The following is a 71,567-nucleotide window of genomic DNA, read 5'->3' as shown; positions in this document are numbered from 1 at the left end:
ACTTTTATACCATCAATCTCTCATTTTGCATTTTCTCTTAATCTCTCATCAATACAGCTATGATTTGCAGCAAAATGAGGCTCATGGGGGGTTCGATGGTGATGGGGGCACCAAAGTGGAGGAGGAGCGGAGGGTGCTGATGTGTTATGAGGATGAAGATGCTATGATCGCTGGCTTGGAAAGGGTTTACTCGACTATTTATGGGCTTTCTCCCTCTGTGCTATTTCCGGAGATTACTGATCAAAACCCTTGTTTGTCGGTCCTTGATCCCCCCAATATCTCTTTGGGGGAATCTCAAGGCTTTGGGGTTTTGGAGGGTGTTGAGGGTTCTGTTCGAGTTTATCCACCACGTGAGGTGGTGAAACTGCCCAGGGCGAGAGGTAGGCCTAAGAAGGTTGGAGAAACAGGAAGCAAGAAGAGCCCATCTGTGACATGTCCTGTTCTGAAGTCTATCGATGACGGTGAAGCGACGACAACAGGGAAAGCGAAAGAACTGATGGTGCTACCATATGAGCTCTTTCATCCTTATGGCATCCTGACTCGGGCGAGGAGGCGTTGTGTTGATGGGGAAACGTCTTGGTATGGTGTATGATTGCTCATATGATGTTGCCCACTACCAGATTGCTGATCAGATCTCGGCTAGAAGGTAGTAGAGGATTTTGGTTTTTGCAGAGTTTCTTGAGTGGCTTTTGGTGGGCTGTGAGTGAGGGGGTCTGTGGACTTTTTGCAGGCTTTGTTAGGCTTTGCGTTTTTCGGTAGGTTGTCTTGTATAGGTCTTGTGGGCTGTTTAATTGGGTCCTTTTGGGGAGGTTTGGTGTGTTTGGTTTCGTTTGTTGGGGCTTTTTTCGGCTGTTTCAGAATTTTTGGTCCATTTGAGGAGGGTGTATATCATGACTACATCATCATCTTTATATTAATACAAATTTCACTTTCAAAAAAAAACTTAAGGATTAAAGATATGTTGTTTATCTTCATACTCTACTTCTTTTTTATCATTTCATTCTAAATTGTATTTTCATTTTTATATGTTGATGCATCTGCCTATTAATGTGACTCACCCATTCCATGAATGATTTGTTTTCGTATGATATTCTACTCAAAATCTCTTGGCTATTGTTTTGATTGGATATGTGGACTACTGAATATGATTTTCATATATGTTGGTTATGTTTCTAAATATAGAAATCATTGAGAATACCTTGTTGAGGAGATTCTATATCTTATCTTTTCTCTTAGTTTTATTATATATATATATATATTCTGCTTTCCAAAAAAAGAAATCATTGAGAATACATGAATTTATTGAAACTGAAGAAACCATACGATAGGAACCATGTTAGAGAAGTAGGATTCTGATCGTGGGTGCTAAAAATGGTAATAAATAGATGGAATTTGATAAATTTTGGATTGCACTCGTGTTGTGAGTTTCAAGAATAAAATCAGATAACGATTTTGTGTTAAGGTTCACTAACACAGAAACCTTAATGGTGTGTTGTTCTCCTTAATACCCAACAACTGGTCTAAAATGGAAGGTGGTTGTTAGGCGCCCAAACAACTCTAACTTTTTTATTTTTATTTTATTGGGTAAAAAACTCGTTCCTATCTAAAGGATATGCGGTTGGTAAATTTGGTGGACAAGCATGTTGAGGGTTTCGTCACTGACCTTGATTCCATTGGTCCTTGTGGTGGAGGCGTCATGGATGAAGTCTTTGCGACGCTCTCGTTACTCTAAGAGCTTCAAGGAGATACCTCGCAATGGGTCCTTCTAAATCCACTTCATGAGGGTAGTGGAGAACCCTGTGATTTGGTTCCACATCCTCTTACAAGGTGTAAGGGCCAACACAAGAAGGTAATTGTTGGTGAGTTGTTCACATGTATCAGAAACTCTATTGCTCCCACATAGATTGATAAACCCCTCCTCATAGAAAGTCTCTTTCCCACTTTAGTTGGGGAAGTTCACTTGGTGAGTTAAGGGAAATGAAGATATTTGCAGGGTGAAGGGCCAGGGTTCAAACCATGACGAAGGAATTAATTTACTGACAATTAACAACTAATATTTACCTACAAAAATAAAAATAAAATTCTCCTTAGTCAGAGCTCTTTCTATCTTTTATGTGGGATTTTTTTTTACTTACTATGTCTTTATTCTTCCTTAACCACAACTTCGTCAGGGATGAAAGCATAAAGTGTTGACAAGGTTATTATTTCAAAAGCTAGTAAAGATGACCTCCAGGGGTAGGTGGGTAATTTCCAACATGTGTTAATGAATCCACCCACCTTTGGGAATCAACCTTCGAAAGTTTTGCCGTTCTCTACTTCTAGTCTAGTGGTGTTAGGGGGGAATTTTTGCCAGGAAAGATAAGAAGAGTGACCCCTCATCATTTGTGAGACTTCCTGAGTTCCCATTCACAAAGGAGTCCAACTCAGAAGGGGCAAGCCAGGCCAAGGAGAACAATGTTAGTTTCTGCAGTGAGAGAGAAATGAGTCTATCTCCAGGCTCCTCTTCTAGACCTAATTAGTGTGATCTTTGTCCCCATCTCCCCAATGGTTTCCATGATAGGATTTGAAGACTTTATTATCTTTATGTGGAATGTTAGAGGAGCTATGAATGCAAATGCAAAACTAGCTCTAAAGGATTTTATTCGCGTTAAGAAACCGGACCTTGTCATTTTGGTTGAGACTCATTGTCAATTCCAGAGGACAGAGAGGTTTTAGAAAAGCCAGGGATACATTCCTGGGTTTATTGTGGATGCTATTGGCCATAGTGGGGGAATTTGGGTTCTTATTCAGGAGAACTCTAAAACTCATATTTTTGTCATTGATGTTTTTGCTCAATCAATTACTTTTGATATAGCCATTGGAGCCTATGCATGGACGTGTACTGCGGTCTATGCGAGCCCAGTGGTGGTGCGTCGGGAGGTCCTGTGGAATCATCTCTCTCAGCTTGAACCTAGCATTATTAGCCTTGGCTCTTGGTGGGTATTTTAACGAGATTCTATATCCTTCCGAGGTGAGGGGGGGTGCTTTCCTTCCAGGGAGAGTTCTTCTCTTTGCTTCTGTTTTGGAGAGCTATGATATGATTGATCTTGAGGCTAAGGGGGTCAGTTTACTTGGCATCGTATGGAGAGAGGATCCCTTCGTATTTCTAATAGGCTTGATCGTGCTCTAGCGGACCGTGATTGGAGGCTTGCCTTCCCTGAAGCGTTTGTTGAGGTTCAAACCAGGATGCACTCTGATCATAACCATATCATTGTTGGGTGTAATGCTCCGAGTGTGGTCCTCAGGGAGAGGCCTTTTCGCTTCCTTGCAGCTTGGTGAATCATGAGGCCTACAAGAATGTGGTTACGAATGCTTGGAGAGGACCTGGTGTTGACATTAGGGAGAAGATCTCTAGAGTTCAAGCAGATTCTCTATCTTTCAACAAGCATACTTTTGGCAATATATTTCAGAGGAAGAGAAATGTTGAGGGGAGGCTTCGGGGAGTGTAATGTGATCTTGATATTCGGGTAACTTCGAGTATGGTCCAACTTGAAGCCTAACTTCAACATGAGTATCGTGATATCCTTCGTAATGAGGAGCTTCTCTGGTTTCAGAAATCCCGTGAGCAATGGGTGCGGTTTGGAGATCGAAATACAACTTTATTTCATACGCAAACTGTTGTCCGGAGGAAGAGGAACAAGATCCATAGGCTCCAGCTTAGGGATGGCACTTGGAGGTCTTAAGAGGAAGTGCTTAAGTGTGAAGCTGAGGATTTCTTTAATGACCTGTTTTGCACAACTATAACGCCTACTCTTGACCAGTTCTAGGTTAATAATCTCCCCATCATTCCCGAGGATTGTAGACAGGATTTACTAGCCCCTGTGACCAAGATTGAGGTAAGGTGTGCTCTTATGTCTATGAAATCGTTTAAAGCCCCAGGCCCTGATGGCTTACACCCATTTTTCTTCAAGCAGTATTAGGATATTGGGGGGGAGGATATTTGGAGGGTGGTTAGTGATGCTTTTACTACTGGTACTATTAACCCCTCCCTAGCAGAGACCCTGATTGTCCTGATCCCAAAGGTTGATGTGCCCTCTCAAATGAAAGAGTTCCGCCCAATAAGTTTGAGCAATGTGGTTTATAAGATCATCACTAAAGTGGTGGTCTCCCGCATTCTTCCGCACTTGAATCAATTTATTGGGCCCCTTCAATCTATTTTTGTTCCTGGGAGGGGTACCACTGATAATGTTATTCTAGCTCAAGAGGTGGTCCATTACCTTGATCATTCTTTGGCTCGTAAGGGGTCTATGGCTTTCAAGATTGATTTGGAAAAGGCCTATGATAAGCTCTCTTGGGGTTTCTTGGAGGAGACAATCATAGACTTTGGTTTCCCTAATTCTATTTGTCGGCTTATTATGTGTTGTGTTTCTTCTGCTAAACTTGCTCTCCTCTGGAATTGTACTAGGCTTCCTTGGTTTAGTCCCGCTAGAGGTATCCGACAAGGGGATCCCATGTCCCCATATCTTTTTTTCATGTGTATGGAGAAGCTCTCTGTCCGTATTCAAAATGATGTTGATGCAAGCTTATGGCAACCCATCACAATGTCGAGAGGTGGCCCTCCTCTCTCCCATATTTTCTTTGCGGACGATGTTCTGCTCTTCTGCAAGGCAGCTACTACCCAAGTGGAGCTTGTTGCTGATATTTTGGACAGTTTTGGTGCAGCCTCCGGTCTTGTTGTGAGTTCTGCCAAGTCTAAAGCCCTTTGTTCAAAAGGAGTTCTAGCTGCGACTTGGAATGCTATAGCTAATGTTTGCGCGATTCGTGTTGTGAGGAACTTGGGGAAGTACTTGGGCTTTCCGATGGTTAGCGGTCAGGTGTCACATGGCTCCTTCAACTTCATTCTTGATCAGAAATCTCGTCGCTTGGTTGGTTGGAAGAGCCGCCTTCTAAACACAGCGGGTAGAGTTTGTCTTGCTCGAGCTGTTATAACTGCGATTCCCACTTATTACATGCAGGTCTTATGGATGGCTAGGAGGACTATTAACTTGATTGATAAAGCTGCTCACTACTTCATCCGGTCCAGTTCCACGTCCACTTCTGGTACACGTAGCTTGCATAGAGTTAAATGGGACGTGGCGACGCAACCTAGGATTGCGGGTGGGCTTGGTGTTCGTGATTCTTCCCATGCGAATACATCCTTTCTTGGTAAGTTGGTTTGGTCCTTTATGCAGGATTCAGATAAGCTCTGGACTCAAGTCCTCGCACACAAATACCTGGGCAGCAAGTCAATTCTTGAAGCTACTGCTGCACCCAACTCATCTCCTCTTCGGAAAGGTATCTTGAAGGCCAAAGATGTTCTAAAGGATGGGTTTAAATTTAAGCTGGGTAATGGTGCAACATCTATTTGGTACAAGGATTGGAGTGGCTATGGGCCTTTGGCTAATAACATTCCATACGTCCACATCACAGATACGAATATGGCCCTCTGAGACGTCATCGTCAATGGTGGCTGGAATCCGGTAAGTCTCTACACAATTTTACCTCCCTTGGTAGAGCAAAGGATGCTTGCGATTGCTCTTGTTATTGATACAAGGTTGCATGACCATTGGATTTGGAAATTCGACAGCCAAGGCATTTATTCTGCTGTGGGAGCCTACTCTTGGCTCATTAACGCGAATGCACAGCCTACTTTCACTGGTTTGGATACCTGGCGCTGGATTTGGAAGATTAAGGTTCCGGAGAAAATTCGTGTCTTTATTTGGCTGTGTATGCACGATACAATTCAGGTTAACAACTTGAGGTTTAGTTGCAAGCTTGCTTCCTCACCCTCGTGCTCGCGGTGTCAGCATTCTATGGAGGATATTTTACATTGTTTGCGGGACTGTATGTTTGCTAGGGAAATTTGGCATAGGTTGGTTGGGAGTGTCCAGGCTTGGATCAAATACCAGGTGTGTGGTCCTCATGGTTCCTTGTTTACAACAGCTCTATGGGGAATATGGCGGTGGAGTAACAATGCAATCTTGGGTGATAAGTCTTGGAACGCTATTAGTACTGTGAATTGGATTTCTACAGAGCATCATAATTATTCCTCCTTCCTTTCTAGTGATCGGTCCACGACATTGGGAATGGGTGGAGGTGCATTTTGGAAAGCTCCTCCCGCCGGTGAATTCAAGCTCAACACTGATGGTGCCTTTGACTTGACTGGAGCCAGGATGGGTATGGGGGGCTTAGTGAGAGATGTAACTGGTAATTGGGTAACCGGGTTTTATGCAGGCAGCAGTGGGGGAAATCCCATTACAACAAAGATTGGAGCTCTTAAACATGGTTTGGTTTTATTATGGAACGCCAACATTCGGAAAGCGATCTGTGAAGTGGATTGTCTTGAGATTCTGAAGGCTTTATCTGAGAATAGGTACCAGTTTCATGAGCTGGCCTTAGAGCTCCTTGATCTTAAACTCTTGTTGGATCGCGATTGGTGCATAGAGCTTACCCATATTTCTAGGGATGCAAATACTGCAGCGGATTGTCTTGTTGGCCTAGGGGAAGGCTCTAATGTCATGTAGAGTATCTTGAGGCTCTGCCTCAGCAGTTAGCTCTCATCTTGGCTAGGGACTTGTTAGCCTTGTAGTTTCTTTTTGTTGTTTTTAATCTTCCGATGTACCAAAGAAAAAATTCTTCCTTAACCACTATATCCAGCAATTCATACATGTCATCTCATCCATTTCTTAGCTCTAGTCACTTGTTTTCTCACCTCCACTTCCCTTTAACATACAAGGAATTAATGTCCTAATCATAACATAACATGCATTGTAAGCACAAACTGATTTATTAGCCCTTCTTTTCCCTTTGCATCTTAATGTTAATTTCTTTGAAAATTCGGTACATTTGTGACCGAGGAGCGACCAAACTACCCGGAAGGCAAGGGTAGGAAGAAGATGAGGGGCACGGCGAAGCTGAGACGGTTGGAGAAGGTCCCGGGAGGGGCACCTGCAAGGGACTCCAATGCCAAAGTAAGTAGAGGAATGAGAGTGAGTGAAGAGGTGAATTGAGTTACCTTCTAAGGGGGGGACACCCCCCTTATATACTTGCTTTGGAGCTAGGGTTGAGCCATGCAACGTCATGCATGCCCTGTGCGCGGGTGGCTCCTAGCCGTTCGATCCTGTGTCATTCCTGCGGCACCAGTGAGATCTCACGGTCCAGGATTCCCCGTGTGGTAGGTTTAGTCCCTAGGTTGTAAGATCAAGTTTTGATCTAGTAGTACAACTCTATGTTTTGATGATTACAAGTTAACCTTTTGATATGAACAATTGTGGTACTCTAACGTGTTTTTCTGAGTGTGCTATTTACAGGCTCTGACCTCAACTCAATCTCACACAAATCAGAAGCACTGTGTATAAAGAGCGACCCAAGCAACGCTTTCGCATTCACCATGTTCAGTATGAACAGTGGAAAAGCTTCAGAAGTTCTGAAGTTATACAAACTCTGATGTGGACTCAGTCACTAGAAGTTCTGAAGATCCAGAAAGTCTGATAACCAAGAAACACTGAAGGCTCAGATATTCTGATGGTGTAGAAGACTCTGAAGATACAGAAGCTGATTAGTGAAATTCTGATGTCCAGAAGCAAGATACTCTGAAGACCATGTACTTCCCTCTGAGTTCAGAATCAGAAGAAACAATGGTCAGAGGATCTGGGCTTTCCCTCTGACTCTGATCAACCGGCTTCACAAGTTCCAATATGAAGCATTCCCCTGATCAGAAGTCTCCTAGGTTTAAAGGTCAAGTCGCTATCCAAGTACAAAAGCAACTGTACCTCCCTGACGACCTACCTAACAGTCTCAGACATAGCAGAAGCTGGATTTTCCAGAACTGCCCTCCAACGGTAGCATTTCCCATGCAACGCTCAACCCTAATCCTTGGAGTATATAAAGAGGCTGAAGACTGAAAGAAGCGGCAAGAAGCATTCACATACGCGCAAGACAAATTCAAATTCTTCTAAGCTTTCTTTCATCTGAAATTCATTGAGTTTACTATTAGCTTTTTAGAAGCAAATCTCTTGTAAACAATTCTTTGATAAACAGTTTGTTTAGTTCCTTTAGGAGATCAAGGTTGATCGGATCCTAGAGAAGACTAAGAGAGTGAATCTTAGTGTGAGCTAAGTCAGTGTAATTGTTAGTCACTTGTAGGTTTCAAGTGCAGGTGTAACTCTTACCTGATTAGTGGATTGCCTTCATTCTAAGAAGGAAGAAATCACCTTAACGGGTGGACTGGAGTAGCTTGAGTGATTTATCAAGTGAACCAGGATAAAATCCTTGTGTGCTTTTCTATCTCTTATCTTTAGCACTTAAGTTCTCGAAAGATTTGTCAAAATCTTTAAGGTGGAAGCTTTATACTGAAAACGTTATTCAAACCCCCCCCCCTTTCTACCGTTTTTCATACCTTCAATTGGTATCAGAGCGCAAGTTCTGATTTCCACACCTAACAGTGTTCAGTGATCCGGGCCGGTGTGAAAAACAATGGCTGCCACCACCAGTGAAACTCAAAGAGATGGTTACAATGCAAAGCCTCCTATGTTCGACGGTCAAAGGTTCGAATATTGGAAAGATAGACTGGAAAGTTTCTTTCTGGGTTTCGATGCAGATCTCTGGGATATTATTGTGGATGGCTACGAGCGTCCAGTTGATGCAGATGGCAAGAAGATCCCAAGGTCAGAGATGACTGCAGATCAAAAGAAGCTGTACTCACAACATCACAAAGCAAGAGCAATTCTTCTAAGTGCTATTTCCTATGAAGAGTACCAGAAGATTACAGATCGTGAGTTTACGAAAGGCATTTTCGAATCTCTGAAGATGTCTCATGAAGGGAACAAGAAAGTCAAAGAATCAAAGGCATTGTCAGTTGAAGAAATGTTCTCCATATTTCAGTTGCTTGTAGCTGGCATACGACCTCTCAACAAGAGCTACACAACAAAAGATCATGTCATAAGGGTCATCAGGTGTCTTCCTGAAAGTTGGATGCCTTTAGTGACTTCAATAGAGCTCACGAGAGATGTTGAGAATATGAGTTTAGAAGAACTCATCAGCATTTTGAAATGCCATGAGCTGAAGCGCTCAGAGATGCAAGATCTGAGGAAAAAGTCCATAGCCTTGAAATCTAAATCTGAAAAGGCTAAGGCTGAGAAGTCAAAAGCTCTTCAAGCTGAAGAAGAGGAATCTGAAGAAGCATCAGAAGATTCTGATGAAGATGAGCTGACTCTGATCTCCAAGAGACTCAATCGCATCTGGAAGCACAGGCAGAGCAAATACAAAGGCTCTGGAAAGGCAAAAGGAAAGTCTGAATCCTCAGGTCAGAAGAAGTCCTCACTTAAGGAAGTCACATGCTTTGAGTGCAAAGAATCAGGGCACTACAAAAGTGACTGTCCAAAGTTGAAGAAGGACAAGAAGCCAAAGAAGCACTTCAAGACAAAGAAGAGTCTGATGGTGACATTTGATGAATCAGAGTCAGAGGATGTTGACTCTGATGGTGAAGTCCAAGGACTCATGGCTATTGTCAAAGACAAGGAAGCAGAGTCAAAGGGAGCTGTTGACTCTGGCTCAGAATCAGAAGGAGATCCTAACTCAGACGATGAAAATGAGGTATTCGCTTCTTTCTCTACCTCTGAACTGAAACATGCATTGTCTGATATCATGGATAAATATAATTCCTTATTGTCTAAGCATAAGAAGCTGAAAAAGGACTTATCTGCTGTTTCCAAGACTCCTTCTGAACATGAGAAAATTATTTCTGATTTGAAAAATGATAATCATGCTTTGATCAATTCTAACTCTGTGCTTAAGAACCAGATTGCTAAGTTAGAAGAAATTGTTGCCTGTGATGCCTCTGATTGTAGAAATGAGTCTAAGTATGAAAAGTCTTTTCAAAGATTCCTAACTAAAAGCGTGGATAGAAGCTTAATGGCTTCAATGATCTATGGCGTAAGCAGAAATGGAATGCATGGCATTGGCTATTCTAAACCAATTAGAAATGAGCCCTCTGTGTCTAAAGCTAAATCCTTGTATGAATGCTTTGTTCCCTCTGGTACCATATTGCCTGATCCTTTACCTGCTAAAGTTGCTAAAAACCCTCTTAAAAAGGGATCCTTCTCTATGACTAAATATCATGCAAATATTCCTTTAAAATATCATGTTGAGACACCCAAGGTGATCAGAACCTCTGGGGTAACTAACAAGAAAGGACCCAGAAAGTGGGTACCTAAGGACAAGATTATCTATGTTGCAGATATCCTTGATAGCTCCACTGAAACACCAATCATGGTATTTGGACAGTGGATGCTCGCGTCACATGACGGGAGAAAGGCGTATGTTCCAAGAGCTGAAATGAAAAGGGTAAAATTGTTGGTACTGGTACTATTTGTTCCAAGAGCCTGGAGGCGAAGTTGGCTTTGGAGGAAATGAAAAGGGTAAAATTGTTGGTACTGGTACTATTTGTGTAGATAATAGTCCATGCATTGATAATGTGTTATTGGTAGACGGCTTAACACATAACTTATTGTCTATAAGTCAATTAGCTGACAAGGGTTATGATGTTATATTCAATCAAAAGTCCTGCCGGGCTGTAAGTCAAATCGATGGCTCTGTTCTGTTTAACAGCAAGAGGAAGAACAACATTTATAAGATCAGATTATCTAAGTTGGAGGCTCAGAATGTGAAGTGCCTTCTGTCTGTTAATGAAGAGCAGTGGGTATGGCATAGACGGTTTGGGCATGCCAGTATGAGAAAGATTTCTCAGCTGAGCAAGCTAAACCTTGTCAGGGGCTTACCCAATCTGAAGTTCGCTTCAGACGCTCTTTGTGAAGCATGTCAGAAAGGCAAATTCACAAAAGTCCCTTTCAAGGCAAAGAATGTTGTCTCAACCTCAAGGCCGTTGGAACTTCTGCATATCGACCTTTTTGGACCAGTGAAAACTGAGTCTATAGGTGGCAAGAGATATGGGATGGTTATCGTTGATGACTATAGCCGCTGGACATGGGTAAAGTTTCTAACCCGCAAGGATGAGTCTCATGCTGTGTTCTCTACCTTCATTGCCCAAGTGCAAAACGAGAAGGCTTGTAGGATTGTGCGTGTCAGAAGTGACCATGGTGGAGAGTTTGAGAATGACAAGTTTGAGAGTCTGTTTGATTCCTATGGAATTGCACATGATTTCTCTTGTCCCAGAACTCCTCAACAAAATGGTGTTGTTGAGAGGAAGAACAGAACTCTTCAAGAGATGGCTAGAACCATGCTCCAAGAAACTGGCATGGCTAAGCACTTTTGGGCAGAGGCAGTAAATACAGCATGTTACATTCAGAACAGAATCTCTGTGAGACCAATTCTGAATAAGACTCCTTATGAATTGTGGAAGAACATAAAACCCAACATTTCTTATTTTCATCCTTTTGGCTGTGTTTGTTATGTTCTCAATACTAAGGATAGATTGCATAAATTTGATGCTAAGTCTTCTAAGTGTCTATTACTTGGTTATTCTGAGAGATCTAAAGGTTTTAGATTTTATAATACTGATGCTAAGACTATTGAAGAATCTATTCATGTTAGATTTGACGATAAGCTTGACTCTGACCAGTCAAAGCTAGTTGAGAAGTTTGCAGATTTAAGCATTAATGTTTCTGACAAAGGCAAAGCTCCAGAGGAAGCTGAGCCAGAGGAAGATGAACCAGAGGAAGAAGCTAGTCCCTCTAGCTCACAAACTCTGAAGAAGAGCAGAATCACTGCAGCTCACCCTAAGGAATTGATTCTGGGCAACAAAGACGAACTAGTCAGAACCAGATCAGCCTTCAGACCCTCTGAAGAGACCTTGCTCAGTCTGAAAGGATTGGTGTCCTTAATTGAACCCAAGTCCATAGATGAAGCTCTTCAGGACAAGGATTGGATTCTGGATATGGAAGAAGAATTGAATCAATTCTCCAAGAACGATGTTTGGAGCTTAGTGAAGAAGCCTGAGAGTGTCCATGTAATTGGAACAAAATGGGTATTCAGAAACAAGCTGAATGAGAAAGGAGATGTAGTCAGAAACAAGGCAAGGCTAGTTGCTCAAGGCTACAGCCAGCAGGAAGGAATAGACTACACTGAAACATTTGCTCCAGTAGCAAGACTGGAGGCAATCAGACTGTTGATCTCTTTCTCAGTGAATCACAACATAGTTCTACATCAGATGGACGTGAAGAGTGCCTTCCTAAATGGTTATATTTCAGAGGAAGTCTATGTTCATCAACCCCCAGGTTTTGAAGATGAGAAGAAGCCAGACCATGTGTTCAAATTGAAGAAGTCACTCTATGGTCTGAAGCAAGCTCCCAGAGCATGGTATGAGAGACTCAGCTCATTTCTTCTGGAGAATGAGTTTGTAAGGGGTAAAGTAGATACAACTCTTTTTTGCAAGACTTATAAAGATGATATCTTAATTGTGCAAATTTATGTTGATGATATTATATTTGGTTCTGCTAATCAATCTCTTTGCAAAGAATTTTCTGAGATGATGCAGGCTGAATTTGAGATGAGTATGATGGGAGAATTAAAGTACTTTCTGGGAATACAAGTTGATCAAACACCAGAAGGAACATATATCCATCAGAGCAAGTACACTAAAGAACTTCTGAAGAAGATCAATATGCTGGAATCTACAGTGGCCAAGACTCCAATGCATCCTACATGCATTCTGGAGAAAGAAGATAAAAGTGGTAAAGTATGTCAGAAGCTCTATCGTGGCATGATAGGTTCACTTCTATACTTAACTGCATCTAGGCCAGACATACTATTTAGTGTTCATTTATGTGCTCGTTTCCAATCAGATCCAAGGGAAACCCACTTAACTGCTGTTAAGAGGATCCTAAGGTATCTGAAAGGCATCACTAACCTTGGCTTGATGTATAAGAAAACATCAGAGTATAAGCTTTCAGGTTATTGTGATGCTGATTATGCTGGAGATAGAACAGAGAGAAAAAGTACTTCTGGAAATTGTCAATTTCTGGGAAGCAATCTAGTCTCATGGGCAAGCAAGAGGCAATCAACCATTGCACTATCAACTGCAGAGGCAGAATATATCTCAGCAGTAATATGCAGCACTCAGATGCTCTGGATGAAACATCAGCTGGAGGATTATCAGATCCTTGAGAGCAATATCTCAATCTATTGTTATAACACTGCTGCAATCTCATTGAGTAAGAATCCTATCTTGCATTCAAGGGCAAAGCACATTGAGGTAAAGTATCACTTTATTAGAGATTATGTACAGAAGGGCGTACTTCTTCTGAAGTTTGTTGATACTGACCATCAATGGGCAGATATCTTTACAAAGCCCTTAGCAGAGGATAGATTTAATTTTATTCTGAAAAATCTGAACATGGACTTTTGTCCAGAGTGAAGATGGATCAGAACCTCCGACTATGATACTTCTTGATCAGAAGATGTCTAGTCCAGAAGGTAACTCAATCAGAGTGTGTGTACCCATTGGCACTGACTCTGAAGCTGAGACAACAACACGTGTGTCAGTATTTCTGATGCATAGTTCCTTGTGCCCGTGTGACAGTCTGTCATGTTGCGTGTAGATGTGCTTCTCTCCTGTGTGTGATATGTGTATTTACTGTTACTATCTATCTTTAATTTTCAACCGTTGATTTTAAATTGCTTTTTGAATCAACAACGGTTATTTGTCAAAACCCACTATACACACACGATCTCCTTCACTTTCGGTTTTTACTCTCTCTCTCTCTTGCTATTTCAAAACCGCTTATCCTCGATTTCTCTCTCGATCTCTCTTCATCTTTCAACCTTCATCTTCTACCTAAACCTTCAACCGCTCCAAAAATGGTGAGTCAAACCAGAAGAGCTACTGCAGATGCAACCCAGTTCCCTCATATGGTAGTTGGTCTAGCAACAGGTCAAAGGGGTCCTGAGAATCCGACTCAAGATCAAGGTCAAGCTCAAGAGCAGATTATTCCGATTGCAGAACGGGGCTGTGCCGTTCACTGCGTATATGCTCCCGAGGAACTTCAAGTACTGGCAGAATGGAGATTCGACCTCGACAACCTTGCTACAAATGGGTATGATCTTCGTCCTGAAGTCCAAGTTCAAGGTTGGGGAAATTACTTCAACAGGCTTCGAGGACCGGTGTATGATAAACTGATCAAGGAATTCTGGAAGCACGCCGACTGCGATGATACTCAGGTGGTATCTCACATTCTTGGAAGAAAGATCATCATTACAGAGAAGTCTTTCGTGAACCTGCTGGGTGCAGAAACTGCTCTTGGGTATCGTTTCCAATTCACTGAATCAAAGCTGAAACCCAAGACGAAGGATGAGACCAACAAGGCCCTGTACACCAATTACAAACCGGGCAAGACTAATTACAAAGTGATGGACCTTCATCCCAAGCTCAGGATCTGGCACAAGATTTTGCTCCACTGCATAAACCAGAGACCAAAGGGCAGTTCCCCATGAAGGTATGAAAAACGGTAGAAAGGGGGGGTTTGAATAACGTTTTCAGTACAAAACTTTCACCTTAAAGATTTTGACAAATCTTTCGAGAACTTAAGTGCAAAAGATAAGAGATAGAAAAGCACACAAGGATTTTATCCTGGTTCACTTGATAAATCACTTAAGCTACTCCAGTCCACCCGTTAAGGTGATTTCTTCCTTCTTAGAATGAAGGCAATCCACTAATCAGGTAAGAGTTACAACTGCACTTGAAACCTACAAGTGACTAACAATTACACTGACTTAGCTCACACTAAGATTCACTCTCTTAGTCTTCTCTAGGATCCGATCAACCTTGATCTCCTAAAGGAACTAAACAAACTGTTTATCAAAGAATTGTTTACAAGAGATTTGCTTCTAAAAAGCTAATAGTAAACTCAATGAATTTCAGATGAAAGAAAGCTTAGAATAATTTGAATATGTCTTGCGCGTATATATTGCTTCTAGCCGCTTCTTTCAATCTTCAGCCTCTATATAAACTCCAAGGATTAGGGTTGAGCAATGCATGGGAAATGCTACCGTTGGAGGGCAGTTCTGGAAAATCCAGCTTCTGCTGTGGCTGAGAACGTTAGGTAGGTCGTCAGGAAGGTACACTTGCTTTTGTACTTGGATAGCGACTTGACCTTTTAACCTAGGAGACTTCTGATCAGAGGAATGCTTCGTATTGGAACTTGTGAAGCCGGTTGATCAGAGTCAGAGGGAAAGCACAGATCCTCTGACCATTGTTTCTTCTGATTCTGAACTCAGAGGGAAGAACATGGCCTTCAGAGTTTCTTGCTTCTGGACTTCAGAGTTTCCATATTCAGCTTCTGGATCTTCAGAGTCTTCTACACCATCAGAACATCTGAACCTTCAGTGTTTCTTGGTTATCAGAACTTCTGGATCTTCAGAGCTTCTAGTGACTGAGTCCTCATCAGAGTTTGTATAACTTCAGAACTTCTGAAGCTTTTCCACTGTTCATACTGAACATGGTGAATGCGAAAGCGTTGCTTGGGTCACTCTTTATACACAGTGCTTCTGATTTGTGTGAGATTGAGTTGAGGTCAGGGCCTGTAAATAGCACACTCAGAAAAACACGTTAGAGTACCACAATTGTTCATATCAAAAGGTTAACTTGTAATCATCAAAACATAGAGTTGTACTACTAGATCAAAGCTTGATCTTCTAATCTCCCCCTTTTTGATGATGACAAAACTAAGATTTTTGATGAACAATTCTTAAACATTAAACTGAATTCACTCAGAGTTTAGAGATATAGAATAATACTTATCCTAATGTGAATAGTTTATCTTGCTCATTCTGCATTCAAGTCACTGCTTGATTCTGAGCTTAGCTCCCCCTGAATCTAATACTTGATGAAAACGTTAGTAAAGTCTAGATTCTGAGCTAAATAATATAAGAGTTCAGAGTGAAAAACTTATGACATAGATGAAAATCGAGTAAACAGAGCACATAAGTAATCAGAGTCATGGACAAGGTATCAGAGTCTTGGGTATCAGAGTCAACTTATAATCACTTCAGAAGAAGTGAAATGTATTCCTTGTATTTGCCCAGTGACATATCTATGGTCATGAAGGTGGAACTCTTAAATTCTCCAAAAGAAAAATAAATCACACTAACACATCTTACACATCAAAAACTGGGTTTACTCCCCCTTTTTGTCATAAGCAAAAAGCTTGGGGTGTGAAAAACTTAGCTTGAAGTACAAGGTACTCCCCCTTAGAGAAGGTCTAAGTTTAAAGAAAATGAAAACGATGCAAGAATCAGAGTTAGGCGAAATAAATAGAAGAGTTAATGCAAGAGAAGAACGTTTACCACCGGTCAAGTGAGTAAAGAGAAGGGTCAGTTATCAAGAACTTAACCTCGAGAAACCGTAGGAGCATTAACTTTCAGAGAGAAAGTGAAGCCTATATAAAGCGTTGGAGAGAAAGGTAAGCTTCACACCTCGAACAATTTTCAGTTAAAAAAAATGGCATCATACAACGTAGCACTAGAAGAGCTGAGGAAGAAGGCCTTTGAAGAGGACTTGTTCCTGAACATCAGGCATCCAGAGGGTACAACGACCATCTCGGAGCTAACACGGACACTGCTGGAAGAGGACCTGCGTCCAGAGTTGGAGAGAGACCTGAAGGAATTTCTTGCCTTCGTGGAGGAGGTGCAAGAACTCAGCCGGCTTGAACTCAAGCTGCTGGAAGAAAAAGAGATCTTGGAAGAGAAGCTCAAGACTTCAGAAGAGAGTCTGGAGAGGGATGAGCTAAAGGTCAGCCTTAACAACATCCAGCATGGACTGGAGCGTCTGGAGAAAGATAGGTCAGAGCAGCGCCAGGAGTGCAGAAGAATGAGGAGGGATCCTCCATTCTAGATATTATGATGTAAAGAAATATGATGTAAACATAGAAATATGATGAATAAAAAAGATTTTTGCAAACATATGTGATACAAATATATATATAGATATGCATATAGAATCACAAACGAATAAAATAGAATAAGTAAATAAAAAGAAACAGAGTTTAAATAAAACAACGTTAAATAAAAAGAAAGAAAAAGAAGAGATCCTAAAACTAAGGTTTGTCAGATCGTCGCAGAAGTTCCATCATCATTTGCTTCATCTCAATCAGCATGGATTCATGAATGTCAAGACGCTGTTCCATGATGTCGAGTCTGGATGAGCTTGTCTGATTAGAGCTAGAAGGAACATTCTGAGCAGCTTGAGGATCTGGAATGGAAGCAGAAGCAGCAGGAGTAAACACAACTGGTGCAAGTGCTTGGCATCTAAGAGCTTCAGCCTCAGCTTCAAGTCGCTCTGCCTCAAGTCTGGCTTGTTCAGCTTGAGCTGCTGCTAGACGTGCAGCTTCTTCTGCTTGAGCCTTCTTTCTCTTGGCTTCTTCAATGGCTTCAAGAAGCTTATTTCTCTGTTCTAGTTCATGAAGAGCCACCTTCGAGCAAACCTTTGCTTTGCAGCCCCAATGCTCTGACTTCCCTCTGCATGCAGGAGCTGCATCATAATTGGAACTTGAGCCACTAGCCAAGTGCTCAGATTGTTCCACTCATCAGCCACACTTTCAGCATTCTCACTGAGGTCAGTCTGACCGTGCACATTGCGGAGCCTCAAAGAGGCTTCATGATAGAAAATATTGATGCACTCAGAGAGAGATGTGGGTTGGAGATGAGTATAGGGAATTATGGAGAGGGTGGTTTCAGGAGAGGCTGGGTGATTGCTGCTATGAGCTTCAGAGGCACCTTGTGGAGAACCAATGTTAATCATTTGATCATTGGGGTCAGAGGTTCCAAGGTGAGGGTCTGAAATTTCAACCAGAGGATGAGGTGATCTAACTGAGGATTGGTTAGACACTGAATGTTCGGTTTCAGGTTCTGGTTGAATAGGCTCTTGTTGGTCAGGGACAGGGTGAGCTGGTTGAGCCAAAGGGTCTGCCTCTTGTAAAGGATTAGCCAAGATAGGTTCATCTGGGTCTACTAGACGTTCAGGTCTAGGGCCAGGATATCTCCTAGGGCTTGGACAGGTAAGGTAATATTCCTCTAAGGTAGACACCTTTTCTTTTCTAACCTCCATGAATTTTCTAATGGATTCAGAGTTATTGGAGGGAGAAGAATCAGCAACATTGGTTGGGAAGGATACAGGTGTAAAGGCTGTTGAAGAGTCTGTATCTGTGGTTCTGGCAGCAGGACGTTCTGATGCTCTGGGAACAGAGTGATCAGACGTTCTGGGTTGTGGTTCTGTTTGGTTTGGCTCTGGTTGTTCATGGATGATTGGTTCAGAAAGTAATGGGTCATACGGAATGGTGAGGAGAGAGGTTGGTTCTTCTGACCTAGAGGGTTGATTCTGAAGCAAATTCCAGAGAGGTGCTTCAGTAGGGGAAGGTTGAAAGAAGGAAGATCTTGGGGAATGTGGTGGAGTGGTGGTGTGTGCGGCTGGCTGGGATTCAGGAATAGGAGTGAGGGGATTTGAGGAGTGTTTGAGCATAGCAGAAATAGGGAGTGCATCAAATAAATTCAAATCATCATCAGAAGCAAGTGCAGGCTTACTTGAATGTGCTGATGATCGAGTCACTCTGGCAGGAGGTTCAGTCCTTCTGACCACTTCAGCAGCTGGTTCCACCCGAGTAGGCTTCACCACGATTCTGACCTTCTTCTGCTTCTTCTTAGGAGGACCATCCTCACTATCACTATTATCACCATCATCAGGCTTTCTCTTCGTCTTCTTGACCAGAGGGACATCAGATTCCTCAGAGGATTCTTCCAGAACCATCTTCCTCTGAGCTTTCTTCTTGGGAGGAGAAGGAAACTCTGGAGCTGGCGGCAGTCTGCTGACGAAATCATCAAGGTCAATTTCGAATCCTTGAGCCCTGAGGTCTTCAACATAGCATCTGATGGCGTCAGGATTGTCTGCCTGAGTCCACAGAGGATAGTCATTCAGAGGCATCCTTCTTCCTCTGATCTCAGAAGATGTGTCTTCATGAGCAGGAGCAATCTTCTTCTGGACCAAACCCATCTTCTTCAGAGAGTTTGCAGTGAAGACATCACTGACAATTGTGCTCAGATCCTCTACAAATCCAGCATTAACCAGATCTTGCACCAGGTTGCTTTCAATGAGAAAGTCTGAGAGCAGCCTCCCAAAAGGGATATATTTGATTGCAGACTTGATGGAGGCGGTGGTGCGAGACTTCCGGATGCATTCCTTCAAGTATGAGAACAGGAAGTAGGGAAGGCAGATCTTCTTCTGATCTTGGATGAAGAACAACATCACCTTCTGGTTGAAGTTGATGTAGTCTGGAGAACTGCCCTTCGGTCTCTGGTTTATGCAGTGAAGCAGGATCTTGTGCCAGATCCTGAGTTTGGGGTGAAGATCCATCACCTTGTAACTCGTCTTGCCCGGTTTGAAAGTGGTGTACAGGGCCTGGTTGATTGTGTCCTTGGTGCTGGGTTTCAGCTTCGATTCCGTGAGTTGGAAACGAAACCCATAAGCAGTGTCTGCACCTAGCAGATTCACGAATGACTTCTCAGTGATGATGATCTTTCTTCCAAGAATGTGAGAGACCACCTGAGTATCATCGCAGCCGGCGTGCTTCCAGAATTCCTTTACCAGTTTCTCATACACCGGTCCTCGAAGTCGGTTGAAGTAATTTCCCCAACCTTGAGCTTGGACTTCAGGACGAAGATCAAACCCATTTGTAGCCAGGTTGTCGAGGTCGAATCTCCATTCTGCCAGGACTTGAAGTTCCTCAGGAGCAAATACGCAGTGAACGGCACAGCCCCGTTCTGCAATTGGAACAATCTGCTCTTGAGCTTGAACTTGTTCTTGTGCCGGGTTCTCAGAGCCCCTTTGACCCGTTGCTAGACCAACTACCATGTGAGGGAACTGAGGTGCATCTGCAGTAGATCTTCTGGTTTGTCTCACCATTTTGAAGTGGTTGAAGGTTTGAGGTAGAAGATGAAGGTTGGAAGATGAAGAAAGATCGAGAGAGAAATCGAGAAGAGCGGTTTTGAAAAACAGAGAGATCGAGAGTAAAAACCGGAAGTGAAAGAGAACGTGTGTGTATAGTGGGTTTTATCAAATAACCGTTGTTGATTCAAAAAGCACTTTTAAGATCAACGGTTGAAAATTAAAGATAGATAGTAACAGTAAAATACACAATCACACACAGGAGAGAAGCACATCTACACGCAATCATCACAGACTGTCACACGGGCACAAGGAACTATGCATCAGAAATTCTGACACACGTGTTGTTGTCTCAGCTTCAGAGTCAGTACCAGTGGGTACACACACTCTGATTGAGTTACCTTCTGGACTAGACATCTTCTGATCAAGAAGTATCATAGTCAGAGGTTCTGATCCATCTTCACTCTGGACAAAAGTCCATGTTTAGATTTTTCAGAATAAAATTAAATCTATCTTCAGCTAAGGGCTTTGTAAAGATATCTGCCCATTGATGGTCAGTATCAACAAACTTCAGAAGAAGTACGCCCTTCTGTACATAATCTCTAATAAAGTGATACTTTACCTCAATGTGCTTTGCCCTTGAATGCAAGATAGGATTCTTACTCAATGAGATTGCAGCAGTGTTATCACAATAGATTGGGATATTGCTCTCAAGGATCTGATAATCCTCCAGCTGATGTTTCATCCAGAGCATCTGAGTGCTGCATATTGCTGCTGAGATATATTCTGCCTCTGCAGGTGATAGTGCAATGGTTGATTGCCTCTTGCTTGCCCATGAGACTAGATTGCTTCCCAGAAATTGACAATTTCCTGAAGTACTTTTTCTCTCTGTTCTATCTCCAGCATAATCAGCATCACAATAACCTGAAAGCTTATACTCTGATGTTTTCTTATACATCAAGCCAAGGTTAGTGGTGCCTTTCAGATACCTTAGGATCCTCTTAACAGCAGTTAAGTGGGTTTCCCTTGGATCTGATTGGAAACGAGCACATAAGTGAACACTAAATAATATGTCTGGCCTAGATGCAGTTAAGTATAGAAGTGAACCTATCATGCCACGATAGAGCTTCTGACATACTTTACCACTTTTATCTTCTTTCTCCAGAATGCATGTAGGATGCATTGGAGTCTTGGCCACTGTGGATTCCAGCATATTGAACTTCTTCAGAAGTTCTTTAGTGTACTTGCTCTGATGGATATATGTTCCTTCTGGTGTTTGATCAACTTGTATTCCCAGAAAGTACTTTAATTCTCCCATCATACTCATCTCAAATTCAGCCTGCATCATCTCAGAAAATTCTTTGCATAGAGATTGATTAGCAGAACCAAATATAATATCATCAACATAAATTTGCACAATTAAGATATCATCTTTATAAGTCTTGCAAAACAGAGTTGTATCTACTTTACCCCTTACAAACTCATTCTCCAGAAGGAATGAGCTAAGTCTCTCATACCATGCTCTGGGAGCTTTCTTCAGACCGTAGAGTGATTTCTTCAATTTGAACACATGGTCTGGTTTCTTCTCATCTTCAAAACCTGGGGGTTGATGAACATAGACTTCCTCTGAGATATAACCATTTAGGAAGGCACTCTTTACGTCCATCTGATGTAGAACTATGTTGTGATTTACTGAGAAAGAGATCAACAGTCTGATTGCCTCCAGTCTTGCTACTGGAGCAAATGTTTCAGTGTAGTCTATTCCTTCCTGCTGGCTGTAACCTTGAGCAACTAGCCTTGCCTTGTTTCTGACTACATCTCCTTTCTCATTCAGCTTGTTTCTGAATACCCATTTCGTTCCAATAACATGGACACTCTCAGGCTTCTTCACTAAGCTCCAAACATCGTTCTTGGAAAATTGATTCAATTCTTCTTCCATGGCCAGAATCCAATCCTTGTCCTGAAGAGCTTCATCTATGGACTTGGGTTCAATTAAGGACACCAATCCTTTCAGACTCAGCAAGGTCTCTTCAGAGGGTCTGAAGGCAGATCTGGTTCTGACTGGTTCGTCTTTGTTACCCAGAATCAATTCCTTAGGGTGAGCTGCAGTGATTCTGCTCTTCTTCAGAGTTTGTGAGTTAGAGGGACCAGCTTCTTCCTCTGGTTCATCTTCCTCTGGCTCAGCTTCCTCTGGAGCTTTGCCTTTGTTAGAAACATTAATGCTTAAATCTGCAAACTTTTTAACTAGCTTTGACTGGTCAGAGTCAAGCTTATCATCAAATCTAACATGAATAGATTCTTCAATAGTCTTAGCATCAGTATTATAAAATCTAAAACCTTCAGATCTCTCAGAATAACCAAGTAATAGACACTTAGAAGACTTAGCATCAAATTTATGCAATCTATCCTTAGTATTGAGAACATAACAAACACAGCCAAAAGGATGAAAATAAGAAATGTTAGGTTTTATGTTCTTCCACAATTCATAAGGAGTCTTATTCAGAATTGGTCTCACAGAGATTCTGTTCTGAATGTAACATGTTGTATTTACTGCCTCTGCCCAAAAGTGCTTAGCCATGCCAGTTTCTAGGAGCATGGTTCTAGCCATCTCCTGAAGAGTTCTGTTCTTCCTCTCAACAACACCATTTTGTTGAGGAGTTCTGGGACAAGAGAAATCATGTGCAATTCCATAGGAATCAAACAGACTCTCAAACTTATCATTCTCAAACTCTCCACCATGGTCACTTCTGACACGCACAATCCTACAAGCCTTCTCGTTTTGCACTTGAGCAATGAAGGTAGAGAACACAGCATGAGACTCATCCTTGCGGGTTAGAAACTTTACCCATGTCCAGCGGCTATAGTCATCAACGATAACCATCCCATATCTCTTGCCACCTATAGACTCAGTTTTTACTGGTCCAAAAAGGTCGATATGCAGAAGTTCCAACGGCCTTGAGGTTGAGACAACATTCTTTGCCTTGAAAGGGACTTTTGTGAATTTGCCTTTCTGACATGCTTCACAAAGAGCGTCTGAAGCGAACTTCAGATTGGGTAAGCCCCTGACAAGGTTTAGCTTGCTCAGCTGAGAAATCTTTCTCATACTGGCATGCCCTAACCGTCTATGCCATACCCACTGCTCTTCATTAACAGACAGAAGGCACTTCACATTCTGAGCCTCCAACTCAGATAATCTGATCTTATAGATGTTGTTCTTCCTCTTGCTGTTAAATAGAACAGAGCCATCGATCTGACTTACAGCCCGGCAGGACTTTTGATTGAATATAACATCATAACCCTTGTCAGCTAATTGACTTATAGACAATAAGTTATGTGTTAAGCCGTCTACCAATAACACATTATCAATGCATGGACTACTATCTACACAAATAGTACCAGTACCAACAATTTTACCCTTTTCATTTCCTCCAAAGCCAACTTCGCCTCCAGGCTTAAGTTTTAGCTCTCGGAACATACGCCTTTCTCCCGTCATGTGACGCGAGCATCCACTGTCCAGATACCATGATTGGTGTTTCAATGGAGCTATCAAGGATATCTGCAACATAGATAATCTTGTCCTTAGGTACCCACTTTCTGGGTCCTCTCTTGTTAGTTACCCCAGAGGTTCTGATCACCTTGGGTGTCTCAACATGATATTTTAAAGGAATATTTGCATGATATCTAGTCATAGAGAAAGATCCCTTTTTAAGAGGGTGTTTAGCAACTTTAGCAGGTAAAGGATCAGGCAATATGGTACCAGAGGGAACAAAGCATTCATACAAGGATTTAGCTTTAGACATAGAAGGCTCATTTCTAATTGGTTTAGAATAGCCAATGCCATGCATTCCATTTCTGCTTACGCCATAGATCATTGAAGCCATTAAGCTTCTATCCACGCTTTTAGCTAGGAATCTTTGAAAAGACTTTTCATACTTAGATTCATTTCTACAATCAGAGGCATCACAGGCAACAATTTCTTCTAACTTAGCAATCTGGTTTTTAAGCACAGAGTCAGAATTGATCAAAGCATGATTATCATTTTTCAGATCAGAAATAATTTTCTCATGTTCAGAAGGAGTCTTGGAAACAGCAGATAAGTTCTTTTTCAACTTTTTATGCTTAGACAATAAGGAGTTATACTTATCCATAATATTAGACAAAGCATGTTTCAGTTCAGAGGTAGAGAAGGAAGCGAATACCTCGTTTTCATCGTCTGAGTTAGGATCTCCTTCTGATTCTGAGTCAGAGTCAACAGCTTCCTTTGACTCTGCTTCCTTGTCTTTGACAATTGCCATGAGTCCTTGGACTTCATCATCAGAGTCAACATCCTCTGACTCTGATTCATCAAATGTCACCATCAGACTCTTCTTCGTCTTGAAGTGCTTCTTTGGCTTCTTGTCTTTCTTTAACTTTGGACAATCACTTTTGTAGTGCCCAGATTCTTTGCACTCAAAACATGTGACTTCCTTGATTGAAGACTTCTTCTGGCCTGAGGACTCATACTTTCCTTTTGCCTTTCCAGAGCCTTTGAACTTGCTCTGCCTGTGCTTCCAGATGCGGTTGAGTCTCTTGGAGATCAGAGTCAGCTCATCTTCATCAGAATCTTCTGATGCTTCTTCAGATTCCTCTTCTTCAGCTTGAAGAGCCTTTGACTTCTCAACCTTAGCCTTTTCAGATTTGGATTTCAAGGCTATGGACTTTTTCCTCAGATCTTGCATCTCTGAGCGCTTCAGCTCATGGCATTTCAAAATGCTGATGAGTTCTTCTAAACTCATATTCTCAACGTCTCTCGTGAGCTCTATTGAAGTCACCAAAGGCATCCAACTTTCAGGAAGACACCTAATGACCCTTATGACATGATCTTTTGTTGTGTAGCTCTTGTTGAGAGGTCGTATGCCAGCTACAAGCAACTGAAATCTGGAGAACATTTCTTCAATGGACTCATTTGGCTCCATGATGAAGGATTCATACTTTTGGATCAAAGACAATGCCTTTGATTCTTTGACTTTCTTGTTTCCTTCATGAGACATCTTCAGAGATTCAAAAATGCCTTTAGCAAACTCACGATCTGTAATCTTCTGGTACTCTTCATAGGAAATAGCACTTAGAAGAATTGCTCTTGCTTTGTGATGTTGTGAGTACAGCTTCTTTTGATCTGCAGTCATCTCTGACCTTGGGATCTTCTTGCCATCTGCATCAACTGGACGCTCGTAGCTATCCACAATAATATCCCAGAGATCTGCATCGAAACCCAGAAAGAAACTTTCCAGTCTATCTTTCCAATATTCGAACCTTTGACCGTCGAACATAGGAGGCTTTGCATTGTAACCATCTCTTTGAGTTTCACTGGTGGTGGCAGCCATTGTTTTTCACACCGGCCCGGATCACTGAACACTGTTAGGTGTGGTAATCAGAACTTGTGCTCTGATACCAATTGAAGGTATGAAAAACGGTAGAAAGGGGGGGGGTTTGAATAACGTTTTCAGTACAAAACTTTCACCTTAAAGATTTTGACAAATCTTTCGAGAACTTAAGTGCAAAAGATAAGAGATAGAAAATCACACAAGGATTTTATCCTGGTTCACTTGATAAATCACTCAAGCTACTCCAGTCCACCCGTTAAGGTGATTTCTTCCTTCTTAGAATGAAGACAATCCACTAATCAGGTAAGAGTTACAACTGCACTTGAAACCTACAAGTGACTAACAATTACACTGACTTAGCTCACACTAAGATTCACTCTCTTAGTCTTCTCTAGGATCCGATCAACCTTGATCTCCTAAAGGAACTAAAAAACTGTTTATCAAAGAATTGTTTACAAGAGATTTGCTTCTAAAAAGCTAATAGTAAACTCAATGAATTTCAGATGAAAGAAAGCTTAGAATAATTTGAATATGTCTTGCGCGTATATATTGCTTCTAGCCGCTTCTTTCAATCTTCAGCCTCTATATATACTCCAAGGATTAGGGTTGAGCAATGCATGGGAAATGCTACCGTTGGAGGGCAGTTCTGGAAAATCCAGCTTCTGCTGTGGCTGAGAACGTTAGGTAGGTCGTCAGGAAGGTACACTTGCTTTTGTACTTGGATAGCGACTTGACCTTTTAACCTAGGAGACTTCTGATCAGAGGAATGCTTCGTATTGGAACTTGTGAAGCCGGTTGATCAGAGTCAGAGGGAAAGCACAGATCCTCTGACCATTGTTTCTTCTGATTCTGAACTCAGAGGGAAGAACATGGCCTTCAGAGTTTCTTGCTTCTGGACTTCAGAGTTTCCACTATTCAGCTTCTGGATCTTCAGAGTCTTCTACACCATCAGAACATCTGAACCTTCAGTGTTTCTTGGTTATCAGAACTTCTGGATCTTCAGAGCTTCTAGTGACTGAGTCCTCATCAGAGTTTGTATAACTTCAGAACTTCTGAAGCTTTTCCACTGTTCATACTGAACATGGTGAATGCGAAAGCGTTGCTTGGGTCACTCTTTATACACAGTGCTTCTGATTTGTGTGAGATTGAGTTGAGGTCAGAGCCTGTAAATAGCACACTCAGAAAAACACGTTAGAGTACCACAATTGTTCATATCAAAAGGTTAACTTGTAATCATCAAAACATAGAGTTGTACTACTAGATCAAAGCTTGATCTTACACCCCAGACTACATCAACTTCAACCAGAAGGCGATGTTGTTCTTCATCCAAGACAAGAAGAAGATTTGCCTTCCCTACTTCCTGTTCTCCTACTTGAAGGAGTGTATCCGGAAGTCTCGTACCACTGCCTCCATCAAGTCAGCAATCAAGTATATTCCCTTTGGGAGACTGTTGTCTGATCTCTTCATTGAGAGTGGCCTCATTCAAGATCTGGTAAATGCTGGATGCACAGAGGATCTGACCACCATTGTCAGTGATGTCTTCACTGCAAATTCTTTAAAGAAAATGGGCCTAGTCAAGAAGAAGATTGCTCCTGCCCATGAAGACACATCTTCTGAAATCAGAAGTAGATGGGTGCCTCTGAATGACTACCCTCTGTGGACACAGGCAGACAGTCCTGAAGCCATTAGGTTCTATGTTGAAGACCTAAGGGCACAAGGCTTTGAAATTGATCTCGATGAATTCTTCAGCAGACTGCCGCTAGCTCCAGAGTTTCCTTCTCCTATCAAGAAGAAAGTTCAGAGGAAGATGATCCTAGAAGAATCTTCTGAGGAATCAGATGTCCCTCTGACCAAAAAGAAGAAGACTGGTCAATCCAAGAGAAAACATGATGAAACCAGCAAGCCCGATGATGGTGATGATGGTGATAATGAGGATGGTCCTCCTTCTCCTAAGAAGAAGAAGAAGCAGGTCAGAATTGTGGTGAAGCCTACTCGGGTGGAACCAGCTGCTGAAGTGATCAGAAGGATTGAAACTCCTGCCAGAGTGACAAGATCATCAGCACACTCAAGTAAGTCTGCAGTTGCTTCTGATGATGATTTGAATTTATTTGATGCACTCCCCATATCAGCCATGCTTAAACAATCTTCAAATCCCCTCACTCCTATTCCTGAGTCCCAACCAGCTGCACAAACCACCTGTCCACCACATTCCCCAAGGTCTTCATTTTTTCAACCTTCCCCTACTGAAGCACCTCTCTGGAATTTGCTCCAGAACCAACCCTCTAGGCCAGATGAACCAACCTCTCCCATTACCATCCCGTACAACCCATTAACTTCTGAACCCATCATTCATGAGCAACCAGAGCCTAACCAAACAGAACCTAGACCCAAAACCTCTGATCACTCTGTCCCAAGAGCTTCAGAACGTCTGGCTCCCAGAACCACGGATACAGACTCTTCCACAGCCCTTACACCCGTATCCTTCCCAACAAATGTTGCTGATTCTTTCAACAACTCTGAATCCCTTCGAAAATTCATGGAAGTTAGAAAAGAAAAGGTGTCTACCTTAGAAGAATATTATCTCACTTGTCCAAGCCCTAGGAGATATCCTGGCCCTAGACCCGAACGTCTAGTTGACCCAGATGAACCTATCTTGGCCAATCCTTTACATGAGGCAGACCCTTTGGCTCAACAAGCTCACCCTGCCCCTGACCAACAAGAGCCTATTCAACCAGAACCTGAACCAGAACAATCTGTGTCTAACCAATCCTCAGTTAGATCACCCCATCCTCGGGTTGAAACTTCAGAACCTCACCTTGGAACCTCTGAACCAAATGCTCAAATGTTTAACATTGGCTCTCCACAAGGTGCCTCTGAAGCTCACAGCAGCAATCACCCAGCCTCTCCTGAAACCAACCTCTCTATAATTCCTTACACTCACCTCTGACCCACATCTCTCTCTGAGTGCATCAATATTTTCTATCATGAAGCCTCTTTGATGCTACGCAATGTGCAAGGTCAGACTGACCTAAGCGAGACTGCTGAACATGTGGCTGAAGAGTGGAACAATCTGGGCACTTGGCTAGTGGCTCAAGTTCCAGTTATGATGCAGCTCCTGCATGCAGAGGGAAGTCAGAGGATCGAGGCTGCAAAGCAAAGGTTTGCTAGAAGGGTGGCTCTTCATGAACAAGAACAGCGACATAAGCTACTTGAAGCTATTGAAGAAGCCAAAAGAAAGAAAGAACAAGCAGAAGAAGCTGCACGTCAAGCAGAAGCTCAAGCTGAACAAGCCAGATTAGAGACAGAACGACTTGAAGCTGAGGCTGAAGCTCTTAGATGCCAAGCACTTGCACCCGTAGTTTTTACTCCTGCTGCTTCTGCCTCCACTCCAGATCCTCACGCTGCTCAGAATGTTCCTTCTAGTTCTGCTCAGCCAAACTCGTCCAGACTCGACATTGTGGAACAACGTCTTGACACTCATGAGTCTCTGCTGATTGAAATGAAGCAAATGATGATGGAACTTCTGCGTCGATCTGATAAACCCTAGCTTTAGGATCTCTTCCCTTTGATTTCTTTTTCTTTATCTATGTTTTATTTCGTTAACCTCTAGCTCTTTCTTATTAATCTTTACTCTGTTCGTTTGTGATTTTCTATGCACATATATATATATATATATCTGACATTATGTTTGCAAATTATTTTTTTATTATGATTCATCATAAACGCTTTTACATCATACATTCTCTTTCTTTTTCCTAAAATCCTAGAATGGAGGATCCCTCCTCATTCTTCTGCACTCCTGACGCTGCTCTGACTTCTCCTTCTCCAGACGCTCCAGTGCATACTGGATGTTGTTGAGCCTGTCTTTTAGCTCATCCCTCTCCAGAATCTCTTCTGCAGTCTTGAGCTTCTCTTCAAAAATCTCTTTTTCTTCCAGCAGCTTGAGTTCAAGCTGGCTGAGTTCTTGCACCTCCTCCACGAAGGCAAGAAATTCCATCAAGTCTCTCTTCAACTCTGGACGTAGGTCCTCCTCCAGCAGTGTCCGTGTTAGCTCTGAGATGGTCTTTGTACCCTCTGGATGCCTAATGTTCAGGAACAAGTCCTCCTCAAAGGCCTTCTTTCTCGGCTCTTCTAGTGCTACGATGTATGATGCCATTTTTTTTTACTGACAATTGCTCGAGTTGTGAAGCTTACCTCTCTCTCCAACGCTTTATATAGGCTTCACTTTCTCTCTGAAAGTTAATGCTCCTACAGTTTCTCGAGGTTAAGTTCTTGGTAACTGACCCTCCTCTTTACTCCCTTGGCCGGTGGTAAACGTTCTTATCTTGCATTAACTCTTCTATTTATTTCGCCTAACTCTGATTCATGCATCGTTTTCATTTTCTTTAAACTTAGACCTTCTCTAAGGGGGAGTACCTTGTACTTCAAGCTAAGTTTTTCACACCCCAAGCTTTTTGCTTATGACAAAAAAGGGGAGTAAACCCAGTTTTTGATGTGTAAGATGTGTTAGTGTGATTTATTTTTCTTTTGGAGAATTTAAGAGTTCCACCTTTATGACCATAGATGTGTCACTGGGCAAATACAAGGAATACATTTCACTTCTTCTGAAGTGATTCTAATTTGACTCTGATACCCAAGACTCTGATACCTTGTCCGTGACTCTGATTACTTATGCGCTCTGATTACTCTATTTTCATCTATGTCATAAGTTTTTCACTCTGAACTCTTATATCATTTAGCTCAGAATCTAGACTTTACTAATGTTTTCATCAAGTATTAGATTCAGGGGGAGCTAAGCTCAGAATCAAGCAGTGACTTGAATTCAGAATGAGCAAGATAAACTATTCACATCAGGATAAGTCTTATTCTATATCTCTAAACTCTGAGTGAATTCAGTTTAATGTTTAAGAATTGTTCATCAAAAATCTTAGTTTTGTCATCATCAAAAAGGGGGAGATTGTAAGATCAAGTTTTGATCTAGTAGTACAACTCTATGTTTTGATGATTACAAGTTAACCTTTTGATATGAACAATTGTGGTACTCTAACGTGTTTTTCTGAGTGTGGTATTTACAGGCTCTGACCTCAACTCAATCTCACACAAATCAGAAGCACTGTGTATAAAGAGCGACCCAAGCAACGCTTTCGCATTCACCATGTTCAGTATGAACAGTGGAAAAGCTTCAGAAGTTCTGAAGTTATACAAACTCTGATGTGGACTCAGTCACTAGAAGTTCTGAAGATCCAGAAAGTCTGATAACCAAGAAACACTGAAGGCTCAGATATTCTGATGGTGTAGAAGACTCTGAAGATCCAGAAGCTGATTAGTGAAATTCTGATGTCCAGAAGCAAGATACTCTGAAGACCATGTACTTCCCTCTGAGTTCAGAATTAGAAGAAACAATGGTCAGAGGATCTGGGCTTTCCCTCTGACTCTGATCAACCGGCTTCACAAGTTCCAATATGAAGCATTCCCCTGATCAGAAGTCTCCTAGGTTTAAAGGTCAAGTCGCTATCCAAGTACAAAAGCAACTGTACCTCCCTGACGACCTACCTAACAGTCTCAGACATAGCAGAAGCTGGATTTTCCAGAACTGCCCTCCAACGGTAGCATTTCCCATGCAACGCTCAACCCTAATCCTTGGAGTATATAAAGAGGCTGAAGACTGAAAGAAGCGGCAAGAAGCATTCACATACGCGCAAGACAAATTCAAATTCTTCTAAGCTTTCTTTCATCTGAAATTCATTGAGTTTACTATTAGTTTTTTAGAAGCAAATCTCTTGTAAACAATTCTTTGATAAACAGTTTGTTTAGTTCCTTTAGGAGATCAAGGTTGATCGGATCCTAGAGAAGACTAAGAGAGTGAATCTTAGTGTGAGCTAAGTCAGTGTAATTGTTAGTCACTTGTAGGTTTCAAGTGCAGGTGTAACTCTTACCTGATTAGTGGATTGCCTTCATTCTAAGAAGGAAGAAATCACCTTAAAGGGTGGACTGGAGTAGCTTGAGTGATTTATCAAGTGAACCAGGATAAAATCCTTGTGTGCTTTTCTATCTCTTATCTTTAGCACTTAAGTTCTCGAAAGATTTGTCAAAATCTTTAAGGTGGAAGCTTTATACTGAAAACGTTATTCAAACCCCCACCTTTCTACCGTTTTTCATACCTTCATAGGTTTCTAGGGTGGTTGATGGAAGTCAACTCCTATGTTCTGGGTCCCACCATTGTCCTTTGTGGGAGTGTGGGGCCGGACCTAGGTATTTCCCAAGTTCCCAGAACAATTTGCACGTTAGAAGTGAATCTGAGATAAATTGCTAATGTCTAATAGTGTGTTTAGATTGAAGCACATACTCAATTACTGTTTTTTTGGATTCTTCCAAAAAATATTCATGGAGCCTCTAATTGTTAAACCAAACACGCTTTGAGGGTAGCTTTGTGGAGAATAAGGGATTCTAACATGTTTAACCGTATATTTACAAAACTAAATACAATCTCCCGAGCACCATAGAAGAGAAATCAAAATTAAGATCTTCGAAAGGAGAAACACTATAAAAGATGCATGACAACAAATAATCAAAGCATTGACAAACAAAACCAATTTGAAGACTACATAATGATTTCCATCAGAGAATAAAGTATTTAATCACAACTATTGACTGAGAAATCAACAATTGTGATTAGGATCATATACTTATACATGTACAACACACTATGTTATTCTTAAAAATCTCAACTGTTGATTTATCAATCAACGGTAATGAGAATTTACTTTGCCTTCTAAATTGAGTCTCTTAATTTAGAGGAGCGAAATTATATTGAAGAGATCAGCTTTCTCCTCGCAACCATTAATTGTGATTAGGTGCAAATTGATCTTCCAAGAAGAGGAAGTGGCTACTTTCTCCCTCAAGAAGGCGCACAACCTGAAGTAAAAGTCATTAGATTTAAATGTAATATTCACTATATAGAAAATAATTGAAGATATATATTAGACCAATATTAGCAACACTAATGCTAAAATTTAATGGCGTATCAAGAAAAGAAATATCTACTAACAAATATTAGTTACCTCTCCCATTGAGGGTCTCATATTAGGCTTTCTTTGCATACAAAGGCATGCTGCTTTAGCCATAAGGTATAGTTCATACGTGTCACATGATTCACCAAGACGAGGGTCAAGCATTTCATGTAAAGCCAACTTCTCAATAATTGGTTCAGCCTAAATATTTCAACATGCAACAATTTATCATGGTCATTGAAATTGAAATCTTGTAAGATTTCTTTTTTTAGTAGTGGTAAAAATTTCAAAAAAAGCTATGAATATGGAAGAATTTAGTGAATATTCAAAGACATAAAGGATGGAAGATACCCATTGTCGGAGAGATTGCTGGTGTTTTTCTGGATTATTGGAATTTCCTACTAGGCGTCCTGATATCAATTGTATCAAAATAACCCCAAAAGAATATACATCTGTCCCTTCAGAAACAATACCCTCTTCAGCATACTCTGGAGCAAGGTATCTACATGGATAACAACAAAGCTTGTTTATTTTTGCCTTTATTAAAAGTTTGGGATTTTGAAGAACATATATAATTTGGCATATGACAACAAAAGCTTGAATAGAGTCTCACCCTAATGTGCCCATTATCCTTGTTTGAAGAGGATCATCACCAGTCTTCCATTTGGCAAGGCCAAAGTCACCTAGCTGCATTATAACACATCACTTAATAGAAACAAATTTTGCATATTAAGAGTTATTTTCTCTTCAATCTCATTTTCACACACTTTTTTCTTCTTATCTCATCACTCATAATATCACTTATTTCTTTATCTTTTTAATTCTTATCTCTTTCCTTTGAGTGTAGAAGGGATGAGTGTCAACAAATATTTTTCTATTAAATAGAGATTTTTTAATCATATCTCTAATCAATATAAGCATATTCACTCGAGGTTTAATATGATGGAGGTGTTTTTTGTTACCACTCCGGTTTATTTTTCACTTCAAATAAATTTAGTTTTGTTTTAATAAAGATCCCTTATCAGTATGAGATATTAATATTGAACATGACATGTCATAATATATTTGGTACTATGGAGACATTTCCTAATGGTTGAACGTTGCTCGATCTAGGATTTTAGGTTTTGTCCAGATGGAGGCAGGATTTTGGGTTGGTCTATTTTGAATGGTTAGTTTGCTTTTGTTTGTTTCGCTTTTGTTTTGGCGGAGGTTTGCTTCTTTAGTAAGATTTTATGATCTTTATTGAGAGGAGTTATACACAATAAATATCTTTTGCTTGTATATATTGATCATGAATGTTCTCACATTAAAATAGTTCTATAATGTTTCCATGAAATATTTGTTTTTGTTTAGTGTCCATGAACCTTTTCTATGATATTTTCTTTTGATGATAACCATGAATCTTTTGTATTAGAAGTCGGAGGTGACATGTAATAAATTTCAAAATTGTTTAAGGCGTACTTTACCATGGGAACAAAATCATGAGTAAGGAGTATATTGCTTGGTCGCATGTCGCGATGAATAATAGGACCCCCACGACATTCCTCATGTAGAAAACGTAATCCCTTTGCAGTCCCAATGGCAATAGCATACCTTTGGTGCCAATCAAGAACTGTTCCAGTATTTTCTGCAGTAAAAAATGCCAAATAAATGCTTAATGCTTTCAGTGGCGATTATGGACACCAAAATATATGCAACATCTTCAACACCTATAGATTTTGTGGAGGATTTAAACTGCTATAAATTTTAGAGTTAATTTTTTTTCGCCAGGTTCATGAGATTCTATGATCTTTTTCGAAAAGCTTTAGTGAATACATTTTTTAAGACAAGTGAATGGTCAAATTGGTCTAAAGTGTTTGTATCTCGAAAGTTCGTTCCTGAAAGAAGGAAATACTTAATTTAGGAATTACTGTTGTAAAATTTCGGTTATAGGACTAACTTGACCGATGTTTTATGTGATCATAACGACTAATTAACTTGACCAACATTTTACTACATTGGGAACTAATTAAATTGAGTATTTCCTTTTCTCATGGACGAACTTGCCCGCTGGCCACACTTTCAGAGACTAGTTTGACCGTTTACTCTTTTTAACTCTTTTCTAGGCTTGATCATAAGATAAAACAAAACAGCAATAAGCTATAACTACTTACCAAATAAATGCCAATGGAGACTCTTATTGCAGATATACTCGTATATCAGAATGTTTTTCCGTTCTTTGCAGCAATAACCCAACAACATCACTATATTCTTGTGTCGAGCAAAACTCAAGACATACACCTCAGAATGAAACTCAGAAAACCCTTGTGTGCTTTCTTCTTTCCTTACCTTTGCAGCAATTTGTTGTCCATCTTTAAGCACACCCTTGTAAACATGACCATAACCACCTTCACCTACTAAGTTATTCCTTGAAAAATCATTAGTGGCAAGCTGTATCTCAGGATAGGTGAACCTCATAGACTCATTGATAGACAACTCAGTCCTTGTCCCACAGCCATTACAGAGAATTGGTGCATCTGATGACTTTGGTAGAAAATCACCTTGGTTTTGCTTTTGGCCAATATGAGAAGTAATGAATTGTCTGTACTCTCCTTTGGTGCTCGTACCTGGAGGACATTCAAACATTTATTTATTTCAAAGAACTAGTTTGGAAACAAAATCGAACTAACTACAGTTCCTATCAACTATGTGTGTGATCGGATAAAAGTTGAGTATAATATAACGAACTTCCAATTGAATTCATGAGAAGAGTTTCATTCTCTCTTTATGTGTGAACATCAGTTTTCATTAATGCAAACTGATAACCAAATACATATATATATATATATATATATATATATATATATATATATATATATATATATATATATATTGTACCATATATGGAATGCTGATGAAAACACAAGAGTAAAATAAAATGAATTCATAAAGTGACCAGATATGAACTAATAAAACTACAAGGAAAGCTTTCAAGAATAGGACAGACTGAAGTATTCGGCTTCCCTGCTGTTAGATTTTCCTAAATTCATTGCAATCACAACTTTATGATGATCTGATTAAGATTTGAAGACTCATATTTAAAATTCAATCTTATATCTATAATCAGTTTCTGTTAATCTATGTCGTGTGAGCTTAATTGGACAGTTATGTGTCATAGCTGTATTGAATTTAGGAAAATTTAACTGTAAGAAATCCAAATTAACAGACCTGATTTTTCTATCTTAGCAGAAGATCCAAAATTAGAGGAGTTGTGATCCCGTGACCTGTTAGTGTGTGAATGCTTTGTGTAGCTCTTAATCGTGGTAGAGCTATCAGAAGAAGTTATGGAACGTGGATAACTTTTGCAAGAGTGAATAGAATGATCAAAATCTTGGTTACTATGATATTGTGATAGAGACACAATCTTGGATAAGGAATAAACAAGCTTTGTTTCTGTGACAATTTTATCATTTGAGTAATGAGATCTCCATATGTCCAAAGACAAGTCATCTTTAACCAATGCCACCTTACAGGGCATCTTGTTAAGGTGGAATCTCAGGTCGCGCCGAAGGTATCTGTTCAAATTTTCCAGGTAAAATTGAAAATCATTAGAAGAAGAAAGACAATAAAAAGTGTAATTAGCATTGGAATAGAGATGGTAATACCTATCAAGTACAATCCAAGATGCATTATAGTTCATAACCTCTTGTAAAATAACCTGTCTAATTGGAAAACCTGCAGTGACTTGAACTTCAATGCTAACCTGCACATGAACATATAATTATAAATAAGGTAAAAATTAGTAACACTTGAAAACATCTGCTCTTAATTAGCATGATACAATTTAGAGCCACATTAAAACGAGTTGCAGAAGTAATTATATGCTTTTACAATTTGTATTTATAATTTTGAATGTGTTGATTAATAGTATTAGCAAATTTTGAATGTGTTGATTAATAGTATTAGCAAAAAGTATATGTTACCCCTACATTTTCAAAATCTTCATAACTTGATAAAAGCTCATTTGAATACACATCCAATTTCTTTTTGACTTCTTCCTCCATTGAACGGAAGTTTGTACCAGCAAAAGACTCCAGGCAAGCTAATGTCTGGTACCCCACTGTTAATGCAAACAAAGGTAATAGTCAGATAATGAGTAGAGTACATATATATTGAAAGAAAAAAATAATTTATATTACTATATTTTTCTTCTATATTCACAATCATGCAAATATTAATGGCTTAATTAAACAATAATATAATGAGTGGTGATAGGTGAACTTACGAATTTAGACAGACAATCAATCAAAGTGATGGTTATTAACCGACGCAAATATTAGCGGCGGTTAAAATCCACCTCTAAACAAGAATGTTGTGCGAATTGGTATGTTCACTTAACATTAGCGTAATATAATTGTTCAAAACCCGAGTTAATTTACAAAATATAGTATGTGAGTCGAGAGTTAGCTCCAGCATCATGCTTTCTGTCAAGGGGAAGCCGGGCCAAGTAGTACAGAGTTACCAATCACCACACAATTCATGAGTAATTCATGACATCACAATTAATTAAGAAGGAACCAAACTACCCAAACAAGTAAAACCAATCAAAAAATGTAGAAGAAATTGCAAATTGCAATAACTATCCAATTCTATATAATTAGACACTTACTAGGGTGAGACACCTTATGCAAGACACAGAGCACAAGCAACTTATCACCAGCAGAGAGAATAATACCCTTGGCCCGAACATGATCAACTACAATCTTAATCTCGTGCTCATTTCGGTCCCTGGTGGCATCACACGCAACGATCACATAAGAGGGATGACGAGGAGGACTCTCCATGTCTAATTAATATCTATCTTTGCTTCAATGATGAGCAACGTTGACACAAGATGGTGTGATGCTTAAAAACACATGAACACATCATGAATTGGATATGGATTGGAAGAATGGAAATGAATGATATTGGACCAATGATTCAATGATATTTGTCTGCCAAAAACAGTACCAGTAATTTTGCTCCAACTGTGAATGTTGTGACAAGAACAAGGAAGACAGTGGATAATATGCTTGGGTATATTCAGGGAAGATAAAAACAGGAAGTGTGTGCCGCTTTGGACAGTTTCAGCAGGGAGGAGTCTACGAGGAACTTGAAGGAAGACATTTTGCTTACTGCTTGCTTGCTTGCTGGAACATACTTTCCAACCAATACCTGGATTGATTTTCTTTCATCCCATTTTCACCCGATATGATATGAGAGTTTTTATGACCAAGCGATCTAGAGTTCAATCTTTACTACATCCAATTTTTCTAATAAAAAGTTGAATTTCCGCACATGGTAGGTAGCTTGTGCATTATTCACGCCTCAAGCCCAAACAAGCTATTGCGTGAAGGAAGCTATTGCTTGAAGGGGCGTGTTAGAAATAACAATATAATCATTCATGTGTCATTTACCTAACAATTTAAATTTTTGGCTTAATTAATTCATGACATTTGATCAAATCACTCAGACGAGTTTTGACCGAAAGGGGAGAACGGCGAGCTTCATGTTGATGTGATGCCTCCCTCTCCAAGAGAACACGAACTCCTCCGTTGTTGAGCCTCTCCATTGCGATGAAACTCCAACACCCAAGCTAGAAGGGGAGAGAAGCAGGAGGTAGGCGATGTAAATTTTAGTGTGAACCTTAAGTGATGTTAGACTCGCCTTCTATAGGGTTAAGTATTGAGGGTTTGAGGTTTGGATTGTCAAGATGAGTACTAGGGACAACTAATGAGGGGAGCAGTTGCATCTTTTGACACGCCGCCTAATCCAACGAGTGCGGGCATGTTTCTGTCCTGTAGCGAGGGCTTTGAGCGCCATTGTCTCTCCTTGATAAGAGGGTTAAGGACCTCGGATGAGATGTGGCGGACGGTTGTAGGGAGACAAACAGTTTGTGATTGATGCCACCGATCCGATGTAGCTTGTGCATTGTTGGGTGAAGGATGCAAACAATTTTGGTAGACAAATATGGTCGGATGTAGGGTGTAATCAGTCTAGGGTACCTTATGCGTGGTCTGATACGAGATGCAATCAATTGTAACGAATGATATTGGATTGCTTAGGTATGAAGCCTATCCTTCGACATCATTTTGTTCCGAGGCATATGCCAGATGGTGGGTCGGATCTAGATTACCAAGTGTGGCAAGGTTTGGGGGCATCGATCGTTTACCGATTACCGGAACATCACCCCAGCTAGGATCCTCTTTTATTGCAAGATGATCCAACTAGTGTCATTGACCAATGTAATATTTAAATAATATAATTATTTTCTGTTTTTGAAAACAATCTCAACCATCTAACAAACAAATCAACAACTCTGTTCCCGTAGGATAGCTCAAGTGGTAGGAGCTGAGAGACATATGGGTTGGGTAGAGGAAGGTCCAAGGATCGATTTTTGGCGGGTGCAATTTATTTTTCCGATGTACCAAAAAAAATAAAAAACAAATCAACAACTCTAATTAGGATGGAGGGCTGCCGCAAGAGATGAGCTGTAGAGGATTCAGGTTCTTTTCACCCACTTTCTCTTCTTATCTTTCATTTTTTTCTCATGACTCATCATATCTTTCACTTTTATTCTTATATGTCCATGCACGATATGTCTTGGCCTCTAGGTCTAATTGATGGATTGGCTTCAATCTTTGATTGTTTGAAGAGATAGGCACTTACAAAAGGACTGTAACGCTCAAATCAATACCTAATTGAGGGGTACATAGAAAGTATACATATTTTTTTATGGGACAAGAAGATTAGCCTGTGCATGTGCAACTCAGGTTTGTCAGCTTCCTCTTGAAATGGTAAATGGTCGGTCCCTCTTGAACTTATCCCCTGTTCCAAGTGTTTGGTTTCATACTTGATTCCAGGGACTAAAAGATATATATGTAAAGTTAATGTTGCGTTAGAATATTGTGCTTCCAATCACAATACATAATTTAAAGGTGAATGACACAAGAAGCATTGAAATAATTAAATACCACAAGAACATCCAATCCATTTTCCACTTTTACAGTCAGATTCTGTACAATATTCATTTGAATTGGCAATATCTACAAAGGAACATCTGAAGGGTAATCTTTCGGGTGCTTCTTGATGGTTTCTCTAAGTAGATTTTCTTGCTCCTGAAGGTTTGATGGCACTTGATCATAAACATCATGAAACAAGTCCTCAAGTGGAGGTTTTTGTGCTTTCTCTGCCACCTGAATCGCATTCATTAACTGCAGAAAAAGTAACATAAATCCGAAACCAAAATGTCAAACGAGTTTTCAGTTAATTTTTTATCAGAATCAATTCTGACACTTAGAAGCTCCTACTTACAAAAGTTTCTCGTCAGAATTGATTCTGGCTTTAGAATCAATAGTAGAAGGATTTCCAAACATGCTATTAATTGCAATGAACAAAGTTAGTTAAATTCACCTGCTTCCTGACACTGCTCCTAAGCTCTAATTCATCCTTGTCACTCCACCAGCCATTCATTTCCACCCATCTTTTGAATCTATTTACAGGGTTTCTTGCCATCTTCCAATATTCAATCTCATCAACTGGCCTGTACTTAGTTGAATCATCAGATGTAGAGTGGTGTCCTACTCTATAAGTGAGAGCCTGAAGGTTTATTCAGCATGAAATTGGTGAAACATTGAAGTGAGATATCAAACAAGGATCATCATCTTAGCATGAAGGAAACTCAATCTCACCTCAATTAGAACTGGTCTTTGTTCTCTTATAGCGATTTCACGAGCAGTATGAACTGCACTATAAACAGCAAGAGCATCATTTCCATCTACTCTGATACTCCAGATACCATAAGCTTGGCCTTTAACCACAATACCATCACCTAACCAAGCAGGAAATGCATAAGTTAATTCCAAGAGATCTAATACCTAAAATAAATCACACTTACATTAAAGTATTAGATTTGTTCAAATAAAGAGAAAAGCTTTGTAAGATATCAAATGAGGTTGGATCCTCTAAGTGACATGACCCCTCGAGTCTCAGCCGTCCAAACATGTCATTGGACAGGATCTGAGCCCAATATCAAATAGGGATTTAGATCTTCTCATGTAACATAATGTCACGTTATAAATATAGGTGAACGAAGATGTCCACAAAATTTCAACTGACAAGGTCATAGAAAACCTCAACATGAGATGATCTTGATAAAAAAAAAAAGAGATGTCAAATAATGGAAGAATTTGAAGTGAAGTTGAAATAGTACTTCGAAATTGTTCTTCAGTAGGGGTACTGATGGCCCATCCGTTGTTACGACAGATAAAAATAACAGGGGCCTCCATAACCGCAGCGAAATTCATACCAGCATGGAAATCTCCCTACAACATTTGTTTGTGATCAGATAGTAACAATTAGCATAGTGATTTTCCATACTATTACTTGTTGAGAGATGTGTCATCATCAGCACTAACCTCACTAGTACCTCCATCTCCACAAAATGTGACAGCACATGCACTTTTCCCATCCATTTTAAGAGAATAAGCAGCCCCCACAGCTTGAGGAAGTTGTGTTCTGAATCAAAACATGAACTTTCTCAGAGTGCTTTATGTCACCAATAAATAACAATGAAATTGCAATGATTATAACATGTTCTAGTATGGTATCTATTTCTTACGCAATGGGGGATGATATAGTGAAGTAATTAAGCTCGTTAGACCCGTAATGAATAGGCATCTGCCTGCCTTTTCCTAAATCGCTAGTGTTTCCAAAGCACTGGTTGGCAAATTGTTGCAGTGTGAAACCACGCCACAATAGAACTCCAGGCTCCCGGTACTAGCAGAGAAAATATGATGCAAATTATCATTAATTACCAACAAATACATAAACATATTTGTGATACAAAATTGTTTAAATAAGTTTAGTCTCTCATTTTATACTTAAATTTGATTATGGTCTTTGATCTCTATTTTTGCAAATAACTTTGGTTCCAGACTTCGTTTTATAATATTACACTGCTGCTAACTGGTGATGTGACTAACATATGGTCACATCACGAATGTCGCATGTCTAGGTTCTAGATTAATCTAATATGGACTATTTTGTTTCTAAGTTGGATCTAATCATTAGCAGTTTTGATAAAAGAAAAGTATTTAGAGATCAAGAAACAAAAAAGTTAAGAGTGTTTTTTTTGGCTTAATCCAGTTTTTGGTCCCTATCCTTTGTCATAAATATGACTTTAGTCCCTCGCCGGAGTAAAGGTGGGGATTGGTCCCCAGTTTTTGGCAAAATAATTGGCTTTGGTCCTTCCGACCGGTTGGGTCAACGCCGGAGCTCCGCCAGCTGACGTGGCCCTTGCCACGTCAATTAATGAGCCACGCTGGATTTTTTTTCTTTTTTCATTAAAATTCTAAAAATAAAAAACCATAATTAAAAGTTAAAACCCTTAAATCTCTTCTTCTTAATTAATCATTCACCTAATTAAATCATTCATTTATTTAAAATAAAATAAATCAAAGTAGTAATGAATTTTCAATTTTGCTGCATCGTTGTCCCCAATTCCCCCTTTTCCATTTCCTTCCCTTCATAGCAACGCCAACCACCGCCATTATTGGTGGTTTCACTCAACGAGCAACCCTTAATTCCTTCATTCATTGATTATCATTCCCTTTCTTCTTCGATCTGCTTCCATTCCCTTTCTTCTCCACCCACAAACCCATTTTCTCTTCAACACCCAGACCTCTTCTCTTCTCCACTCACAAAACCCATTTTCTCCAAACTCATCACCGTCATCCTCTTCTCTTCGTCTATCAGGGTCTCTCCGAACCCAAAAAACCCCCCAAGTCTTCGATCAACTCTCTGCCACCACCACACCAAGATCTATGTCCAGAGTTTTGGGTTTGGTTTCTGAGTTTCCTGGCTTCATTCCATGGTTTTTGGGTTCAATTGCTTTTGATTGCTAGGGAGAGATGCTATGTGTTTAAGTCATGAGGATCTCTGTTTTTGGGTTCAATTGCTTTGATTTCTGGGTTGGATTGTTTCTGGGTTCTCATAGATGTTTATGGGATCTCTGTTTTTGTGGGGGTGGTTTGACAGTGTCGTAACATGATGATGGGTTGAAGATGATGGGTTGTAGACCAGATCTGGGTTTTTCTTTGCAAGTATGAATTCGGTTTTTTTATAATGATGATGGATTGAAGATGATGTTGATAATGATGAAGAAAATGCAATGAATGAAGATGATGTTGTTAGCTAATTTAATTATTAATTAGTGTGTCTTAAATTTATTTTAATTTAATGAAAAAAGAAAAAAAAATCCAGCGAGGCTCATTAATTGACGTGGCAAGAGCCACATCAGCTGGCGGAGCTCCGGTGTTGACTCAACCGGTCGGAAGGACCAAAGCCAACTATTTTGCCAAAAACTGGGGACCAATCCCCACCTTTGCTCCGGCGAGGGACTAAAGCCATATTTATGACAAAGGATAGGGACCAAAAACTGGATTAAGCCTTTTTTTTTTAATAAAAAGAGATAGTCATTGATCTGATCTGGAAGAAAAATATGCAAACATAAGATAATTTTGAACAGCAGAAAGCAGAGAGTGTAATATAACAAAATAAAAAGGAGTTGAATTTGAATAGGAGCATGAGGGAATTTCAGTGCCTAAGGTCAGAAATAATTCGAGATGGCAAGCAAACCTGAGGCAATACAATATCATCTGATGAAAGAGCAGCTGCAGATGCAATGTTAACTGCTTCTTCTCCCATTGAGGTAAGGTAGAAGGAGATTCTACCTTGCCTCTGCACTTCATAGAATATGCTGTCCATTGTTTGAAGAGTTACCATCTCAGAATACATCTTCACTGCCATTTCTTTGCTAACCTGTTGAACAATGGCCCACACATTATTCAACAATCAGTTCGATTAAATTTTGGCTATAGAGAATTTTGAACTGAGATACCTGTACATAGTTGCTGTGATTCATGGGCTCTCCATTGTCGTCAAGAACTCGATAACAAGGAGCCCTCTTCCCAGAAGACTCAGAAATGAATCTCATTTCAGAAGTAAAAGCAACTTTCCCTCCAGGAAAATCAATGACCTGACATAGTGAGAGTCAGTGTTAAATAATTTTCTTAAACCATTGGATGATCTTCATAAGCGCCCGTTCTTTAGTGAGTTTAGTAGGTTAATAATACAATGTACACTCAAAACTAAATGTACATACATCTTTACTAGAGATTGAATCATGTCAAGTTGAATCGGCACAATGGGTCACAGGTTTCGAATTTAACTCTCACATCCCTCATAAGTAAAACTTGAGAATTCGAATCCCTACGTCCAAGCATGCCACTAACGCTCTGTCCAATAGTTTGAATGTGTTTTCTCTCCGTTTTGGATTGATTCACTAAAATGAGTCACGTCTTCAGTTGATTTAGATGTATGAGGATGTAATTTAGGAAATTCACAATGATTTATGATTTCCATACTAATATTAAGGGTGTCAAGTCAATATTGTCCAACTCATTAGAGACAAAACATTGTAAGTTGGGTCAAACATGATAGCATCTTGAGCCCAAAAGAATCTGAGTGGATAAGGAGTAAGGACTGATTCAGCTGATGAAAATGGGCCGAAAAGGAACCTTAAACGCTCAGCTAATTTTGCTCGTTCAGAGATAGATTTTTCTTAATAAAGCAGGCGGAGAATACAATGCAGAATATGGGTCTTAATGAAACCATTATCCATTGACCAAAAAAAGAGAGAGATAGATTTTCATTTCAATATGGCAATTGTTCTTCTCTTAATAATGTTATATAGTTGAAGTGGCGTTAAAAATAATACATATACTAATTAAGAGAAATTCTAATGTATAATATATGAGAAAAAATGTTTTTCCAATTTTTTATTTTATAAAAATATTAAAATAGAAGTATTCTGGAAAATTAGTCAACAAAAGCACATGCAGTAGCTGTTAAATTAGGCATGTGTGTGCATACTGCATTCCGGTGACTTTCAAGAAATAATAAAATCATTTTCATAAAAAATAATAATAATAATAAAATCCCACATGGGATTTGTAAGGGTCCACATGGAATTAATAAATGTTTTTTTTCGTAAAAAAACATTAAGAAATGCCATACTCATCACAAAGGGATTAAAATAAATCCTACCTTTTAGGTATGCCTAAAAAGAAATCCTACATTTTAGTTTTCAATGTGATCTTAAATTTTTTAGAATATGACAGTCTACACATTAATTAAACACCTCCGAATTCACATGATTTAGGAAATAAATATAAAAATTTGTAAAACAATTTATGTTAGCCTTCCACTTTGAAAACGAGTAATAATTTATACACTTTTCATTTTCTCTTGCATGTCATTTTTACTTTTTTTCTTGTTTTTTCTCTCCATTTTCTATCACAACACAGACCCTAATTTACTACCCTAATTTACTGCTATTTTCTTCATAACAGTTTTTTTTATAGACAAATGTTAGTTATTATAAATGTTAGTAAATTAAACCCTCATCCGGGTTCGAACCCGGCACCCTTCACCCCTCACCCCACCCAACCCTTGTGTCTCTAGCTACCCTTATGTCTCTAACTCTTACCACTTGAACTACCATTCGAGAACATTTTCATCATAATAGTGAATATAGTGTGTGAAGAGACTATTATTAACGAAAAAAAGTAAAAAACCATCCCGTTTGAGTTGATTTTCCCCATCAAATTCAAGGGAGTTCGGGGTGGGTACCCACATATAGGAGAATTTTCGCCACGTTTATAGCTGCCAAAAATTAGATACCCATATAATTCTAACGAGTTTGACAGGTTTACACTCCTCTTGTCATCTCATTTTTATTTTTATTTTCAATTTCTCTCATTTATTTTTATGAGATCTCACGTCACACATTACTCTTGAATAATGCTGTGTTTACCTTCTATTTCCACTTTGGGAAAATAAGAAGAAAAAAAAATGAAATGAATGATATAATTTATGATTTGACAAAAAATGCATATAGAAGAAAAAAAAACAAATAGAAAATTTTAGAAAAATAAGATGAAAGAAAATGTGAAGTGTGAATAAATCATTACTTAAATCTCAGCTTTATTTCTATCTTTTTATGAAGTTGTAAGGTGAAAGATATGAAGAGGACATTTTCCTAATTCAAGATCTTTCTATGAAGTTATAAGGTAGAAAGATATAAACAGAACATTTTCCTAATTCTAATTAATAATATTGATAAATGTTTATCAAAATATTATATTATTAGTATTACCCACTCATTTACACTTTCACTATCATTTTTAGGATTTCTCATCTTTTTCAATCATATTATCAATCACATCTTTTATTTTTTTATCTTTTCATATATATATATATATATATATATATATATATATATATACCAACCAGGTGTGTGGTAAGTAAGCTAGACTCTTAAAAAAAACAATCAAAAAAAAGTAAGCTAGACTCATTAAGGACAAAAACATAAGTTTAACAAATAAATAGATCATTTATTGGAAGTGACACCTACAACTTACTTTCAAAAAAAAGACACCTACAACTTCCTAAACAAATGGACATATCCGTATTTAAATCCATAAAAAATATCACATCATTATTATTTTGATTTATTTATTTTGGTGAATATATCATATCATTATATATCTTCTAGTCTCAAATCAAATGGTTTCTCAATTTACAGTAAAATCTCATCAAGACGATTAAAACAGACATAAATGGGGTAGCTAGTTATTAATTATAAATATAAATGACGATTTTTAATCGGCATTTTCTCCCCCAAGTTTCAAATCGGAACCGTAAATCAATCAACTAAGACAAAATACTAACCAACAATCACTTAATTTTTTGAATCAACTTATTAAAAAAAAATGGAGAGATCAAAAAATAATTATCACCTGATCATGATCATCTTCCTGCAATTCCAACTGCGCCTCAGCTTTGGTTGATTCATAGTGAGAGAAGTAAGAAATAGTGGCTGAGTTGTTGCTAATGTTACCCGGCTGTGATGCATGTGGTGATCTCTTAACAGCAGAAGGAAATGAGGAATAAGAAGAAGAATAAGTGTTGTTGATAACAACTGATCCTAACAAAAAGGAGAGATTTTTGTGATGAACCAAGTTTCTGGCTTTTCCCAATAACCTGGATGCAATCATCGCCATTTCACAGGGAAAACTGAAGGATCTTGATTAGAAGTGATTGATTTTATATATCAAAATCAAAGAAGAGTGATTAAAATTTATAAAACGAGTAGGAGTGAATTAATGGTGGTGGGGGAGTGAGAAGGTGACAAGTTTTACAGCACACTTTCTTATCTACGAGGTTGTCTATTGTGGATTGGGGCAGCCAGCAAGGACATACATTAATGGAGATGTGTCGTGAGCTTACAGAAAACCTTTTTCAGTTTTCATGTTAAGATGGCTCTCTTGCCGTGGGGCCACGTCAGATTCATGTATCTATCGTCGTTATCCTCAAATTAAACATGATTGTTGGTACTTGGTAGGTACTAGGTACTATAATTTTAGAGTTGTAATTTGCATTTACATACATCCATCCGAATACATCTACTTTTTCTCATTATTTTCTATATTTTTATCACATTTATCGTATATTACGTTCATTATCTATTTTTTTTCTTAAGATGGGTTAAAAGGTACTAGAGATATTAAAATCACCCTTTTATATATAATAAGTCAATCCTCACTCTTAACCATTTTTGGATAAAGTTAAGGTTCTCAAATTCTAATATTTTTTTTTCTACAATGAGCTATGATTTATTCACTTATAAGATGAAATTAGAAAAAAGACATATGTCCTCGTAGGATAGCTCAAGTTGTAGGAGTTGGGGGACATATGGGTTGGGTAGGGGAGGTTCAGGGATCGATTCCTGGTGAGTGCAGTTTATCTTTTCGATGTTAAAAAAATGCATATTAATTTAGCTCTAATTGAAATGATGGTGGGTTACCCAAAAATCATTAAATAATACTACCTCCGGTCCTATTTATAAGCAAAAAAAAAATTCACATAGTTTAAGAAATGTAGTTAAACTAGATAAAATGCATTAAATATGTCTTGAATCAAAATAAACTTCCAAAATTACCCTTTGTTATTAGTGTTGGAAAGTGGGAAAGAGAGAGAATAATTAATGAGACACATTTAACAAGTTAGAATTAATAAGGGCATCATGGAAAAAAATAATTAATATAGCTCAAACTTTTATTTGGTTCTTATAAAAAGGACTAAAAATTTTCTTCTCTTTCATGCTTATAAATAGGACCGGAGGTAGTAATAAATGGACAATTGGATAGATGATATAATTGGCAACATTTATTTTCTTTTGAAGATTGTTTTACTGTTTAAAGTTTAAACCGTGGTATCCTTAATGTAAGACCTTAATACTTTCTTTTATGTTCTGAGTTGCATATCTAAAGGGTGAAGTTTGTAAAAATGCAAAATTAAAGTGACATTTTTATAGGAGATCCAATTAATAAACAAAAAATATGGGCCTTGATATCATTTTTAAATTCAGCTTAGGCCTAACTCCAAACCAAATTCGGCTTAGACCAAGTTATGAGGGAGACTGCATAAACCTACAATTTGTGGCAGAATTTTAACAGGAAATTCATCCCTATAAATACTAAGTTCTCAAATCACTTTTTAATCATCTGAAAGCTTGAGTGAGCATTCCAATAGAGATAATATAATATTCTAATGTAAATTTCCGTGTACTCCTATTTTAAGAGAGAGGGTAATTGTTCTCTTGCATTTATGTTTTGTTTGGTAGTAGAAGCTTTGGGCAGACAGACATGGAAAAGAGAGTGAGGGAGGAGGGGATGCAACACTTTTGCAGGGTAGTAGTTGCATGCCCAAATCAATGTCATCATTCTCTTCGAGAGATAGAAGAAAAAGTAGAGGTATAAGTTGAGGACAAAACTAAGACATAGTTCAATGATGTTTTTAGTGTTGTCATGACAACATGACATGTGGGTTAGAAAAGAGAAATTTGAGAGAAGTTATTACATAAATAAAACTAATACAATATTTTAGAAGTGAATGTCTGAGTTTTCACTGGGCAACAACACAGAATATTGTATCTAAATTTGTTCATACATTAACCTGGCATTGCCAATTAAAACATCAGCTAAGCATGAGTGGAATAATAAATTATTGCAACACTAGGTAGTAGGATAATATCTTATTAAAATAAATACTAGATAAATAAACAAAATAATTAATATTGCCAAATTACCCTCACTTTTGAAGGGATGAATTCATACAACTTACTTTACTTTTATAAGGATATAATAAACTTTCACATACATTATATTTCACAATTTTGGCACATCTAGTCAAGTTAATATAAAAAAACAGACCCTAGAGACAAAATGGTGAGATGAGTTAATTTTACACTGTGATAATAACTTACTGAACTCTATTTTTTTACTCAGTGTCATCCCAGGCAAGAAACAAATATGTATTCTCTAGCTGCTAGCATACAACTTTTAGACATAACCTTCAGTCTCCATCTCCCATACCAGTAAATTCAACAGCAGATAAAGATCCTTGCCACCATAATGCTGTAACTGATTTGACTGAAAAGTGTACCCATGGTTTTTCATTCCAAACCAACTGCATCCAATGAACTCTTTAGTACATTTTTGTTCCATATCCTTCCTCACTCGAACCAAGCTCTCCCATCTTTCCATCATCTGATATGCCTGAGCCAACACCAAGTAAGGAAAGGGTGCCTGAGGTTCCCTCTCCATTATTTCCTTTGCAACTGTTTCAATAACTTGCAAGTCTCCATGAATTACACAAACAGAAAGAATTAACCTCCACATGTCAAGGGTAATTGTATATGGCATTGTTTCTACAATGTCAATGGCTTCTTTTAGCATACCAGCTTTACTCAACATCTCCACAACATATGTATAATGTTCTTCCCCTGGTTTTACTCCAAATTCTGTCTCCATTGAGAAAAATATTTTTATTCCTTCATCAACAAAACTCCCATAGTTGCATGCTAGTAGGACTGCAGCAAGTGTTATTCTATCTGGTGCCATACCTTCTCTAATCAATTCCTTGAAGAGATCCAGGGTCACAGAGACTTTGCCATTGTAAGCCAATCCCATCATTATAGTGTTCCATGATACCAAATCTTTTATTTTCGTTTCATTGAAGATATGCAGGGCGTCATCAATAATTCCAAATTTAGCATACATATGAACAAGTGTACTCGCAAGAACTGCATCTGACTCGAAACCCAATTTCGGAACCAAAGCATGGATTTGGATACCCACTTCTACTGGTAAAAATATGGAAAAAGAACTCAGAAGACAGCTAACCATGTATTCCGTTGGCCGAATATTCTCCCTCAAGGTTAAAACAAAAAGATGCAGGGCATCTTCCCCTAAATCATGTGTAGCATAGCTTGAAATCATGGAAGTGCACAGAGCTGTATCCCATCGATCCTGTTCTGTAAATAGCCGAACAGAATCCTCCAATCTGTTGCATTTGGAAAAGAGGTCAATAGCAGCACTTGATACAATGCTATTATAAACAAATCCCACCTTGAAACAGAAGGCAAAAACTTGCTTACCCTTGTCCAAATCTCGCAAGTTAGAACAGACACTCATCAAAGTCGAACACGTAAACTGGTCAGGTAACAACTCCGCATCCCGCATCTTATAGAAATGCGCTAGAGCCAGCTCATGGTGCCCGGCTCTATGACAGGCCCACATCAAAGAGTTCCAAGATATAATATCGATCTTCTTCATGGTCAAAATCACACTAAAAGAATAATCAACAAGACCAACCTTCCCATACATTGCTATCAACGAATTTCCAAGAACTACATTAGACAAATCCATCCCACTTCTGATTATCCTCCCATGAACCTGCTTAGCATGACAGGGACTCGACACCAGCGACGTCAGAATGGAGAAAGTGAAACTACTCGGTCTCATACCAGCACCTTGCATTTCAACAAACAGCTCCAATGCATCACTAGAAAACCCATTAGAAGCATAACCTGAAATCATGGAGTTCCAGCTAACAACATCTCTAACAGGCATTCCATCATACAGTTGGCAGGCATTGCCAAGCTGCCCACTTTTGAGCAACCCTTTTAAGCAAATGTTCCAGGAAGTGGAATTCTTGTGAGAAATATCATCAAACACCTTCAAGGCATCGTTAATGTGGCCCAAATCGGAGTAAAGATCGAGACAGCGATTGCCCAAATAGGTGTAGGTGTTGAGACCCAATTTGAGGAAATGGGCATGCACGATTTTGACAAAGTTAACGGATTTTTGAGATAAACAGTGGTCTAGGAGAGTAGAACAATAAGAAAGTGATGTGTAAGGACCTTGTGTTTGCTTCAAAAATGTGTACATACAAATGATGCGCCCACAGCTGCAGACACAAGCACGGTTGAGAGTGAACGATAGCACTCCAAAATCAAACACTGGCTTATGCACAGCCTAGAATCTCCATCTCTGCCTCTGCTGTTGACAGTTAGTTTCACATCTTCGGAACAAGGCTTCAACTGCTTACTGCGGTTGCTCAATGCAACTATGCAAGGGTAATGGTGATTCCTTGACCAAAAAGGAAAAAAAAAAGTAATGGTGATTGCAAAGTTTTCTTGAGGACAATATGGGAAAGTCACTCAAGCCTTTTTCATAGAGATTTCATTCATACTCTCTTCCATTTTCATCTCATTTTCACTCACTTTTCAGTTTTCTTCTTATTTTTCACTTATTTTTCTATTATATATCTCATTTTCTCTTTTATTCCCTTCTTTTACTTGGTGTAAGTGTAGAAAAAATGTGAATCAAAACTTACTCTACCCCTACACTACCCAAATCTAAACTATTAGATAATCTAATTTTCATCAACTAAGAGTATTGTGTAAAAAAGATGATGAGAGTTATTTCCGTTCAAAATCAACTGGGCCCTTGATTAATTTTAGGGTTTCTTCGACGACTTTTGTACTGGCTAAAGGGTTTTATTTTGCAACATGGTTTAGTTTGGTGTATTAGCCTCTTAGTTTGAGTGAGCATACTTCTTGTCATTTTTGCTTAGGTATTTGCATTGGGTTATCACTTGTTAGATTTATTCTTTTTTTTTTTTTAATAGTAGATTTATTCTTAAATTGTAAGCGATAGTGTTATTGGACAAATATATTTGAGAATTTATTCCAAACATATTTGAAAAAAAATTATCATCAATTGTATGTGTGAGTTTGTTAATTAATTTATTAGTACTATAATCCTCTCTAGTAGTGGACTTTTAATTGCACAAAACCTCAACTTTTAAATATATCATTTTATAATAAAATAATGGAACATATAATCAAAATAAGTTTTTAATCAAAGTGCATCTTGTGTTATTAGATTGACTCTAGAGAATTTGTATGTTATTACTTTTTTTGGTACATTGTTTATGTTATTACTAATTACTAATAAAGTGATGCTAGTCATTTTTTATAATAAAATTCTGTATTATTTGTTTCATAGTTGAGAATGTTTATCATATCATTAATAAATAAATGAGTTTACAAGTTCTACACATGTGGAAAAAGTAACTGATAGTATCAGTGTTGCAATTAATAAGTGGCCTTCCTTCCCAAAAAAACTACTATAACAATAAGTAGTCAAATAAATAAAAACATAGCAAAAGCAACTAGTTATTTTTTTGAAAGAACTAGTTGTCAACAATCAATAATTGGATTCAGATTTCTTCTTGTCTCTCAAGCCTCTACATCCATACAAATCACCATCAAATATTTAATTTGATAATTTACTTTTCATTTAGATTAATCTTAGTCATTGAATAAAGGAAGCAATGGTTAAACAAGGAGGAGGTAGGCTATGGAGAATCTTATTGGAGAGGATTCAAACATCTAATGACCCCCTCAATGGGACATATCAGCAGCTAGTCTTCTGATTGTGCAACTGATGCACAGAAAAATGTGTTGTGCAGACTACTACATCCATTTTGTGCTCCAATTTTACACCCCCAATAACAACCGGAGATCGCTGTTAGCAGAGGAAGAAGATTGCTATGGTATCCCTTCTCCATCAAATTTCAAATTCTTTTTCAGATGATGTGAACAATAACTGCAAGCTTAACTGACTACATTACATGAATCTTCGAACTGGACTCTATAAGAGCACTAAACCTCATGCTTTGGTGCAAAAAGCATAACATTTTTTCGTAGGCCGGCTAGATTTATGTCACCTACAGGCTCTGAAGCACGGGTACGTGAATTTGGCCAGCGCACCGGTACCGGGTGCGCACCGGATGCGGGTACGCCCGGGTACGCGGTGGGTACGCTCCGGTGCGCACTGGAAAAATTGGGTACGGCAGCATTAATTGGGTACGCGGGCGGTGCGGTGTGGGTACGTAAATTGGGTACTTTGATGCAAAAATTGGGTAATTTTTTTACCAATTAACTAATTAAAAAATTAATAATATTTTTTTCCAGCAAGGAAATAATACCTAGGTTATTTACCCCTAAATTTCACCTCTCAATTTCTCACGTTCTCAGTTCAGTTTCACTGTTTGGCTCTTCTCCTCTCTCATGTATGTGAACTGCTCTCAACCTCTCACCACCGCAAGCCCTTTTTCTCACCACCGCATGCCGTTTTTTCGCCGCTATACTTGAAGGTCCTCTCACTGTGCTATTGTCTATGTTAGAGGTTTGATTATAGCATATATTTTCTATTTTTACTTCACTATATACATAAATAATTAAATATACATATATCTTTATTAACGTACCCGGGCGTACCCGCACCTAGGATTTTCAGAAAATGCCGTACCCTGTACCCGGTACCGTACCCGCACCGGGTACCGTACCGGTACCCGTGCATCCTAGCCTACAGGAAAGAATATAATGTGCAGTTGCCAATATGTTTTCCAATTTTTGCTGCCGATAGTCCTACATTCAGAGAATAGCATGTGTTTTGAGAAAAAAGTGTGTTCCTAGCATCCTGCTCTGCTTTCACAACACTGTTAGCAAGAAAGACTTAACCCAACAAAGCCACATGCTTTTAAGCTGTTCATTCTCTTAAAATTGGTTAGTCCATACCAAAAATAGTCCAGAAAAACTGGAAGGTAATGGTGGTTTCAACTTTCAAGCTATTTTCATGCAGGAATTATCCTCCTTAGATTGATTAACCTTCACCTGTAAGCGATGAAGCTCAGCAGAGTTTCTCATCACTAATCTGCCCAACTGCAACCAGGAATCTTCTGAACATTCTTATCTATCATCAGCTCTCTTACTTGTGCTGATCCTTCCCAGTCCTCAGAAGTCGCAAGTACGTTAGATAATTGTATATAAGCACCTGGATTTTCAGGGTCAAGCTGAATGATTTTCTCAGCAGCCATCTTGCCAATAGTCCTATTTCCATGGGCTATGCAGCCTCTCAATACTGAAAACCACATGTTTGCATCAGCCTGAAAAGGCATCTCTTCAATAAGATCTATAGCTTCCCCTAAGCAACCAGCTCGGGCATAAAGATCAACCATGCAAGAGTAATGTTCAATCCCTGGATTTATATTATAGTTATGCTTCATAGTGTCAAACAAATTTCTTCCTTCTTCAACTAGACCAGTATGATCACAGGCTGAAAGGACTGCAGTAAAAGTAATGGCAGAAGGCCTCACACCACTACACCTCATTTCCCTAAACAGGGTCAGGGCTTCACTTCCATATCCATTTGTAGCATATCCCATCAATATTGTATTCCATGAGACTTCATCAGTTTTTATCATTCCATCAAAACCTTTACGTCCTATCTCAACAAAACCACATTTACAATAGAAATCAACAAGTGAGGTAGAAATGATATGGTCAAATTCAAGCCCCACGGTGATAGCTTTACCAAATACCTGCTCCCCAAGTTCAAGGCATGATTTACTGGCACAGGCACTGATAACACTGGCAAAGCTAAACTTGTCCATTTTTAAGTCTAGCATATTCATCCTGCAAAAAATATCAATTGCTTCACTTGGACAAGCATTCTTAGCGAGGCCCACTAAGATTGAATTCCATGAAATTAATGTTTTACTAGACATTGTGTCAAAAATCCATTTTGCATCTTCAATTCTTCCGCAATTAGAATACACAGTGATCATAGTATTAAGCAAAATCGTATCATAGGCTTTGAGCTCACCAAAAAACTTGCAAGCTTCATGAGGGCCTTGACTTTTTGAGTAGGCATCAAGCAGAGCACTAGCAACCACAATGTCATGAGTCACCCCAATTTTACAAGCATGAGCATGCATTTGCTTTACAAGTTCAACAACAAGCAAGCTACACCCAGCACTCAAAATGTTCGCAACGGTTGATACATCCCCCGAAACCCCATTCCTACGCATTCTCTTGAAGAGAGCCAGCGCTTCCATTTCCTCACCATTGAACACATAACCCGAAATAATAGAATTCCACAGCACAGCACATTGATCAACCCTGCTATCAAAAACTCTTCTTGCCTCTCTCATTTTTCCAGCATTTGCATAGCCTGAAACCAAAGCAGATAAAGAGAAATCATCCACTTCCTTCACAACACCCGCAACGCGAGCAGCGCTATCCAAGTCACCACATTTCCCATAAAACTTAACAAGCGAGCTGCACAAGACCTTGTCAAATTCAAGCTCAAGACCATCAACGATGACACGGGCATGGACTTGTTTCCCACAATTAAGAGCAAAACAGTCAGCACAGGCACCAAGAACAGTTGCCAACACGCCCGCGTCACAATGCACCATCTCTAAGGGGTCTAAACTCATGGTCTTGAATAGCGAAAGCGCTTTCCGAGGATGCCCACGTTTGGAATAGCCATGAATGATAGTGTTCCAGACGAGGCCATTCTTACATGGCATGGAGTCAAAGAGGGAATGAGCAAGTTGAAGGTCACCGGACTTGGCGAACGCGGAAACCAGCATGTTCCAGGAGTAGTGTGTCTTCTCGGGCATGGCGTGGAACAAGCGGAGAGACTCGTTTCTGTGGCCGGAGTGGAGGTGGGCTTCGATGAGAGTGTTCCAGGAGAAGGCGTTTGTCTGGGGCATTTCGTCGAACAGTTGGGTGGCGTCGTCGAGACATCCGCGGCGGGAGTAGAATTGGAGTAGGCGGTTGGCGGTGGTGAGGGAGGAGTTCAGAATGCCGGTTTTGAGGAAGGAGACGTGGAGTTGTCTCCCTTCGCGAAGCGTGCGGCCGATGCCTTGCAACTCCATACTCATTCATTTTCTACAACTCCAACCATTACCCGTCGCCAAGTCTCTCTTTCTCCCTTTATATATACACTTGCCTAGTAGGATTGATTTTTTCGTTTTTCAATTAATTTAGGTGAGTTCGACTCCGGTTAATACTACTAGTGAGTGAAAACATGTTTTCGAAACCAAATGTAATTTACAGTGGCACTTGCATTTCGTTTGCCAACACAGTTCCTTACATTATCAATGAGAATCAGTGTTATAAAATTTAGATCGATGTTTATCTCGATTAGGGATGAGGACACCAAATTAATGATGTCGGTCAATTATTCAACCAATTAAATCTATGTAATGAAATTATAAATGTATCCTAAAAAATTAACTCATAAGAGTTAAATGTCACAGAATAGTGGTGACGAAGGAGTTGGTGGTAGTAGAGAAGGTGAATGTCACCTTGTGGCAACGGAGGTCATGATGATGATGATGATGGTGATGGAAGTGAGAATGTAGGCAGCAGGGATGGCGACCACATTAGTGCTAGTAGTGGTGGTGGTGGTTGTGGAGAGTGGAGGTAGACGCAACAGTGATGAAGGAAGAGGTGGCGGAAGTGTCAATGATTGTGGTGGAGGGTAGTACTGACATTAATAGTGGTGGTGGTGGTGGTGGAGTTGGTGATGGTGGAAGCATGTGTTACTTGAAGACGTATGTGATCGTGGTGATGACAATAACAATGGTGGTGGTGGTGGTGGCAGTGGTGGCAGTGGTGTAGATGGTGGAGGTGGAGGTGATAGTGGAAAAAATGGCAATGGTGGAGGTTTGTAAGACCCACATTTTTAGAATTAGTATAATTAATTAAATTTCAACCCACGCCTAGGATGTTGTGTAAGCGTGAGAGGAACCTGAACGAGAGTTTGTTGGTTTAACAGGTGTAATGAAGAGGAAAGTTCAAAATATGACTAAGGATGATACTAGAGTCAGTTTGAGTGATAGCACGAGTCATATTCGCACCCGGCTAAGGTCGAGAGTGTCCGAAAAAGGCTATTTCTGCCACTAGAACACTGTTTAAGACATAGTTCAACAGCGGCAAGAAAATAAGACCTCAGGATATTTTCTGATGACGAGTGTTCCAATATAGAACTATAGACTGTACGCAGGATAAGTTTCACTTTCTGGAAGCCCAATAAAGTTACACTTTATCTCCGCACGGACTTTAAGTGAGACCCTTAACAAAAGGTTTTTCTATTCAAAGCTTCTAAGAAAGTATCCTTCGCTGCTAGGAATCTTTCTAGTGAAGGAAGTTTTCTCATCCGATGTCAATTGCAAAAAGTAGTTCTGCGGCAGTTTTGAAGCAGACTGCGTTTAAATCATTCTCTCATTTTAAATAAACTCTGAAATGAGTTTCGACATTTTATCGCCGAATACTCAATTTAAAACAGCATATGAATGTACCGAAACGACAGGACCCGCGAAATCGACGGAAGGTCTGAGCTACTGCTAACATGAAGGATCGAGGCTTTCTCATGAAAGAGGACTTGGGGATAATGGGGATCTTTTGACTTATTAGATTTTGATACAAATGAATGCACAAGACTTGATTTTGAGAATAAATTCCATAATGAATTAACTCAAGATAGAACACTTTGAATGATAAAGATAACCCCTTTTGAGGAAAATTTAGGATATGAAATGAGTTAAAGAACGGAAAGGGCCGACGATCCGAGGTTCGAGGAAAGATAAGTATTTGGGTTGCGAACATCAAGAGGAGGAGCCGTTATGACTAGAACAACCACTAAGTGTAGGTGCTACTCTTTGCTTGTGAAACAATTGGTCAATGGACCGACGTTTACCCTAGGGAAAAACGATAGAGACAATGAACTTTAGCTAGACACGTATCCGAGTAAGGATGAAGCGTTGTTTGCTAGCTTTTGCTCACACATATAACTTGAAGTGAGATGGTCGAAAGATCGGACTCCTCATCCATTGAGGGAATGAACCTCATATTCTATATTATTTGATTAAGGGGACTGTTCTTAGTCCTACTCTTTACTACTCCCTCTGTTTCAATATAACTGTCCACTTAGTGAAGATGCACACATATTAAGAATGTAATAGATTTTGTTAACTATTAAAAACATTATATGTATTTTTCTATTTTATCCTTTAAAATGCATTATTATCTCTCATCATTTATTTTACTTATAGAGTTTATAAGTGGACAGTTATTATGAAACAAAGGGAGTATTTGATTAAGAGGTTGAACCTTAATCATATTATTTATTATTTGATTAAGAGGTTGGACCTTAATCATACTATTGGTTATTTGATTAAGAGATTAGACCTTAATCATATTATTTGCTTTTGGATTAAAGAGGATGGACCTTAATCCTATTGTTTGCTTTTGGATTAAAGAGGATGAACCTTAATCATATTATTTGCTTTTGGATTAAAGAGGATGGACCTTAATCCTGTTGTTTGATTTTGGATTAAAGAGGATAGACCTTAATCATATTATTTGCCTTTGGATTAAAGAGGATGGATCTTAATCATATTATTTGCTATTGGATCAAAGAGGAAAGAACTTAATCCTAATATTTGCTATTGGATTAAATAGGAAAGAACTTGATTATATTATTGGATGTTGGATTAAGGAGAATAGACTTTAATCCTATTATTGGTTATCGATTGAGGGGCTATTCCTTGATCCTGTTATTTGTTTACTGGATTAAAGAGTGAAACTCTGGTTCTCTCACAGGACGAATGTCCTACACGATGCTGGGACAACAGGTTCGACAATTGACTAACAGTAACAGCAATAAACAAAAACACAAGCAATCAAGACACAAGAATTGGTAACCCAGTTCAGTGAAAAACTTCACCTACGTCTGGAGGGTTTTCACCCAAAGAAAGGAAATCCACTATCTCAAGATTCAGGAACTACAGACACTCATGAACACAACAGTTCATAGTTCACTTCCTAATCTACCCAGTGTATTTTTACTTAGAACCTCAACCTAAGTATGAGAGCCCATCTCACTTTCTCTCAATCACTGCCACAGTGATTGGTAATAAACAATCAACAATCAGAGTTTGCAGATGCAACCAACACAGATCATAACCTTGCTTTATAGAATCAGTGAGCAAGATATGATCACAATTAACAAAGAACAAAGAACAATGACAATCCTAAAACACTCGATCTCTCTATTAGCTTCCTTTTTCTTCAAGCTTTAGGTCTTTGTTCTTTTATAGTCTTCAGCAGCGGTGGCTTGGGCAATAGGGTTTGCTTTGCTGAAGTAACAGATAGCAGCAACAAATCAAAACTGAATCTCCAAGATATTGTTGCAAAATTCAAACGTGAAGATAGAAACTCAATCTTTTATCAAAGATTGTTTCAACAAATAACAACCAACAAATCAAACCCTTACTGTACAGCTACTTGTTCCTCAAGTAACTATAAAAATATATCTTCATAAAATCTACAAGGGCCCACAATTAACGTTCCAAGCATAGGACTGATGTCCTAGTAACACAAAGGCAGATGCCACGGCATCAGCTTCGACATCCTGTTGTTTTTTACAAAATGCAAGACAATAAAGTAACAACAATCTCCCCCTTTGTCAAATTTTGTCTAAAACAACTTACTGAATAGAGAGAGTAAACAAAGAGAACCAAAGCTCCCCCTTAGTAGCAGACTCCCCCTCAAATGATGCATATTACTAACAACCAGCACACTTCATAAAGCACAGTACTAACTATCCAACAAGTGCTAATCAACACACCAGAAGCAGTGTGAACAGAAGCTAATCATCAAATGCATCAAGAACCTACAGTAGCTAAACAACTAGTCAATTACTTGCCTCTGTCAACTTGTCTTCAAATTGTTACAGACCAAAGCCATCAACACAACAAAACACATAGTTTGCACAGCTACACAGATCTACTCCCCCTTTTTAGCACAAATTTGGCAAAGAGTACACAAACTACAGCCAAAAGAAAAAAAACAAGAACCACAAACTAATCATCAGAACTGGAGTCGCCTTCAGTGTCTTCTATATTATCTTCAGATTCTCCCTCTTCTTCAGTGTTGGCATCCTGAGGTGCAGCAGCACCACCACTTGGCTCACCCTCTGGACCTTCTTCCTCTTGAAGCTTGAGAAGCAAAGCATCAACCTTTAGCTTCCTTGCAGTGCTGATCCTAATAGTCTCATGTGGGACCTTAGAAATATCCATTAATTCAGCAATAATAACCTTAGTGCTAGATTCACTCACAGGAGCAGGGGCAGAAGTCCTGCTAAATGGCACAGCAATGTCTATGACATGTGGCTCCATAAACAATCGTTGATCCAGGGTAATAGGAACACCCTTTGGCAAAGGAACCTCATCAGCCCTGATGATCTGAGGATGCTGTTGAAGAATAATCTCTGTAAGAAGAGATGGAAATGATATGGGCAGCTTCACAGCACAAGTGTCAGCATGCTTCAAGGTCTGTTCAAACACAAAAGACTCAAAATCAAAAGCAGTAGAAGTGCCAATCTTGTAGATCAATCTGGCAAGAGCAGTATAAACTCCAGAAGTATGTTGGGTAGGAACCCAATTCACAGCCCCAATCCTGTTAAGGATGGCATACTTCACACTCAGTTTTCCTGTAGACAGCAACTTCTTGATGGACCACTTCTTGACTTGGCCAGCAGTAATCTCCTTGGCGAACACATCCAAGGACAACTCCTCATCAACAAACTCAACAGCACTTCTGCCAAGTGCTTTGTTGATCACAGCAGGGGAGAATTCAACACATTTTGCCCTGACAAACACCTTTCTAAACTCAATACTGTCAGGAAGTCCCACTTCCACAGACAAATTCACCAGAAATTTTCTCACTAGTTTTTCATAACACCTTCCCACCTTGAGAATGGTCTTCATCAGTCCAGCCTTTTCAATAAGTGCAACAACTTCCTTGCACTCAAGTACATCAGAGCCAACTTCCCTTTCCTTGGCAACTCTGCGTTGGCACACATACTTCCACTTCTGAACATGACCTTCAGCATGAAAGGACACATTGTCAATAGGAACAGCAGGGACATTCTGAGGAATGCGTTTTCCTGCATACTTCTTCTTCTCAGAAGGCAAGATGTCCTCGACATCCCCCTCAACATCTGACCCAGATTCCTCAGCAGCAAGTGGAACCTTCTTCTTCTTGACACTCTTGGATTTTAACTTCCTGTTTCTTACCTTTTCCCTTCACATCTTTTTGCTTAGACTTGGAAGTTGCTGGAGTGGACTTGGTCTTCTTCTTTGGAGCAGGAGATTCTTCAACATCAGGAACCCTTCTTTTTCTCTTGATCCTTGCAGCAACACTATCAGGCAGAGAGGCAGTTAACGGGACATCATCAGAGATGTTCTGTACAGAGGCAGGAGCCTGGCTTGATTCCTTGGACTGAGAATCATCAATGGTCACATGCACTGGTTCATCCTCTTTCGAAGGAGAAGAAGAGCCATTAGAATGAGTGGGTACACCTGAATCTTCACGAGCAGTGGATTCCTTCCCATAAATTTCTTGAGTTGAAACATATGCAGGTACAGAAGCCCTAACATCGGGCACAACATCTTGATTAGAACCAATGGGAGAGTTTTCAGCAGAAAGTTCTTCTTCATATGTGACATCTTCAATAATAGGAGCATTTGAGGTAGTCTTGTCACGAGCTTGAGACTGATACACCTTTCTTGATGGAATCTTGGTTATCTTCTTCTCAAACTTCTTCTTAGAACCTGATGAACCACTCTTGAGGCCCATGCATTTCACACCAAGTGGAGTTCTTTCAACCTTGGCCTTGACAGAGTCGTGCTTCCCTGATGCTTCAGACATGATGATTAAAGTGAAACAACACTTTGAACACAGAAAATTGATGAGAAATTGAAAATGAAGGAAGGTAAAACTTGCAAAACGAAGAAGTACAATCGGTTGAATAGAGATAATTTGCCCGTTGAAGGAGGTTATATAGAAGTTGAGCAAAGAAGTAGCCTTCTTTCTGCTGACATCACAACGGCAGTTAATGATGAGAAAAGTAAAACTAGCCGTTAACACCTTTAGGAACGTTAATTTCTATGCTCCTTCAAAGAGGCAAATCCCAAGATTTCCTCTTAATTTATCAAAAGTGCTTGCATCAAGGGGCTTTGTAAATATGTTAGCCAATTGCTTCTCAGTCGTAACATGCTCCAAAGTGACAATTTTATCCTCCACTAATTCCCTGATAAAATGATGTCTTATGTCAATGTGCTTGGTCCTGCTGTGCTGAATAGGATTTTTGGAAATATTGATTGCACTAAGATTGTCACAATACAATGTCATGACATCTTGTTCAACATCATACTCCTTGAGCATTTGCTTCATCCACATGAGTTGTGTGCAACTACTTCCGGCAGCAATATACTCTGCTTCTACGGTTGATAAAGATACACAGTTCTGCTTCTTACTAAACCACGAGATTAGATTATTTCCTAAAAAGAAACAACCTCCTGATATGCTCTTTCTGTCATCTGCACTACCTGCCCAATCTGCATCACAATATCCAACTAAAGAAGAGTTTGTATCATGAGTATAGAGAATACCATAATCACTTGTAGCACTGATGTACTTGATGATTCTCTTTACTTGCAGTAGATGACTTGCTTTAGGAGCAGCTTGGTATCTGGCACACACACCAACAGCAAAAGTGATGTCAGATCTACTAGCAGTAAGATATAACAAGCTTCCTATCATGCTTCTATAGAGACTTTGATCAACATCTTCTCCTAGCTCATCCTTGGTTAATTTAACATGAGTTGCAGCTGGAGTTCTCTTGTGACCTGACTTCTCTAAACCAAACTTCTTGACCAAGCCCTTGGCATATTTGCTCTGTGAGATAAACATGGAATCCTCCATTTGCTTCACTTGTAGACCTAGAAAATAACTCAACTCACCAACTAAGCTCATTTCAAACTCAGACTTCATTTGTTGAACGAAATGCTCCACCATCGTGTTTGACATCCCTCCAAAAACTATATCATCCACATAGATTTGTGCTATCATGAGCTTTCCTTTGTCATTCTTAACAAATAAGGTCTTTTCAATTCCTCCCTTGCAATATCCATTACTAACAAGAAATTCAGTAAGCCTCTCATACCAAGCTCTGGGAGCTTGCTTCAATCCATACAGTGCTTTCCTTAATCTGTATACATAGTCTGGATGATGAGGATCTATGAACCCTGTAGGTTGCTCTACATATACTTCTTCATTTAAGTAACCATTCAGAAATGCACTCTTGACATCCATCTGGTAGAGTCTGAACTTAAGAAGACATGCAACTCCCAACAACAATCTTATAGACTCCAGTCTTGCTACTGGTGCAAATGTTTCATCAAAGTCAATTCCCTCTATCTGAGTATATCCCTGAGCAACCAGTCTTGCTTTGTTCCTACCTTTCCATATTTCATACTGAGTAAACGAAGTTCCAGCTCTAATAGTGACTCTGTTGTGAATGTAGCATGCAGTATTCAAAGCCTCAGCCCAGAACTTAAGAGGAATCTTCTTGGCATGCAACATGACCCTGGCTGACTCCTGAAGAGTTTTGTTCTTTCTTTCAACAATTCCATTCGGTTGTGGTGTGATGGGTGCTGAAAATTCATGATTGATTCCTTCTGATTCACAGAACTCAGAGAATTTAGAATTCTCAAACTCCCTTCCATGGTCACTTCTGATCCTTACAATCACAGAGCTCTTCTCATTCTGAAGCCTCACACACAGGTTCATGAAGATATCAAAAGTTTCTGACTTTTCTCTCATGAATTCTATCCAAGTGTACCTGGAAAAATCATTGTAACACCTCGATTTCTTGAGGGTCACTTTAGTAACCTTTCCAAAAATATGGGTGACTTTTTGCGGAAATAAAAAAAACTTGACAACTAAAAAGAGTAAATGGACTGAATAATTCCATTCTATTAATAAAATATTGATTACAAATATTTCCTTCAATTTGAAAAACACAAGGTTAAACTAATGCTCAACTATTCTTGAGCCAACACAAAAAGAAGGTCTCTAGGTTAGGTTCGAATCCTTCAAGAAAACTCGGCTCACCCTCAAGTACTAACCCAAAACCATAATACCACTAAGACACATACATAGTTCTACGCCTGACATCCGCCCGTTCCTTGAATAAAAAGAGAACAAAAACTCATATGACCATCCTACAAGCTTCAACCAACAACGGTAAGCTCTCTACCCAAAAGGCTCAAGCCCATAAGACTCTATTCCTCCTCCGAAAGATTCTCCTCGACGGTCGAACAATCGGTCTCCAACAGGGTTCAAGCATCAGCAGACATGTAGTCAATCTCACGAACGAATTACGATGCGCTTCACCAAGCTAATGCAAAGGCGTGACATTTCATCAGATCATCAATGATCCTCCTAATCAGCAGCACCACTGCGACTTCCCGAAAAGCATGGAGACTTGATAATGTCGTCGCCCATCACCTGGCAGTCGCCGACCGCCCAAACACAAGCAATACATACAATGACGTGCGAGGGTCAACTTCCAGAATATAGGTATATAAATAATAGTAGGTCACACAGTATACACATAATCACAAACTTATAAGTTTCACGCTCACTCACGCAGATCTATCGATCACGTGGCTTACATAAAATATGAGGGTTGTCCATGACAAACCCCTCCAATATTCATAACAAATCTACTACTTCACAGAAGGCCATATCCCAAATCATATGACATCAAATCATCAAAGTAGTTAAGTGCATGATATGACATGCAATGCCATGCTCAAAATATGATCCGGATAAAATGTCACCCTCACGATGACCCGAAGCATCTCGCTCCGCTGAAGCAGCACGCTCCACTGAAGCATCTCGCTTCTCTGAAGCATCTCGCTTCTTGAAGTATCTCGCTTCTTTGAAGTCCGATCTGATATCGTTCTTCGGAAAGCCGCACGCTCCCCAAGAAATGTATGCATGAATGCAGTATGGTTAGCCAAACAACGAGTTGTCCTCACCAGGATATGCGTGTCTAGCTATAGTATATTGTCTCTACAACATCCTAAGGTAAACGTCGATCCCTCGACCCAAAGACCTCAACAAGAGAGATGTGCTAGACGCACTTAGTAACTTTTCTAGTCACCCTGGCTCACCTTCTCGATGGCCAAACAAACTGCTCAACTATCAAAAGAATATTGCTCGTACTCAATGATCTTTCAAGTTACACTGGCTCACCCTCACGATGGCCAAACAAACTACTCAAAGAGCAAAGAGAGTACTACTCGCACTCAGTGATCTCTCGTCGCAACAGCTCATCTCTTTATGACCAAACCAACACTTAAAAATTAGGAGCGCCATTCGCACTCTGTGACCTTCCCGTCACAGCAGATCATCACCCCGATGTCCACACTTAGGTTCACAACCTTGTCAAACCAGGACCGTCGGCAATTTCCGTTTTCAAACTCTTTTTCACAACCTAAGTTTCATTTGAAATGATTCTCTTATTAAGTAAAAGGTTTTTTCATGAGTTAATACATTATGTCATTAATTTACAAAAATATCAGCTCTCTTTATTCTCTTATTTTCAAAACCTATCAAATCAAAGATTCCCAATAACCCCAAGTGACATCCCCGGGAAAAGCCTCGATCCTTAACACGGAAATGGCTCAGACCTATTGTCATAGCCTGCCCAACAACACTCTCAAAAACTGCCATCACCATGACATAACCCAGTGTTACCCACACTCCGCAATTGCATAACAAATGCATCAGTTCTAGTCAGTATAGTCCAGCAGAAACATATGCACAAATATCAAGAATTTGACATAAAATAACATACAATCTCGTTTGACAGGAACCACAACAATCAGCCGAAGCCTCAGCAAATAGCAATGGCATAAGCCCCAGTCAATCACAATCATCACTAATTAATATATGTCGAATTCCCGACACCTAAAGCCTTAACTAGCAAGTGAGTTGCCTTCACAACAAGCATATAGCAAATATTTTCAATCAATATAATAGCCGAAGCGAAGTGTCCTCACCTGTGCTTCGTCCAGTTTTGTAACGCAAAGCTTGCTCTCTTTCCAAATCGATCACTCCCGCTACTTGAATTAAGCACAAGTTCGCTCCTCGCACTCAAGACAACCTCTCCAATTTTTTTCACTAAAACTCATGCACTAATGTGTTTTGAACTACTAACCTTAATCTGAACGTAAGGGAAGAGACATTACTTAAGATTGCAAAGACATACTGAATCCACACTACAGACTTGCTTTTTATAGGCCCCGAGATTAGTAGTATACGCACGGATTAATGGATCAGAATACAAGAGTAAGCTGTGTGTATCATGGCATAGGGTGAAATGTGTCAATTGTTGGTAGGTAGTAGGCTTGGATTATCATTTTTCCTTGAGTAAAATGAAGACACGTGGTCTTTCCTCGGGTAAATTTCTTCCACGTAACTTTTCTAGGCACAGGTTTACAATATTTTGCAACGAAGGTAACAATTCTGATATGGATATGGAGTTAAAGTGTAAGTTTTAGTTTTGATAGGGTAGGATTTAACTCATAGAGCTATAAAAAAATATAGGGAAGATGAATTATGATCCAAAAAATTATTAGGGACTCTATGATATAATTTAAGATCACTATGAGCAAAATTAAGTGATCAAGTCTAGTAGTGTTAAACAAGTGTTTTTTTTTTCATTTATATACATATATATACGTTAGTGCATATATGTTAATGTCGTGAACTTTTCTTTTTCTTTCTTTCTTTTTACTTTGTTTCCTTTCTTTCTTTTTTATTTGGTTAGGGAGAAAATACTAATAATATTAATAATACATCATTTATATAAAGCACACAGAGTACAAAGAACATATCATCTTAAGTTTAATTACGCTTATCGCCATTAAGCTGATACATAACTAGTTAATTACATGCTTAATCTACGTGAGTCTTACATTACTACCCTCCTTAAAATAGTTTCGCCCTCGAAACTATAAGTCAGAGATCAGTTTTAGATTCTGCTCCATCAGCTTCCTCACCATCCATGACATAAACTCTCCCCCTTGCAGCTGTACGCTTCCCCTTCACAACATTAACAGTTGGCTCCGCCTTGGGTGCCTTGCACTCGACGGCCATATGCCCCGGCTGGTTACAATTGAAACATCGGGGCCCTTGGTTCTGACATGAGTTAGCATAGTGTCCATTCTTCCCACACCTGAAACATGTCACCTCAGGGTGTGCTGATTGGCTTCCTGCCCCTGGAGTAGCAGCATTCATAGGCTTGTACGATCCTGGGGTAAAACCTCTCCCCTCCGGAAGCTGATACGACTTCCTCTGCTGTAATATTTCCGTCCCGTGGTTGTTTTGGGACCTCGACCTCAGCGGCCCCCCAGTTCCTACTCGGTTCATCCTTCTGTTCTTCATCATCTCCACCTCGGTTGCCTTCTCCACCAATGCTTGAAACCGTGTGATCCCCAACGGTCTCACAGAATCTTCAATATCGGCTCGCAGTCAGTGGCGGATCCAGGACCCCCCGGCCAGGGGGGTCAAATTTTTCACATGAACACATCGATAAAAATATAATTAAAAACAACTGTAATATGTTTATACATCAGAAATTATACAAATCATAGTTGTCCTCTACGCGATTTCATATTCTGAAATCGTTGAACAATAAGCTTGATCCACATTGCTCACTTGATGACCTTGCTCTCTTGATTAAAAATTTATCCATGACCTTCACAAGATAGAGTAGACTTAAATTAGATTCATACATGAAGTTATATACAAATCATTCATGACAAACTTGAGCAATTTGAAAACATTTTCATTCAAATTCCAATCTCAAACCAATTACTAAATCAAACCAATTACTCTCATGTAAAATTGAAAATAACTGGAATGTTTTGTAAAATTAAAATCAAACCAATTACCCTCATGTAAATCAAACCAATTACTCTCAATTCTCAAACCAATTACTCCCATTTTAAGCAAACTAGTGTATCAGTGTATGTAAATTGTTTTTTTTTTTTTGGATAAGCAAATTAGTATTAGAATAGAGTACTAGGGTACTCTAACCCAAAAAAGTACAAGAAATATTTACAAAAGATAGACAAGGAAAACCAACACTAGTAGACAAAAACCAGTGTTGGTATAGCACTCCAAACCCAGTGTCATTTACAGAACAAAGCAACACTGAAGGAAGTTCCCTGATACCTATTCCACCTTAACTCAAATGAGAAACTCATTGTCATTTAACTCATAGACTAACAGCAAGAGACTTAGCTTTCTTCTAGCTGTTTGCTGTCAAAATGCAGCAATAAAGATCCCAAAACACAACCTGCAATCTCACGCTTTCTCCAATCAGACCAAGCACCATGGGCCATGAATCACAAGGCAAATAAATTGTAAAATACAATATCATCTAAATATCTAATCATCCCATGACCGAAAGCTCCTGGTAGTGCTCCTTTTGCACAATGACTAATTGTCTAATTCAACAATTGACAAATTGATTTAAGCAAATTTAACAATTGACAACATACTCTACTTTCAAACTCAGCAAAAGGGAAAGCAAATCAAAATAATAGCAGTTAGGGTTTTCAATTTGGGGTTTAGGTTTTCAATTTGGGGGTTTTCAATTCCAACCAACCTTCAAGCTTCAACAGAGAGAGAGAGTGGGTGGTGGCGTTGTGCAGTGTGCGCCGGCAGCCGGTGGTGGTGGCTGGTGGCGTGGTGTCACTGGTGTGTTGTGCTTGAGATTTGAGAAGTAGAACCAAAGACCAGAGAGTGACAGCGTGAGAGAGAGAAGGTAGTGAGCAGAGAAGGATTGTGGTGGGCTGGTGGCTGGTGGCCGGTGGCGTGGTGCGTCGGCTGGTGGTGGTGGACTGGATCGGTGGTGGTCAAGAGAAGGAGAAGAGGTGTGACCGTGTGAATCGACAGGAGGAGAAGATTTGTGAGTGTGGTGAGAGAGAGACCGAGAGTGAGAAGGAGTGTGTGCGTGAGAGAAGGAGTGAGGCTGGGACTTGGGTGCAATTTTTTAATTTCAGGGGGTTCAAAAAAAAATTACTATAGGGGGGTAGGTAGGAATTTTTTTTTTCAGGGGGTTCAACTGAACCCCCTGAACTGCACGTGGGTCCGCCCCTGCTCGCAGTCTATTCACAAATCGCTTGCACATGTAGCGCTCGTCCACCTGGTTGTTGAAGAATTGGAAATGCTTGGCCAAAGACTCCAGCTTGGAAGCATACTCATGTATGGTCATGCTCCCCTGACGAAGGGTCAGAAATTGTGCTTCTCTCTCATCCCGGGCGCTGGTTGGAAAGTACTTATCCATAAATGCAGCACGGAATGAGTTCCAATTCACTTCTTCATGGTTGGCCTCCATGATCCCTCTGGCGCCCCTCCACCAGTACTCAGCGTCTCCCAGCAAAAGGTAGGTAGCCAGGCCCACCTTGGCTCCCTCAGCAGTTTGCAGAACTCCGAAGATCTTCTCGATTTCTTGTATCCAGAGATCTGCCTTGTCCGGGTCAGTTCCACCCGTGAACTTGGGTGGATCCTGCCTCCTGAAGTCAGTCAGTCCCCTATTCTGGTCTAGGGCCGCCTCTCTCTCACGCTGATGTAGCTCACGCGCAGCCTTGTCAGCACGCCTCTGAGCATTGTCAGCTGCTTGCGCCGTCATAGCATGGGCCATAATGGCCATCGCCTCCGCTAGTTGGTTCGTGTTTACCATTCCTTTAACTAAAGCCAACAGTTAGTACCCATCATAAGATAGTATGGAATATACTAATTCATTATGATTAAGTAGTAACTCAAACCAGCGAAGCGGCAATCGCTTCACACACAGAAACAAGGTTTGACCCTTTTAAGAGTCCACACAACTTAGCACACAAGACATATTCCCACAGACTCCCGAAAGACTCGACAAGCTCTGATACCACAATGTAACGCCCCGATTTCTCGAGGGTCACTTTAGTAACCTTTCCAAAAATATGGGTGACTTTTTGCAGAAATAAAAAAAACTTGACAACTAAAAAGAGTAAATGGACTGAATAATTCCATTCTATTAATAAAATATTGATTACAAATATTTCCTTCAGTTTGAAAAACAAAAGGTTAAACTAATGCTCAACTATTCTTGAGCCAACACAAAAAGAAGGTCTCTAGGTTAGGTTCGAATCCTTCAAGAAAACTCGGCTCACCCTCAAGTACTAACCCAAAACCATAATACCACTAAGACACATACATAGTTCTACGCCTCACATTCGCCCGTTCCTTGAATAAAAAGAGAACAAAAACTCATATGATCATCCTACAAGCTTCAACCAACAACGGTAAGCTCTCTACCCAAAAGGCTCAAGCCCATAAGACTCTATTCCTCCTCCGAAAGATTCTCCTCGACGGTCGAACAATCGGTCTCCAACAGGGTTCAAGCATCAGCAGACATGTAGTCAATCTCACGAACGACTTACGGTGCGCTTCACCAAGCTAATGCAAAGGCGTGACATTTCATCAGATCATCAATGATCCTCCTAATCAGCAGCACCACTGCGACTTCCCGAAAAGCATGGAAACTTGATAATGTCGTCGCCCATCACCTGGCAGTCGCCGGCCGCCCAACCACAAGCAATACATACAATGGGGTGCGAGGGTCAACTTCCAAAATATAGGTATATAAATAATAGTAGGTCACACAGTATACACATAATCACAAACTTATAAGTTTCACGCTCACTCACGCAGATCTATCGATCACGTGGCTTACATAAAATATGAGGGTTGTCTATGACAAACCCCTCCAATATTCATAACAAATCTACTACTTCACAGAAGGCCATATCCCAAATCATATGACATCAAATCATCAAAATAGTTACGTGCATGAAATGACATGCAATGCCATGCTCAAAATATGATCCGGATAAAATGCCACCCTCACGATGACCCGAAGCATCTCGCTCCGCTGAAGCAGCACGCTCCGCTGAAGCATCTCGCTTCTCTGAAGCATCTCGCTTCTTGAAGTATCTCGCTTCTTTGAAGTCCGATCTGATATCGTCCTTCGGAAAGCCGCACGCTCCCCAAGAAATGTATGCTTGAATGCAGTATGGTTAGCCAAACAACGAGTTGTCCTCACCAGGATATGCGTGTCTAGCTATAGTATATTGTCTCTACAACATCCTAAGGTAAATGTCGATCCCTCGACCCAAAGACCTCAACAAGAGAGATGTGCTAGACGCACTTAGTAACTTTTCTAGTCACCCTGGCTCACCTTCTCGATGGCCAAACAAACTGCTTAACAATCAAAAGAATACTGCTCGTACTCAATGATCTTTCAAGTTACACTAGCTCACCCTCACGATGGCCAAACAAACTACTCAAAGAGCAAAGAGAGTCCTACTCGCACTCAGTGATCTCTCGTCGCAACGGCTCATCTCTTTATGACCAAACCAACACTTAAAAATTAGGAGTGCCATCCGCACTCTGTGACCTTCCCGTCACAGCAGATCATCACCCCGATGTCCACACTTAGGTTCACAACCTTGTCAAACCAGGACCGTCGGCAATTTCCGTTTTCAAACTCTTTTTCACAACTTAAGTTTCATTTGAAATGATTCTCTTATTAAGTAAAAGGTTTTTTCATGAGTTAATACATTATGTCATTAATTTACAAAAATACCAGCTCTCTTTATTCTCTTATTTTCAAAACCTATCAAATCAAAGATTCCCAATAACCCCAAGTGACATCCCCGGGAAAAGCCTCGATCCTTAACACGGAAATGGCTCAGACCTATTGTCATAGCCTGCCCAACAACACTCTCAAAAACTACCATCACCATGACATAACCCAATGTTACCCACACTCCGCAATTGCATAACAAATGCATCAGTTCTAGTCAGTATAGTCCAGCAGAAACATATGCACAAATATCAAGAATTTGACATAAAATAACATACAATCTCGTTTGACAGGAACCACAACAATCAGCCGAAGCCTCAGCAAATAGCAATGGCATAAGCCCTAGTCAATCACAATCATCACTAATTAATATATGTCGAATTCC

At 39.6% G+C, this 71,567-nt stretch overlaps 5 protein-coding genes across 5 annotated transcripts; all 5 read right to left on the bottom strand.

Moving 5' to 3' along the window:
- Window positions 1-31,841: 31,841 nt before the first annotated feature.
- Window positions 31,842-37,419, bottom strand: LOC130731978 (proline-rich receptor-like protein kinase PERK14). Its single transcript, XM_057584126.1, has 10 exons — window positions 36,928-37,419; window positions 36,248-36,378; window positions 35,924-36,021; window positions 35,487-35,833; window positions 34,433-34,885; window positions 33,746-33,906; window positions 32,893-32,966; window positions 32,631-32,781; window positions 32,331-32,480; window positions 31,842-32,184 (listed from the first exon to the last, which is right to left on the bottom strand). Exons 1-10 carry the CDS (start codon window positions 37,100-37,102, stop codon window positions 32,110-32,112), a joined length of 1,815 nt encoding a protein of 604 aa, XP_057440109.1. The 5' UTR covers window positions 37,103-37,419; the 3' UTR covers window positions 31,842-32,109.
- Window positions 37,420-39,254: 1,835 nt separating this feature from the next.
- Window positions 39,255-46,612, bottom strand: LOC130739935 (2-oxoisovalerate dehydrogenase subunit alpha 2, mitochondrial-like). The gene is made up of 9 exons (XM_057592415.1): window positions 46,160-46,612; window positions 43,198-43,335; window positions 42,936-43,118; window positions 40,918-41,075; window positions 40,715-40,814; window positions 40,510-40,621; window positions 39,989-40,128; window positions 39,711-39,896; window positions 39,255-39,511 (listed from the first exon to the last, which is right to left on the bottom strand). Exons 1-9 carry the CDS (start codon window positions 46,421-46,423, stop codon window positions 39,344-39,346), a joined length of 1,449 nt encoding a protein of 482 aa, XP_057448398.1. The 5' UTR covers window positions 46,424-46,612; the 3' UTR covers window positions 39,255-39,343.
- A 1,919-nt stretch (window positions 46,613-48,531) lies between these two features.
- On the bottom strand, window positions 48,532-50,872 carry LOC130739919 (pentatricopeptide repeat-containing protein At1g43980, mitochondrial). The gene has a single exon (XM_057592393.1). The coding sequence runs from the start codon at window positions 50,651-50,653 to the stop codon at window positions 48,764-48,766; it is 1,890 nt and encodes a 629-aa protein (XP_057448376.1). The 5' UTR covers window positions 50,654-50,872; the 3' UTR covers window positions 48,532-48,763.
- A 2,104-nt stretch (window positions 50,873-52,976) lies between these two features.
- LOC130739911 (putative pentatricopeptide repeat-containing protein At1g77010, mitochondrial) lies at window positions 52,977-55,566 on the bottom strand. Its single transcript, XM_057592381.1, has one exon. The coding sequence runs from the start codon at window positions 55,503-55,505 to the stop codon at window positions 53,484-53,486; it is 2,022 nt and encodes a 673-aa protein (XP_057448364.1). The 5' UTR covers window positions 55,506-55,566; the 3' UTR covers window positions 52,977-53,483.
- Window positions 55,567-59,492: 3,926 nt separating this feature from the next.
- LOC130743138 (uncharacterized) lies at window positions 59,493-62,787 on the bottom strand. The gene is made up of 6 exons (XM_057595262.1): window positions 62,610-62,787; window positions 62,085-62,414; window positions 61,890-62,030; window positions 60,708-61,331; window positions 60,106-60,514; window positions 59,493-60,024 (listed from the first exon to the last, which is right to left on the bottom strand). The coding sequence occupies exons 1-6, from the start codon at window positions 62,785-62,787 to the stop codon at window positions 59,493-59,495; spliced, it is 2,214 nt and encodes a 737-aa protein (XP_057451245.1).
- Window positions 62,788-71,567: the final 8,780 nt, after the last annotated feature.

This window comes from Lotus japonicus, chromosome 1 (genome assembly GCF_012489685.1).
Source record: "Lotus japonicus ecotype B-129 chromosome 1, LjGifu_v1.2".
Classification (NCBI taxonomy): domain Eukaryota; kingdom Viridiplantae; phylum Streptophyta; class Magnoliopsida; order Fabales; family Fabaceae; genus Lotus; species Lotus japonicus.
The sequence above is the reverse complement of the archived record's forward strand: the minus strand, read 5'-3'. Positions and strand labels throughout refer to the sequence as shown.

Excerpts from the sequence above, each read along its gene's own strand:
- LOC130739919 (XM_057592393.1), bottom strand. The coding sequence starts at position 50,653 with ATGTACACATTTTTGAAGCAAACACAAGGTCCTTACACATCACTTTCT.
- LOC130731978 (XM_057584126.1), bottom strand. The coding sequence starts at position 37,102 with ATGGAGAGTCCTCCTCGTCATCCCTCTTATGTGATCGTTGCGTGTGAT. Across the intron at positions 36,379-36,927 it reads GCATAAGGTGTCTCACCCTA|TGGGGTACCAGACATTAGCT; the intron begins GTAAGTGTCTAA and ends TTGCATTAACAG. Across the intron at positions 32,481-32,630 it reads AGCAATCTCTCCGACAATGG|GCTGAACCAATTATTGAGAA; the intron begins GTATCTTCCATC and ends TGAAATATTTAG.
- LOC130743138 (XM_057595262.1), bottom strand. The coding sequence starts at position 62,787 with ATGGATGTCAAGAGTGCATTTCTGAATGGTTACTTAAATGAAGAAGTA. Across the intron at positions 62,415-62,609 it reads GCTTACTGAATTTCTTGTTA|GTCTACAAGTGAAGCAAATG; the intron begins GTAATGGATATT and ends GTTATTTTCTAG. Across the intron at positions 62,031-62,084 it reads CAGTGCTACAAGTGATTATG|ATTGGGCAGGTAGTGCAGAT; the intron begins GTATTCTCTATA and ends ATTGTGATGCAG.
- LOC130739935 (XM_057592415.1), bottom strand. The coding sequence starts at position 46,423 with ATGGCGATGATTGCATCCAGGTTATTGGGAAAAGCCAGAAACTTGGTT. Across the intron at positions 41,076-42,935 it reads ATGATATTGTATTGCCTCAG|TACCGGGAGCCTGGAGTTCT; the intron begins GTTTGCTTGCCA and ends TTTCTCTGCTAG. Across the intron at positions 40,815-40,917 it reads ACTATATCATCCCCCATTGC|AACACAACTTCCTCAAGCTG; the intron begins GTAAGAAATAGA and ends GTTTTGATTCAG.
- LOC130739911 (XM_057592381.1), bottom strand. The coding sequence starts at position 55,505 with ATGAGTATGGAGTTGCAAGGCATCGGCCGCACGCTTCGCGAAGGGAGA.